Source organism: Miscanthus floridulus, chromosome 4, assembly GCF_019320115.1.
Source record: "Miscanthus floridulus cultivar M001 chromosome 4, ASM1932011v1, whole genome shotgun sequence".
Lineage (NCBI taxonomy): Eukaryota > Viridiplantae > Streptophyta > Magnoliopsida > Poales > Poaceae > Miscanthus > Miscanthus floridulus.
The window spans coordinates 21,045,735-21,117,823 of record NC_089583.1 but is presented as its reverse complement, the minus strand read 5'-3'; the positions used below and the strand labels follow the sequence as shown (position 1 = coordinate 21,117,823).

Genomic DNA, 72,089 nt, shown 5'->3' with positions numbered 1-72,089 from the left:
TTAACAAACTGGTATACTAGCCGTGCTCACGGATACGAGCGGCCTTGGAACACTTACATAAGGGATGATGACTTTTACTTGTTAAGATGATCATTTATGTTAATTGTTTAAGATATTGATTATTCATGTTCATTGATCATGTGGTTATGGAATACACTACCTTGTTGTTATATTTGCTGAGTTCAACATGGACTCACCCTTGCAATTTCCCCCACACCTCAGGCTGGATATCAGTTTGCTAGAGTCTGAAGGATGTAGGCTTATGATCAACCAGTCAGTTGGATCCAGGGGAGTGAAGTCTGCACCCGGAGATCAGAGTTGTCTATCCGTTGATTGCTTTCTAAGGTTATCTCTTTTGCTAAGTTCACTATATATTAAGCATTGTGAATTGATACTGCCCCTTCATTTGTAGCTATATGTGAGGTTTGATTACCAGGGCTCACATATGGTGTGCATTCGGCTTTGTCCTTAAAACCGGGTGTTACAAGTGGTATCAGAGCAATGCTGACTGTAGGACGCAAGCCTAGTTAGCACTGGTCGATTTGTAAAGCTTACTTTGCTATAAAACTATTTTTCCATCTCCTTGGATCATTGATTTGCTATTTCTCATCCTTGTCTTATTTTCTCCCCCTTGATAGCTTCCTTTGAGCTAATGCTTCTTATCCCCTTTTGGTTTATTGTTTTTTTTTGTTTACTAAAAATTTCTGATAGACATCATGTTCAAATTGACGATGACCTTTCATCATCTATAATCCACTCCTTAGGATGACCGCCATTTCTATAGAAGCACGTGTAGTGTCGATGTGGTGCTGCTGTTGTCTTGCTTGTTGTGTTGCTTGCATGCCCTCTCAATGTTGTGATCCAACAAAGACCCTGAAGATGAAGTTCCAAAGTCAAGTAAAGACCTTGTTAAGTGGGGTAGCGTGTCCTGTCAACAACAACAAGTCCTGAGTATCTCAAGCAACAAGGCATGAAGATCCGTCATATCTTTCTCTCTAGTCTCTTCGAATCTCGGGACGAGATTCCTGTTAAGTGGGGTAGAATTGTCACACCCCAAAATTTCTAATTTTGGGTTGTGCATAGAAAACACTAATTAAAATAAATGTTTTGATATTTGGATAAAATTTACCAATCTTAGCTTGAACTAGCGTAAATTTAGTTATAGGAAAAATATGAATTTTCAAGCTTTTCCAAATCAATTTGACGAGCTATTGCTTGATGTGATGCTTGGTTGTTGATTTATTTCATGTTGTGAGAAAAGATATTTAAAATGCGCTTAGTAAGTCGATCTTCTTTCTCCAGCAATTCTTAGTCTTTCTCACGGATCAAATTCCTTGTTTTCCAACTTAATATTTGCTTGAGAAGTATCCTAAAATCTTTTCCATGAAATCCAAATCACTCCTTCCTGCTCACTATTCATCAACCTATCTCCATGGATACCTCGGGAATTTCTTTGGCTTTTTCCGGAACTTGTTCCCACTTGTTTGTGAGCATAATCTAATTTTTAAATGCTCCAAAATATCTTTTCATGAGCTCAAAATACTTTATTTGGGTTCGTCTTGTTCTAAAATATCTCTGAGAATTTTTCCTGAATTTTCAGAGCCTTCGGAGTATTTTTCGTGGCTTAAAATTCAATTCTGGACTTTTCTAGAATTATTTTATCCATGAAATTAATTAATTCCGAAAATAATAAAATATCTCAGATTTCCTTGTGCCTAAGCCCAGGTCGAGCAGCCCACTCGCACTCCCTCAGGTCCTCATCGCAGCAGGCCCAGCTTCCCCTTTCGCTGAGTCACAGACATGTTGGTACCTAGCTCGGACTCGGCCTACGAATCTTCCGTGTAGAAACCACGACTCGATCCACCCCTATAAGAAGGTCGAGATGTTCACGTGCTGCACCTCGTTTTCCATCTGCGTGAGCCCTAGCTCCTTCCTGCCATCGCTTTGAATCACGCCATCGAGAAGCAGTCCGTCCACCAAAGTCGCCGAGGCATCCTGGTAGCAGCCGCCGTGCGCCCCGACGAGTTGTACCTGCACATCATCGATTTTCCTCATCGCTGGAGCTCCTTGTCCGTGAAGGCACGCCGCCACCGTCCTGAAGCCCAGGCCTGCGCCCGACCGAGAGTCCGAGAGACCGAGACCCAGCGTCGTGCTGCTTGAATCAGCGTGATGCGATACCTTGCAATCCAAGCCGGCTCTGCACCAAATCGATCTACCTCCCGGCCTAGCAGAGCTGCAGGCCTGCCTTGTTTCTCCGGTCGTCGAGTTGACGACATGCTAGCCGTGCTTCCTGCCTACATCTACTACACGTGAAGAAGCACCAGCCACTCCTAAGGATGCAAGGCCACGACGCATATATGTCTTCTCTGCACATGTCCTTGGTTGCTACGCACCAGCAGCATTTGGAAGCCAAACCGGTTGTCAGCTAGTTCGGGCTGTAGGTACTCGCCGCGTCTCTGCGTTTTGCTTTGTTCAAGTATGTAAGTTTCGTGCCGACGTAATTTACGTGTTAGTATCGATGGTCATCCTATCACCTGGCTATGAATTTTATAATTTACATATTAATCTGATTAACCTACAACCAATTAGTTTTCTAACTTAGAAGCAATATATATATATATATATATATATATATATATATATATATATATATATATATGTTACACTTCAGTATTTAATAAATGATATTCATATGATTAATTATTAATATAAATGTATTCCTAAATTATAGTTTGATTAGTTTAAACACACCTTGCATATATTAAACTTGTTAGATGCTCTCACGTGCATTTTACTTTTGCAAAGTTAAAGTTTGACTTGATTAATCTATACGGCAATATTTATAAATAAAACATGATTTGTTTTAGCTCAGATTTAGGAGTATACATTATGAACTTAAATATTAACTTGATTAAGATTAATGTGCAACTAGCTTTCTAAATTAATTAAAAGCAATATAGGTTTTCCACGTCGGCCTTAATAAATGAATATTAAACTGGTTATATCAATGTTTTGATTATAATTTGTTTAGCTGAACCCACGTCATATTCAGTTACAGTGTAGATGCTCTTACATGTTCTTTTATTCTGAAAAGTTAAAGTTTATTTTGATTAAATAACACATGCATGTCTATAAATATAAAATATGGTTAAACTCGACTTTTCAAATTAAAAATGTTTTGACCAATTTCAATTATTGTTCTTCACTTGGTTTTAATTAGTTAAAATAAATCAATAGTCGTTAGTCTTATAATATATATAAAAGCTCCTGATAGTCGTTTCCTACGCTCTCGCGGTCGTAGTAACGTTTAGTACGATGTTTTCTCTTATGTGGTGTGTTGTCTTAGTCTACTTTGTTTCTTGTATGTTTGCCTTTGCGTGGTGTTTGCTTCGAGTAGAACAAGAACCATTTGCGAACGCTGGAGATCAGAAGTTGAGTGCCCGAAGCTGCAGAAGTTGTAGAATGGAAGATAAAGTTGGAGCTTCTCTGAGCAAGTTGCTTTCGGTGTAAAGCAAGTTAAAGGCAAGTATAGCTTGGGTTTTCTTTCTGTGGCCATGATCTTGAAACTTGATTAATGAATATGCTATAAACATAAACAAGATGACTTTTTAGCAATAGAAGGACTTGTCTTGTAACTGATTATCCGGGATTTAACGTACAGCTGTGAGGGCTATATGGCTCTGGCTCTAGTCGCTTGAGAAACCCTTTTCTAGCTGGTTAGAGGTCTGCGAGTTGGGTATAGGACAGCCTCTGTCCTGTTGAGCCTAGCTTTGGAAGCGGCCTTTTACTTTATTTTTGGAAGGGGGGTTCCTATATCTGATGACCCTGCGGCCCTGGCCGATTAGACGAGCTCTTGGGTGGCTTTATATGGTTCTCTGTGTTTTGGGCCTAGCTAACCCGGGCATATGAGAATCATGACTCACAGTGAAAGTGTACACCTCTGCGCAGAGTTAACAAACTGGTATACTAGCCGTGCTCACGGATACGAGCGGCCTTGGAACACTTACATAAGGGATGATGACTTTTACTTGTTAAGATGATCATTTATGTTAATTGTTTAAGATATTGATTATTCATGTTCATTGATCATGTGGTTATGGAATACACTACCTTGTTGTTATATTTGCTGAGTTCGACATGGACTCACCCTTGCAATTTCCCCCACACCTCAGGCTGGATATCAGTTTGCTAGAGTCTGAAGGATGTAGGCTTGTGATCAACCAGTCAGTTGGATCCAGGGGAGTGAAGTCTGCACCCGGAGATCAGAGTTGTCTATCCGTTGATTGCTTTCTAAGGTTATCTCTTTTGCTAAGTTCACTATATATTAAGCATTGTGAATTGATACTGCCCCTTCATTTGTAGCTATATGTGAGGTTTGATTACCAGGGCTCACATATGGTGTGCATTCGGCTTTGTCCTTAAAACCGGGTGTTACATACGTCCATATCATATTCAGTGGCTAAATGATTCTGGTAAAGCAAAGGTAACACAAACTTGTAGAGTTTCATTTTCCATTGGTTCTTTGCTGATTCTGTTGATTGTGATGTGGTACCTATGCAAGCTTGTTCACTTTTATTGGGTCGTCCTTGGGAACATGATAATGTTGCTACACACCATGGTAGAAGTAATAAATACACTTTTGTGCATAAAGGAAAGAAAATTACTTTGGTACCTTTGACCCCTGCTCAAATTGTACAAGCTGATAGAGAACGCGCTGCTAGTTTGAAGGATGTTCAATCTGAAAATCAGCAAGTTGCTAATTCTATTTTCCCACCTAAAAAGGATAAGTCTACATCTATTTCTAAGGCTGAGGGGATTAAATTGAAGGGTGGTGTTATGCTTGCAACAAAATGTGACTTTGCTGAAATTTCTGATGATGATATTTGCTATGCTTTGGTATGCAAACGAGCTATGTTTTCGCTTGATGATATTGTTAGCTCGGTACCTCCTGCTGTCACTAACCTTTTGCAGGAGTATGAGGACATTTTTCTAGCTGAGATACCCCCGGGGCTGCCGCCTATGAGAGGGATAGAGCATCAAATCGATTTGATTCCGGGAGCAACCTTACCCAACCGTGCTGCTTATCGAACCAATCCTGAGGAGACTAAGGAAATTCAGCGGCAAGTCCAAGACCTTTTGGACCGTGGGTATGTACGTGAAAGCCTTAGTCCTTGTGCCGTTCCTGTACTTTTGGTTCCTAAGAAAGATGGAAGTTGGCGTATGTGTGTTGATTGTAGAGCCATCAATAATATTACTATTCGGTATCGTCATCCTATTCCTAGGCTAGACGACATGCTTGATGAGTTGTGTGGTTCTATAATTTTCACTAAGATTGACTTGCGAAGTGGCTACCACTAAATTAGAATGAAACTTGGAGATGAATGGAAAACAGCGTTTAAAACCAAATTCGGGTTGTATGAGTGGTTAGTAATGCCTTTTGGTTTGACAAATGCACCTAGCACTTTCATGCGCTTAATGAATGAGGTTTTAAGAGCTTTTATTGGACATTTTGTGGTAGTTTACTTTGATGATATATTGATTTACAGCAAGTCTTTTGATGAACATATGGATCACTTACGTGCTGTTTTTAATGCTTTACGTGATGCACGTTTATTTGGTAACCTTGAGAAGTGCATCTTTTGCACGGATCGAGTTTCTTTTCTTGGCTATGTTGTAACTCCACAGGGAATTGAGGTGGACGAGATGAAAATTGAAGCCATAAAGAGCTGGCCGGTTCCCCAAACCATCACACAGGTGAGGAGTTTTCTTGGTCTTGCAGGATTCTACCGCCGCTTTGTCAAAGATTTCAGCACCATTGCTGCCCCATTGCATGAGTTGACGAAGAAAGGAGTGGTGTTTCATTGGGGAGAGGCACAAGAGGAGTCCTTTGACACTTTGAAGGACAAGCTTACACACGCACCATTGCTACAACTTCCAAATTTTGGTAAGACTTTTGAGCTAGAATGTGATGCTAGTGGAGTTGGCATTGGTGGTGTTTTGATGCAAGATGGTAAACCTGTTGCTTACTTTAGTGAAAAATTGCATAGTCCTGTTCTTAATTATTCCACGTATGATAAAGAATTGTATGCACTTGTTCGTTCTTTGGAGACGTGGTGTCATTATTTGTGGCCTAAAGAATTTGTTATTCATTCTAATCATGAATCGCTAAAGTATCTTCGCTCTCAAAATAATCTGAATCGTAGGCATGCTAAATGGGTTGAATTTATTGAATCTTTTCCTTATATTATCAAACACAAGAAAGGGAAGGATAATGTGATTGCTGATGCTTTGTCTAGAAGATATACATTGTTGTCCCAACTTGATTGCTGGATTTTTGGTCTTCAATCCATTAAAGAACAATATGCGCTTGATCCTAATTTTAAGGATGTGTTGCTTAATTGTAGAGAGGGACGTGCATGGAATAAGTTTATGATCAATGATGGGTTTTTGTTTAGAGCTAACCGCCTATGCATTCCAGTTGGTTCCGTTCGTCTTTTGTTGTTGCAGGAGGCACATGGAGGCGGATTGATGGGACATTTTGGTGCCAAGAAGATGGAGGAGGTGCTATCCACACACTTCTTTTGGCCTAGGATGAGGCATGATGTGGAGCGGTACGTGGCTCGGTGCACCACATGTCAAAAAGCTAAGTCGCGGTTGAACCCACATGGTTTGTATATGCCTCTTCCTGTTCCTTCTACTCCTTGGGCTGATATATCTATGGACTTTGTATTGGGTTTGCCAAGGACTAAGAGGGGGAGGGATAGTATTTTTGTGGTGGTTGATCATTTTTCTAAGATGGCACATTTTATTCCTTGTCATAAGAGCGATGATGCTGTTCATATTGCTGACCTTTTCTTTCAAGAAATCGTTCGCTTGCATGGTATGCCTTCTACTATTGTTTCAGATCGCGATGCAAAATTCTTGAGTCATTTTTGGCGCACGTTGTGGAATAAATTGGGGACCAAGCTGCTGTTTTCTACAACATGTCATCCCCAAATTGATGGGCAAACTGAGGTTGTGAATCGAACATTGTCCACCATATTGAGAGCCATTTTGAAGCGCAATTTAAAGATGTGGGAAGAGTGTTTGCCGCATGTGGAGTTTGCATATAACAGGGCGGAACATTCCACCACCAAGGTAAGTCCTTTTCAGGTAGTGTATGGTTTTAACCCCCATGCTCCTATTGATCTTTTGCCTTTACCTACCACTAAGAGAATACATAGTGATGCTAGAGAGCGTGCTGATTTTATTCGTAAGTTGCATGAAACAACTAAAGCAAATATTGAAAGCATGAATGAAAAGTATAGAATTGCTGGTAGTAAAGGTAGAAAAGAGCTTAAACTTGAACCGGGTGATTTGGTTTGGTTACATTTAAGAAAAGATAGATTTCCTGAGCTACGTAAGTCTAAATTAATGCCAAGAGCAACTGGTCCTTATAAGATTATTGAGAAAATAAATGATAATGCATACAAACTTGAGTTGCCACCCGAGTTCGGGGTTAGTTCCACATTTAACATTGCAGATTTGAAACCTTATTTGGGAGAAGAAGATGAGATTGAGTCGAGGACGACTCCAATTCAAGAGGGGGAGGATGATGAGGACATCACTCCTTCGATGTACCAGCTGATCCTCCAACCGTCATGCAAGGTCCAATGACCCGGGCTCGAATGCGTCAACTCAATTTACAGGTGAGCTCGTTCTTAAGCGATCCTTTTCATACTTTTGAGAATAGACTACTACCTAATGATGTTATCTTGCTTAGGAACATTGGAGAGGGTCAAGAGGGACTAAGAGGACGTGGAGGAGGTGATGATGACCAGCAAGGACGTCCAACACAAGCCAGAGGCCCAGTCCAACAAGAATTCGAGTCTGCCTCGGCCTCCAGGACCAGTCTGCCTTAAACTGATCGCCCAGGACGTATCCGGACTCCGTTTTCGATGATCCACATATGGATGGAAAGATAATTTGATAAGGAATCCAATCCAAGTAGTTTCACGTCAAAAGCTGTTCGGCATCAACGGGAATCGTCGAAACAAGTCAGCGTCCAGAATCTGTCAGGGTGCTGCGACACCGTCTTTTGGTCCGTTGGACTATGTATCGAGTTTGGGCCCATTAGGGGCGTGTCCAGGGGTCTTGCACGACCCTAGAGTCTTCATAAACAGCCGCCGCCCCTCCATTAGGGTTTGGGTTTTGCTTAGATTATTCTGTCAAGAACAGTTTCGCCGTTCATCGGTTTGTGAGACCCCAACTCGTGAGATTAATCATTCATCTACAATTTGGTTGCTTTCTTTCTTGTTCTTGCTTGTGTTCTTCGTTGCGCAGGCAGGGATTAGCCTTATTGGCGAGGTCAACCTGGTCCGTGACTTGGTTGATAACCAGAGGAGCTGTGGTGCTAAGATTGCAGGGTTCGATCTTTCAATCTGAAGCCGGATCGGTGTGTCATTCTCCGCCACAACGATAGTTACCATCACCTGACGGAAGATCGGGATCCCCGTCTCCATTAAAAGGGACAACCTGAAGCACCACCATGGCCAGACAGCAGGAGTGGAACAATGGAGCAGAGCTGGAAAGCATCGTGGCGTCTTCAAGAAGGAAACGACACCAAAGGCGCCACCATTGCAAGCCCAACATGGGAAGGTTTGCACCCACAAATCCTAGCTGGGCGGGAGGAGAGGTATGAAAGGACGCCTCCAAGGAGGAAGCGTTGTTCGTGGACATCATCGATTAGGCTTTCACCATGATCTACGCCCACCCACCGCAGTCCACCAATGCCCACCATAAAGGGGCCAGTCACGAACCTGAGTTAGTTCAAACAAAACCCATACCCTAGAAATTTCGAACCCCCCATGGGAATTTCCGGTTAAGGAAAGTTAATTCGACCAGAGAGACCTTGATCAGAATTCCATTGGAATAATTAGAAATCCTGAACCCTGAACTGCAAAGGCTGCTCATACCGGTCCTGTATGCATATTGGTCTAGTCCAATATGACCTGCCACATCAATCCAAATTAGTTCCCTCAAGGCTCTCTAAAAGCTCTAGTTTGGTTTTGGATAATTGATGAAACCTAGTGTCTAACCCTTGTCATCTAGTGTTGTGATTAAGATAGGGTTGTACACACCAAGTGGTGGAGCTAGAAGATGGTCATGGTGATGGTGGCAGCCAAACTTGAAGATCAAGTGCTCCAACTTGGAAAAGAAGAAAGAGAAGCAAAAACCAAGTTGATCAAGGCAAAGGTATCAAATCGGTTTATGTTTTGGCACTCAAGATACCAAAGAGGGTGTGAGTGTGTTTAGGATCGATAGCCATACTATAAAGAGGAGAAATCTTTGGCTAAGTAGTTATCGAGTGCCACTAGGTGACATGATTCTTGCATATGCATTAGAGACCTAGTGTGCTAACAATTGACCCTTGAAAAATGCTTTGAAAAATTCTAACACACGAGCACACAAGTTCTACACTTTGTGGTTAGCAACTTGGAAGCAAGGGTGAAGTGGTTGAGGAGTTAGAAAAAGAAGAGGCGTTGCTGGTCTAGGACCGGTCCCTGGCTTGGCCAGGACTGGACCCTGGCCAGCCTGAGTCCGGTTAGTGCTATGTTGCGGCCGAGACAGTCTAGTGAGGATCGGACCCAGGCGTACGGTAGGACCGGGCCCTGCCCACTAGGTCCGGTTAGGCGATGACATCGGCACCAAAGTGAGTGGGGGCAACGTGGCACGTGAAGGAGAACCAAACCCTACCTCTAGGTCTGGTGGCAAGGACCAGACTTGGTCCGAGGGTCGAAAACCCTCTCTGCATAGATTTTGATGTGACTGGACTCTGGCGCGGCTGGGTCCGGTTGATCTGTGAAGAGAGTCCGGTCTTGAATGAGTTGGCACACGAGTGAGTGGAACTTGTGAGGATTGAACCCACCTCCGAGTCCGGTCATGCGACTTCGGAATAGGTCCGATCATATTTTAGCTCTCGGTGAACTCTCTGGATAGAACCAAACCCAACAGGGCAGCGGGTCCGGTCTCACCTGCTGCGGGTGAGGTCATTTAAGCGCGTGGGTGGCAACGGTTGAATTCAAATCATGGAGTGACATGGCGACCTCTGGTTGGCTAGGTGACTGATCGAACTCACCAGGACCGGACTCTTGTTGGGTCCGGTTGCTGGGTCTGGTCACCCCCCGAGACCCCAATGGCTCTATCTTTTGAGGGGGTGTATAAATAGACTTGGGTGCCTTGGACTCACCCTCTTGCACATTTTCATTAGTTATACATCCTTGTGAGCCTAAGAAAACACCTCTCAGTCATCTCCATCATTGATTCATCATCATAGTAAGATTGGGAGTGATTCCTAGTGCATTTGCTTGAGTGATTGTATCTAGTGGCAATTGGGGATCGTTGTGGCTGTGGATTTCTTATTACTCTTGGTGGTTGCTGCCACCTAGACGGCTTGGAGCAGCGGAGGAGCATTGGCACGAGTTGGTGATTATTTGTGGCCATCTCCTAGTGATTGTGAGGGGTCTAGTACCTTCCCCAGCGGAGAGCCGAAAGGTAACTCTAGTGGATTGCTCATGTCATTGAGTTACCTCACTTGTGGGTAGGTTCTTGCGGTGCCAAGTGTTGGTCAATACAACGGGGACTAGCGTGCCGGCAAGCACGTGAACCTCGGGAGAAAAATTGCGTGTCACTTGTCTCTTGGATTTCTCTGGTGATTGATTGGGCATTCATTGACTGGTTCATCTCTCTTGCCATGGCTGTATAATCTTCTGACACACTCTCTTGTATTTACATTGTTTACATTCTTGCCTAGTCAAGCTCTTTAGTGTAGTTAGTCTTTGAGAGCTTGTTAGTTTCATTAGTGAGGCTCTTTAGTTAGTCTTTGAGAGCTCATTGGCTTAGAGAGCAGTGACTTAGTCTTTTTGTGAACCTAGAGATCATAGCAACTAGAATTGTTGGTATAGGTGGCTTGCAACCCTTGTAGAGCTAGAGCAAAATTGCATTTTGCCATTTAGGTTACTAACCACTTGCTCTAGTGTATTTGTAGAGAATTTTTATAGGCTATTCACCCCTCCTCTAGCCATTTAGGATCTTTTAATTGGTATTGGAGCCAAAGTCACCGTTTAATCAAGGCTTTACAACCTTCGATGTCAAAATATGGCTCAAGTTGTGTTCAACCATGTGGGGGGCAAACCACCGTTATTTGATGGCACATGCTATGACTATTGGAAGAGAAAGATGAAGATGTATCTTGATTCAATCAATGATCAAGTGTGGGATGTGACTGGGAGTGATTATGTGATTCTTGATCCCACCAATCTCACCAATCAAGACAAGGCAAACAAGCAATGCAATACAATGGCTCTCAACACCATCTATAATGCCATTGATTCCAAGGTGTTTGAGCAAATCAAAGATTGTGAAAGAGCTAGTGAAGTGTGGAAGAGGTTGGAAGAAACATATGAGGGCACACTGGTGGTCAAGAGTGCCAAGTTGTACATCCTCAAGGACAAGTTGATAAGCTTCAAGATGAAGGATGATGAGAGCATTTTGGAGATGTTCCGCCATAGATTGCAAGTCATCATTAATGACTTGAAGGCTTTGGGTGAGAAGATAAATGATGATGATGTCTCTCATCGGTTCTTGATGCTTACCTCCAAGATTTGAGACATTGAGATTGATCATCATAAGAGAAGGATTGAAGGACATAACCCCTAACCAAGTACTAGGTGATGTCATGATACAAGAGACATATCGTGTGGAAAGGGAGGGGGTTGACCAAGATGAGAAGAAGGATGAAGACAAGAAGAAGAAAAGTGTAGCATTCAAGGCTAGCACCTCATCCAAGAGCAAGGGCAAAGAAAATAAAGAAGAATCAAGTGGTGATGAAGATTCTAGTGACATTGATGATGAGGCCATGGCTCTCTTTGTGCGCAAGATGGGCAAATTCATGAAGAAGAAGGGCTATGGTGCAAGGAAGAGAAGAGATCAGAACAAGGAGTATGTGAGGAGATGCTACAAATGCAAGAGCAAGGATCACATTGTAGCAGATTGTCTCTACAATAGTGACAATGATGAGGGTGGGAAGAAGAAAGAAAAAAAGGAGAAGAAGAAAAAGAAAGAGAAGAAGATGACATTCAAGAAGAAGAAGAAGGGTGGAGGCTATGTGGTCACTTGGGATAGTGATGGCTCTTCGGATGATGATGACTCTAGTGATGATGACAAGAAATCTATCAAGAAGGCACTAGCAAGCATTGCCATCAATAACAAGCCTTCTATCTTCGACACTCCATCGACTTGCCTCATGACAAAGCCTACCAAGGTAAAATATCATATGAGTGTTAATGATGATTGTGAAAGTGATGATGAGGAGGAGTACTCAAAGGAGGAGCTCATGGACATGTTGGAGTAAGTTCATAATTGCTTTGAGATGAAGGGAAAGGAGTGCAAAGAATTACTCAAGAAAGTTAAATCTCTTGAACAATCCTTTGATGAGCTCAATACCACTCATGAGAGGCTAGTGGAAGCCCGTGGGAAGATTGGCAAAGCTCACTCTAAGCTTGAAAAAGCTCACTCCTCTCTCCTTGAGCAAGCCAAGAAGGGGGTCTTTGTGACATGAGGGCTCTACATGTGATCTAATCAATGAATCTTTCTTTGAGCCTATAGTTGTTGCTCCTACTAACCCTTCTTGTAGCACTTCTACTTCTGCTTCACCTTTCAGTGATGGTTTCACTTACGATGCCTCACTAATGGTGGAAAATAAGACCCTCAAGAAGGAGGTGAATGAGCTCACTCGTGCCTTAGGCAATGCCTATGGTGGAGATGCCCACTTGCTAAAGTGCTTGGATAGCCAAAGGTTTTCTCTCAACAAAGAGGGATTAGGCTATACCCCCAAGAAAGGCAAGGTGGCGTTTGTCACTCACAAGACTAGTTTTGTGAAGGGAAGTAGTCAGTTTTGCATAGATGCAAGCAAGTTAGGCACATAGAGCAATATTGCAAGAACAAGAACAAGCATAAACTAATGTATCCTCAATTAAATTTGATTCTTGTTATTTGCTTACCAAGGGTGCCAATGGTGTGTATGCTAAGTTCATTGGTACTCCAATTGTGGGCTCAAAGAAGAAAGCCATTTAGGTGCCAAAGACCTTAGTCACTAACCTTCAAGAACCCAAGCAAGTTTGGGTACCTAAAAAGAATTGATCTTCTTTTGTAGGTTAATTATAAAGTTGAAGGAAGGCATTGCATGCTTGATAGTTGGTGCACACAACACATGACCAGTGATTCAAGAATGTTCAATTCAATCAGCACAAATGATAGCAATGGGATTGATAGCATGACATTTGGTGATAATGGCAAAGGCAAGTTCAAAGGGCTTGGTAAGATTGCAATATCCAATGACTTGAGCATTTTCAATGTGCTACTAGTAGAGAGCTTGAACTTCAACCTATTGTTGGTAGCTCAATCGTATGATCTTGGTTTCAAGTGCATATTTAGAGTTGATGATGTATAGATCATAAGTGTAGATGGCTCTAACTTGATATTCAAAGGATTTAGATATGAGAATCTATACTTAGTTGATTTCAATGCTAGAGAAGCTCAATTGTCAACATGTTTGCTCACTAAGTCCAGCATGGGTTGGTTATGGCATAGAAGGCTTGGTCATGTTGGAATGAAACAATTGAACAAATTGATTAAGCATGATCTAGTAAAGGGCTTGAAAGATATCACATTTGAGAAGGACAAGCTATGTAGTGCATGTCAAGCCAGAAAATAAGTTGGTAACGCATATCCTAAGAAGAGCATGATGAGCACATCTAAGGCATTTGAGTTGTTGCACATGGACTTGTTTGGACCAACCACATATACTAGTATTTATGGAAACAAATATGGATTTATGATAGTGGATGATTTCACTAGATATACTTGGGTGTTCTTTCTTGTTGATAAGAGTGATGCGTTTGCAACCTTCAAAACATTCATCAAGAGAATACACAATGAGTTTGAGACAACCATAAAGAAAGTGAGAAGTGACAAGGTAGTGAGTTCAAGAACACTATAATTGATGAGTTATGTGATGAGTTTGGAATTAGACATCAATTCTCGACCAAGTACACTCCACAATCAAATGGCCTAGTTGAGAGGAAGAATAGAACTTGATTGATATGGCAAGATCAATGTTGAGTGAGTATAATGTGAGTCACTCATTTTCGGCCGAAGCAATCAACATGGCTTGCTACTATAGCAACTGCCTCTATTGTCACCCCATGATGGAGAAGACACCATATGAGGTCTTGAATAGAAGAAAGTCCAATATTGTATACTTTTGGGTTTTTGGTTGCAAATGCTACATTTTGAAGAAAGATACTAGATTGAGCAAGTTTGAGAAGAAATGTGATGAAGGCTTCTTGCTTGGTTACTCCACTACTAGCAAGGCTTATAGAGTTTGGAATTTGGCTAGTGGTACTCTTGAGGAGGTTCATGATGTGGAATTTGATGAAACCAAGAGTTCCCAAGATAAAGATGAGAATCTAGATGATGTGAGAGGCACTCAATTAGTTAATGCAATGAAGAACATGGACATTGGTGATATAAGGCCTAAAGAGGTGATTTATGTTGAAGATGATAAGAATCAAATGATCTCTAACTCAAATGTGCAAGCTAGTGGTTCTCATGATCAAAGTCAAGCTAGTGCAAGAGATGACAAAGAGCAAGATCAACAAGTGGCTAGTACATCATCTCAACCAAATGATCAATCAAGTACGAGTAATCAAGTGCGAGTGCTCCAACCAACCAATGTTGAAAGAGATCATCCTTTGGACTTCATAGTCAGTGATATCTCAAGAGGTGTGCAAACAAGATCAAGATTAGTATCATTTTGTGAGCATTTCTCATTTGTGTCATCCATTGAACCAAAGAAGATAGATGAAGCTTTGAAGGATGTTGATTGGGTGAATGCTATGCATGAAGAGCTAAACAACTTCACGAGAAATCAAGTATGAGAGTTAGTTGAGAGGCCTAAGGATCATAATGTGATTGGAACAAGCAAGATCAAGGTGGGATAGTAGTAAGGAACAAAGCAAGATTAGTGGCTCAAGGTTACACTCAAGTTGAAGGTCTTGACTTTGGTGAAATATATGCCCCGATTGCAAGATTGGAAGCAATTAGGATCTTATTTGCCTATGCTTGTGCCCACAACATCAAGTTGTATCAAATGAATGTGAAGAGTGCATTTCTCAATAGGTACATCAATGAGCTAGTTTATGTTGAACAACCACCTAGCTTTGAAGTTGAGAAGAAATCCAACCATGTTTACAAGTTGAGAAAGGCTTTGTATGGTTTGAAGCAAGCACCAAGAGCATGGTATGAGAGATTGAGGGATTTCCTACTCTCTAAGGGATTCAAGATGGACAAGGTTGACACCACTCTCTTCACCAAGAAGATAGGCAATGACTTGTTTGTGTTGCAAATCTATGTTGATGGCATTATCTTTGGATCAACCAATCAAGATTTTTATGAGTTTGGAAAGATGATGACAAATGAGTTTGAGATGTCCATGGTTGGAGAGCTTAGTTACTTCCTTGGCCTTCAAATCAAGCAAATGAAGAATGGTACATTTGTGAGTCAAGGCAAGTATATCAAAGACATGCTCAAGAAGTTTGGAATGGATGATGATAAAGCTATTAGTACACCTATGGGGACAAAATGAAACTTGGATAGTGATGCTAGTGGCAACATGGTGGATCAAAAAATGTATCGGTCTATGATTGGAAGCCTACTCTATGTGACCGCATCAAGGCTGGATGTGATGTTTAGTGTATGCATGTGTGCTAGATTTCAAGCCTCACCAAGAGAAAGTCATTTGAAGGCAACCAAGAGAATATTGAGGTATTTGAAGCATACACAAAATATTGGATTGTGGTATCTCAAAGGAGCAAGATTTGAGTTGATTGGTTATTCGGACTCCGATTATGTGGGATGCAAAGTTGAGAGAAAAAGCACATCGGGCACATGTCAACTATTGGGAAGATCACTTGTATCTTGGTCATCAAAGAAGCAAAATAGTATAGCACTTTTAACCACCGAAGCGGAGTATATTTTGGCCGGTAGTTGTTGTGCTCAATTACTTTAGATGAAGGCTACTTTGAGTGATTTTGGAATCAAGTTCAAACAAGTGCCATTGCTATATGACAATGGGAGTGCCATGAAGCTCACCAACAACCTGGTTCAACATTCAAGAACAAAGCACATAGATGTCCGCCATCCTTTTGTAAGAGATCATTAACAAAAAGGGGACATTTGCATTGAGAGTGTGGGCACCGATGATCAACTTGCCGACATATTCACCAAGCCACTTGATGAGAAGAGGTTTTGCAAGCTAAGGAATAAATTGAATATACTTTACTTCTCAAATATGTGTTGATGCACTCCTATTATATGATATGCCTCTCCTTCGAGCAAAGCAAGGTAAAATTGATTGACATGTCATTCATCCATTGTTAAGTACTTGTTTAGTGCATCTAGTCATTCCTCACATGTCTTAGGCTCATTCATGAAAATCAAATGAAATTGATGATTATATGGTACCACTATTGCTTGTATGCTTGAAATGATCTAGTGGTAACATATGACATGTTTGTGGGCTTTTAAACCTAGTGTTTAATCTAGAAAATAAGCTATAAGTGTTTAACTCAACATTGTCAAGATAACCCTTGAAATGAGGTGTGAAGAAGCTTGCCCTTGGATTGAACTGAGTTAAATATCTTTTGCAAATGATCTAGATTGAAGCAAATATAGGAAAATGATCTTTACTTCACATGGTTTCACCTCTAATCTATCTAAAATTTTGAGCTCACCTTTTGTGCTAATTGTTGACAAAGGGGAGAGAGTCACAGAGATAAGTAAGATAGATAGGGGATTGACAAAGGGGGTCAATTAAAATTTGAAGCACACAAGTAGGGGGAGCAAGTTCATAAACACTTGTATGTTGTATTTGTATGTGCATTATATATGTTTGCTTGCATAGTACAAGTTCTTAATTCAATATCCATACTTGTGTGGTGTATGCTAGTTGTAGGATTGATTGATGAAATGCAAAACTAGCATGCATAGGATGATAGTTAGATGTGCCTTGCTTGCGTTACAAGTGGTACTAGAGCCTTGTTTATAATGTTGATCTCACGAGGTATCTAGTGTTTGTGTTTTGCAAGTGCAATCTAACTAACCATGGTGCTAAGGATGGTGTTTGAAAGCATCTAGGCCCCTAGTTGGGTTTCGGTGATTAATGACAATACGTGATTACTGTGACTAACGTGTGTTTTGCAGAGGCAATTAAGTTATGTCACAGTAATGGAGATCGATTGGGCAATCATGGTGGTCATGCCCCTACGATGGAAATCGTTTCGATTTTCAAAGGATGGACGACAAGGTTAAGGATGGACAAGTTCTAAGTGTCGTTTAGAGTTGAAGAGACACTTAGAGTAGTTTAGGACTTTGTTTTTTCCTTTGGCCGTACTATTAAGGGGGGTATGGATGGGTAGCTTAACCTAGGTGAGTCTAGTGAGTTAGGTGTGGGGCACACTTGCTAAATCTAGCACTAGGTAGCTCCAAAATAGCCCTTAGATCCAATGGAGCAAACTTCATTCACGTACGTTTGAGAGTTTGAAGTGAATGGAGGGTCAAATACTGACCGGACACTGGCTCAGGGTCCGGTCAGTTCATTTGATCGAGATATTTTCGTCTGGTGCGACCGAACGCTGAGAGGTCAAGTGACCGGACGCTGAGGGCCAGTGTTTGGTCGACTCCAATAAGGTTCCAGAGAGGGAAAATCATGATCGGACGCGTCCAGTCAGTGCTAACCGGACGCTGGCCAGCGTCCGGTCACACTATAAACACTAGAGTTCGGGGTGAACTGACCGGCGTGTTCGGTCAACATGACCGGAGCGTTTGGTCACCCCGCAGAGGCACATAACAGTTTGTTTTTCAGCCCATGTTATAAATACTTTCTCCATTCGTGTGTGGGGGTACTTTTGCTCATTCCAACAGCTGAGAAACACCTTTGAGAGTGCCAAGAAGAGCAAGGTCCTAGTGAGATGATTGAGATTTGAGAATCCCAAAGAGAGCCCTGATTAGTGAGATCAAGAGTAGCAAAGTGTGCATCCACCCTTCTCATTAGGCTTGTCGTGGTCAAGTGAGAGTTCGTGCTTGTTACTCTTGGTGATCGCCATCACCTAGACGGCTTGGTGGTGATTGGAGAGCTTGGTGATCATCCGACAGAGCTTGTGGATGACCCAACTCAAGTTGTGAGTGGTTGTGGGTGATTCACCGCAAAGGAGTGTCGAATAATCAACCCATAGAGAGCACTTGATCCTTGCGCGGGTCAAGGGAGAGCTACACCCTTGCGCGGGTGCTCCAACGAGGACTAGTGGGGAGTGGTGACTCTCCGATACCTCGACAAAACATCGCTTCGTTCCTCCTTCTCTCTTTGCTTTGAGCATTTACTTTGAGCAATTCAATTCTTGTCATTTACATTCCTAGAATTGCCATGCTAGAGTAGGATTGGAACTTAGGGTGCTAAACTTTTGTGTGTTAGATCAATAGAAACACTTTCTAGGCATAAGGGGTTAATTGGGCTAACCATAGAGTTTAATTATTGCAAAGAAATTTAGAATTAGCCTAATTCACCCCCCCCCCCTCTTGGGCATCTTGATCCTTTTAATTGGTATCAGAGCCTCGTGCTCATGTATTTAGGCTTTACCGCCTAGAGAAAGATGTCTCACGGGGATGGACCTTCTCCTATCTTTGAGGGGGATGATTTTCCATATTAGACAATTCGCATGGAGGCGTACTTAGAAGCTCTAGATGTTGGAATACTTAGAGCCGTCTCACAAGGCTTCCCAAAACCTCAGGATTCTACTAACATACAAGGCGATGAGTTGAATTGTAAAAAATGGAATGCAAAGGCTAGAAACACCATATTTAGAGGCCTTTGTAAAGATGTGTTCAACCGGGTGAGGAACCACAAAGACGCCCATGCACTATGGTCGGACGTTTGTGCGCTCCATGAGGGAACAAAGAGTGAGCATGAGGAACACTATCATCTTGTCATGAAAAAGCTCAACTCTTTTGAAATGCTTCCTAAAGAATGCGCTAATGAAATATATTCACGTTTGAATGTTCTTGTAGAGGAAGTCACTGGGCTTGGACTTACTCAAATGCAACCATCCGATGTTGTAAGAAAGATATTGAGTGTCCTCCCCATTGACAAATATGGGCATATTGTGACCATGCTCCATCAAGGTGATCTTTCCACTGCTATACCGACACAAATCTTGGGAAAGATCAATGCTCATGAGATGTATATGCACATCACACCACAAGATGGCTCATCCTCTACCAAGAAGAAAGATAAGGACTTAGCATTCAAAGCTAGCCAAGAGAAGGGTAAAGCAAGACTTGAGTATGAGAGCTCAAGTGATGATGAATTTGATGATGCAAGTCTTGCTCTCATGGTGAAGAAAACCACCAAGATGCTAAAGAAGCTCAACAAGAGTGGCATCAAGTTCGATGGCAAGAAGAAGTTCTTCACAAGGTCTAGAAGGAAGCCAATCTCCAAGATGGATTGCTACAATTGTGGAGAACTTGGTCATCTAGCTCACCAATGCACAAAGCCCAAGAAAGACAAGTTCAAGAACAAGAACAAGGGCAAGAAAGATGACTCAAGTGATGAAGATGAGAAGAAGAAAGATAAGCCATACAAGAAGAGAGATGGTAAGAAGAAGGACTTCCACAAGAAGAAGAAGAGTGGAAAGGCATACATCATCGGTGATTGGCACACGGACATTGATTTATCTAGTGGCTCATCCGATGATGATAGTGACAACGAGAAGGTGGCCGCCATTGTTATTGACTCATCATCTTCACCACCACCACCGCCATCATCCTCTACACATCTATGCCTTATGGCCAAGGGTGAACACAAGGTATCAAATGATGATGATAGTAGTGGTGATGAACATGCTAGTAATGATGATAGCGATAGTGATGATGATGAATATGAATCACCTTCCTTTGATGATCTTGCTAGATTGCTAAAACAATACACTAAGATCATTATAAAAACTAGAGCTAAGAATGAAAAGCTAGAGGCTAAAAATGATGCACTTTTAGCAAAATGTGATATAGCCAAAAAGGCTAGTGTTGAGCTTAGAGAAGCAAATGATGCTATATCATCCAAACTCAAGGAGCTCAAATCTTCTAAGAAAGAGCTTAAAGATAAACATGATAAACTTGAGTGGGTGCACAAAGAGCTCATCACTAGTCACAACAAGCTAAAAGAAAAATACACCACTCTTAAGATTAATCATGATAATCTTGTAATTGCTCAAGAATTTTTATCCAATGAGCCACATGATGCTACTAACAATGTTGTTAATATTGATATAGCTACATCATGTGATGATTTTATCATTGAGAGCATTGAGCAAAGTTCTAGTAGCAAGGGCAAGCAAGTGGTTGAGGCCGATGGTTATGATGAGTTTGTCAAGCTCAAGAATGACAATGCAAAGCTCAAGAAAGATCTTGAAGAGATCAAAAGCCACAACACCATTGTGCTAGAAACTCTTGATCATGATGGTGATTTGATTCTTGAAAATGAGAAGCTAAAAGAAGAAAACAAGAAGCTCAAGGAAGAGAAGAACAATGATGCTCTCAAGGAAGAAAACAAGAAGCTTAAGTTGGAGAAAGAGCATCTCAAGGTTGGATTGAGCAAGTTCGCTAGAGGCAAGCATCTTCAAAGTGAGCTACTTATGAACACTATCATGAAGATGGATAGAAGTGGCATTGGGTATATGGCAAACAAAGAGAAGAAGGCTCAAGCTCAACAACAACAAAAGCCAAAGCCAAAGAAGTATTTTGAGTGTGGACAAGAAGGCCACTTTGCTCATGAGTGCCAAACTCTACCACCACAACCCTTGCCCAAGCATGCTAGACCTTTTGCCTTCAATGCTCACTACATGCTTAGAAAGGACTCTAGTGGAAAGATGAAAGTCATGTTCTTAGGACCCCCAACAAGAATAGGCCTAAGAAAATTTGGGTTGCTAAGTCACTTGTTGAGAAGGTGAAGGGCCCTCAACAAGTTTGGGTTCCTAAAGCTTGATCTCTTGTGTGTAGGTGAACTACAAGACCGGTGGAAGTCATTGGGTTATTGATAGTGGTTGCACACAACATATGACCGGTGATCCTTGTATGTTCACCTCACTAGATAAAGAAGTAGATGGACATGAAAGAATCACATTTGGAGATAACTCAAAGGGCAAGGTTAAAGGATTGGGCAAAGTGGCAATATCAAATGATCATTCTATCTCAAATGTGCTATATGTTGCTTCATTGAGCTTCAACTTGATATCCGTTGGACAATTGTGTGATCTTGGCTTTCAATGCTTGTTCACTGTGAAGGAAGTTGTTGTATCTAAGAAGAATGATGATCAAGTGATATTCAAAGGATTTAGATACAACAACCTATATCTAGTGGACTTCACCTCCAAAGATGCAAATTTAAAGACTTGCCTTTTCACCAAAACAACACTTGGGTGGCTATGGCATAGAAGACTTGCTCATGTTGGGATGAGCTCACTCAAGAAGCTAATGAAGAATGATTTGGTGAGAGGGTTGAAGGATGTGAAGTTTGAGAAGGACAAGCTTTGTAGTGCATGTCAAGCCGGCAAGCAAGTTGCAAATACTCATCCAACCAAAGCTTTCATGTGAACCACAAGAGTGCTAGAACTCCTTCACATGGACTTATTTGGGCCAACAACATACAAGAGTTTGGGAGGAAATCTTTATTGTCTTGTGATTGTTGATGACTATTCAAGATATACATGGGTATTCTTCCTTCATGACAAATCCAAAGTTGCATCATGCTTCAAGAAGTTTGCCAAGAGAGCACAAAATAAATTTGAAGTGAAGCTCAAGAAGATAAGAAGTGACAATGGGAAGGAATTTGACAACACAAACATAGAGGCCTATTGTGATGAAGTTGGAATCAAACATGAGGTCTCCACAACATATACTCCTCAACAAAATGGTGTACTTGAGAGGAAGAATCGGACATTGATCACTCTTGCAAGAACAATGCTTGATGAGTACAACACCCCCGAAGCTCTATGGGCGAAAGCTATCAACACCGCATGCTATGCATCCAACCGCCTATTCCTTCAAAAGTTCCTTGGCAAGACACCTTATGAGTTGCTCAATGGGAAGAAGCCGGACGTCTCCTTCTTTAGGGTGTTTGGTTGCAAATGCTACATCTATAAGAAGCGGCAACACCTAAGGAAGTTTCAAAGACATTGTGATATTGGTTTTGTTGTTGGTTACTCATCAAAGTCCAAAGCATATAGAGTATTTAATCATGCCACCGGCTTGGTTGAAGAAACATATGATGTGGAATTTGATGAATCTAATGGCTCCCAAGGAGCACATGAGAATCTTGATGATGTAGGTGATGAACCATTGAGGGAGGCTATGAAGAACATTCCGGTTGGAGACATCAAGCCTAAAGATGATGAAGATGATGTACAAGTCATTGATCCACCCTCTTCATCAAGTGTGCCACAAGATGATGATAAAGATGGGAGAGTAGAAAATGAAGACACTCATGTCTCCCATGATCAAATGGTGGTACAAGCACAAGATGTTGATGCTCCACAACCTCCTCCTCAAGTGGTCAATAGAAGAAATACACCTCTACTACAAAATCATCCACAAGATCTCATCATAGGGAGTCCATCAAAGGGTGTAATGACTCGCTCACAAAAACTTGCTTCATTTATTGCTCATCACTCTTTTGTCTCTTGCTATGAGCCTACCAAGGTAGAAGAAGCTCTTCAGGATCTGGATTGGATAAATGCCATGCATGAAGAATTGAACAATTTCACATGCAATGAAGTTTGGACTCTTGAAGAGCGACCAAAAGGAGCAAGAGTCATTGGAACAAAGTGGGTGTTCCGCAACAAGCAAGATGATCAAGGCGTAGTTGTGAGGAACAAGGCAAGACTAGTTGCAAAGGGGTTCTCTCAAGTTGAAGGATTGGATTTTGGAGACCATTGCACCGGTTGCAAGACTAGAAGCCATTTGTATCCTCCTTGCATATGCATCACATCATGAAATGAAACTATATCAAATGGATGTGAAAAGTGCTTTTTTAAATGGCTTTATTAAGTCTATGTTGATCAACCTCCTGGGTTTGAAGACCCTAGATATCCTAATCATGTTTATAGCTTGTCCAAGGCATTATATGGGCTTAAGCAAGCCCCAAGAGCTTGGTATGAGCGCCTTCAGGACTTCCACATTGAGAAGGGCTTCACCATCGAGAAGGTCGACACCGCACTATTCACCAAGAAGCTTGATGGCCATATCTTCATTTGTCAAGTGTATGTTGATGATATCATCTTTGGATCATCAAATGAAGATTCTTGCAAAGAGTTTGGTGAATTGATGTCGAAGGAGATCGAGATGTCAATGATTGGAGAGATTACATTCTTTCTTGGTTTTCAAATCAAACAAATGAGAGAAGGGATTTTCATCTCTCAAGAGAAATATACAAATGATCTTCTCAAGAGATTCAAGATGGATGAATGTAAGCCAATCAAGACACCACTGCCAACTAATGGACATCTCGACCTAGATGAGGGAGGTAACACGGTTGATCAAAGTCTCTACCACTCTATGATTGGTAGCTTGCTATATTTAACCGCATCTAGGCCCGACATCATGTTTAGTGTGTGTATGTGTGCAAGATTTCAAGCTAATCCTAAGGAAACTCATTTAATTGCCGTAAAAAGAATCCTTAGATATCGTAAGCACACACCAAGCATTGGCCTTTGGTATCCCAAAGGAGCTATATTTGAGTTAGTTGGCTATTCTGATTCGGATTATGCCGGTTGCAAAGTTGATAGAAAAAGCACATTCGGAGGGTGCCATTTGCTTGGTAGATCACTTGTGTCTTGGTCCTCCAAGAAGCAAAATAGTATGGCTTTGTCCACCGCCGAAGCAGAATATATTGCCGCGGGTGCTTGTTGTGCACAAATACTTTACATGAAACAAACTTTGCTAGACTATGGTGTAGTTCTAGATAAAGTACCTCTTTTGTGCGACAATGAAAGTGCGGTAAAACTTGCAAATAATCCGTTTCAACACTCTCGCACCAAGCACATAGATATCCATCATCACTTTCTTAGAGATCATGTTGCTAAAAATGATATACCATTAGAAGGTGTAAGGACCGAGGATCAATTGGCAGATGTCTTCACTAAACCGCTAGCTGAGGCAACATTTTGTAGATTGCGGAATGAGCTCAATGTTCTTGATTTTAGCAACTTTACTAAAAAATGAGCTTGTGTTGTCCCTTGCATTGCATTGTAATATACAACATGTTTAATTTTTTGATAATGCATATAGGGCTTGTCTAACATGGTTAAGATAACCGCCGTAAAGCGCATGAAGAAGCTTAACCTTGGATCAAACTTGACAAGCAACTAGATTTACTTTCAAGTATTGCATTGCATATGCATGAATGTTGTTTTGTCGTTTATCTTAAATTGCCCTCTTATTGCCTATTTCCTTAAAAAGAATTATAGCCTAAGGCAAAATATTTTTGAAAAACATGAGGGATTGAGAGAGGTCACTCACATTAGTCCCAATTGGTGTTTATTTGGATCTTATTTGAGTTGGGACTTGATTGGGAACAGGAGCACGAAGGACTTTGAAGTTTCGCTGGAAAAGGAGTGACCGGACGCTGCACCGGACTCTGATGTCCAGCGTTCAGTCAGTTCACAGGAGGTGAACTTGCTGTGAAGGAGTGACCGGATGTTAGAACAATGTTCTCCCAGCGTCTGGTCAGATGGTGGCTCTGTGTCCGGCCGATCGAAGATGATGAAGATTGCTTGCACCAGACTCTGGCTGCGTCCGGTCGGTGTCCACCGGACGCGTCCAGTCGCGATTCTAGAGGTTTTGGACCTTACTAGAATCGACCGAACGGTGGGTGGCTGCGTCCGGTCGCTGGCACCAAAGCGTTCAGTCAATAGGAAACGTGCGGGACCCGGATTCTTTCTTCTTTCCTAATCCAATCTGTCGGGGGACCCATATAACTCAACGCCGCGTGCACTTTTTGACCTAACCCGCCGACATCGCCGCCATCCTTGCCCACACCGCTCAACGCGTTGCACTGCCTGTGCGCGCTATCGCCACCGCCTCCGTGCGCCGCGCGCCGCTGCCCGCGCAGCCCTAGCATTGCCGCATGCCTGCGCCTCAGCGCCTACACTCCGCTCGCCGCCGCGCCATGCTTTAGCACTACTCCCGCGCACCACCGCACCACCACTCGCCCACGCTGCCCTCGTGCACCACCGCGTCAGTGCCCTGCCCGAGTTCTAGCACCATCCATGCTCGCGCCTGCAACAATCCAGCGTCATCGTGATCAAGCCCTAGCACCCGCACTGCCATCTATTTTCCTTTCACGGCCGATCCCAAGCTACATTGCTTCGCCGCAACCCTAACCCTAGGATTCCTGGTGGTTTCCCCCGCGTATCGTTCCTCTGCTTCTTGGATCGCTGGTTCGTCAGGTGGCAAGCCCTCGGTTTCTATTTCGTACCTAATTGCTTGCTTTCTTAGGGTTTCGTATCTCTAGATGATTAATTAAGATTATCTGTATATCCTCTATTCTATCGTGTAGCGAGTCGGTGCCGTTGAGGTCATATTTGTAGTTGTCAGTCAACTCGGGGCCAAGCTCGCAAGTACGGATTGAGGCCAAGCCTCGGAAGTGATAGTTGATAGTTGTTTCTTGTCAGCGGCAGTTGTTCTTTTTAGATCCAACTGATGGTTCACGTCAAGAATGTTGGAGGCAGTCCGGGTGATGAGGATCTGAGGCATCCGCCTCGCTTGCCTGCAGATCCAAAAGGTAAGGTGACAAAGAAGCTGGCAACAAAGAAGCGCAAGTATCTAGATGCAGATACAACTAGAGCAGTCACAGTTGCAGAGGCTACAGAACGTGTCAAGAGAGGAGGTGCTCGCAGTGGAGTCCGGATCGTAGATCAGCTTTCACCAGAAGCAAGGGCTACACTTGAGCAGGTTGAGCGCCTTCATGGTGGTCCACCTGGGACTCTCATGATTGGAGGATAGCGTGTTGCCATTGATGAGTGTTAGCCTCAGGGGGAGTCATAGTAGGAGCCACAGGCAGCAGAGTAGACTCTAGAGGGACAACAGGCATAAGAGATAGAGTAGGCACCTCAGCCACAGCTTCGCCGCTCTGGTCGTACTCGTGCTCCAGTCACAACGAGGGCAGATACACAGTGGAGGGATTCTCGTCCACCACCCAGACCACAGGGTCTGCCTCTAGTGACTCATCTAGATCTGAGGGCCACCATGGCCAAGCAGGTGCAGCAGCTTCGATTTATGGAGTTTGAGCAGTGGTTTCTGCCGAGGCGAGATGAGCGTGCATCAGAGGGCTTCTACACACCACTACAGGAGGATTTCTACAATGCATATCTTAACAGTGGAGCTATTTTTAGATCTCAGAGGGTGTGCAATATAGAGTCTATTATTGCAGCAGCTGGAGAGCACATCCGCCCCTACCTTTCTTACCTACCAGGGTTGACAGACTTACTTGGATAGATAGGATTGTATGTTTCATCTTGGGTCCGTCAGTTCTATGCTTCTCTCTGGATTGACCCACAGCACAGATTCATACACTTTGCATTCAGTGGTAGAGATTACAGGCTGACGAGCACTAGGGTCAGAGAGATACTCAGGCTTCAGGAGCAGCCCGTTAGGCTACATGAGGTTTGCTATGGACAGACAGCGCCCCCTAGACGTCCTCATGGTGGGATGGTGCCCCCTACTAATCTAGTCCATCATTGCTTCATAGAGCCATTCGGCGAGGGGTCGAGCGGGACACCCAGTGATCTTACTCCCACTGCTAGAGTGCTTGATGCCATTATGAGGAGGACACTGCTTCCGAGGATGGGGTATCATGAGGGCTTGACTCGCATATAGTTGTGGCTACTGAACTGTCTGATGTAGCAGACAGTGTTTGATATTTGGGATCTTCTTCTATCAGAGATGGAGGACACTATTGCAGAGGGGTTCAAAGGTCACCGACAATTACCCTATGCCTATTGGATCACATTTCTTATTCACAGGGCAGTTACAGTAAGGCCGCCTGAGATGATAGCTGAGTACAGTGGTGCTACGATAGAGTTCCCTGCATATAACCTGACTCAGATGATCCACCATAGTACACCGACTGCACCTAGCCAACCGCGCCATCGTCTAGAGGTGCCAGAGACTGCAGCCCAGCAGGATGATACTATCAGGGGCATAACAGCTATAGAGGAGGAGCAGTTGGATGTTCAGCAGGAGGGGATGGTCGAGAGCAACCCCAGTGACAGCTCAGATAAGGACTACCGTGAGATACCTCAGATGCCTCCTCGATGACATGATCATGAGGCTGGTAGCTCCAGTTTAGCTCCATCTGCACCGCAGATTGACCCCGCTCTACTTGCCATACTTGAGCGGATGAGGTAGGATCAGGCTTGCCAGGCTCAGGAGACCACCACCACGTTTGCACAGTTCTAGGCTCGACAAGATGAGTTTCAGCGGCAGCAGCAAGCCATACAGCAATAGCAGCAGGCCATACATCAGCAGTAGCTCCTCATGTAGTAGCAGCTCCTTGGATTTATGCAGCATGTAGTGATAGCTATTGGGGTTCCACCGCCATAGCCTTCACCCCAGCTTGGTCAGCATGCCTCCACTTCTATGACTCCAATGTTACAGCCTAGTGGCCTTCAGAGTCAGGGACAGCCACCAGCACAGTTTGCTTCATCTATAGAGCAGGTGTCCTAGTGGTTTGCTTTGCCCGTGATAGCCCCGTAGTTCACACCTCTCCAGACGGGCTTTACACCAGCTCAGACTTCCTCGCTGCTAGTGCTAGAGACTACAGTGTCCAGGAGCCTTGGTGCATCCTTCAGTGAGTTGACAAGGTAGCCTACTCCCCCATATTTGCATGTCCTAGGTCCTTCTATTGTTGCACCTATTATTGGGACTACAGAGACGCTCCCTTCGTCAGTGGCATCATTAGTGTGGCAGAACCTCCTAAGAAATCGGGCCCACGTGCACCTATTGTTGTCTTAATAGACCTCGGATAGCGTACACGAGTTCCCAACAACTTAACAGGTCTGTCGGGTGTCCTCGGGAAACCCAAATCATCCATGAATCTTTTTCGAATAGGATCCCAATCACAGTCATTGCATATTACAACAGTTTATTCAAATATATACATCAGAGTAAAATATAGCGGAAGTCTTAAGATAACATAGTTTACAAACCAATTGTTTTCAAACTTACAATACCATAAGTGTCATACAACCATAGTAGCGGGATAATATTACATTAACATTATTTATCATACAAACTAGTGCCTTGTCCAGAGGCCATTCATCATTCCTCATCGTCATTGACTTTGAACACAGACATGCAGCAGGGACCAAAACAAGCCTGCGCATGCGACTCACCTGCAACAAGGGTTAACAAACCCTGAGTACAAAAGTACTCAACAAGACTGACCCGATGTATAAGGGGTGGAACGACTTTAAAGATGCAAGTGTTGGGGCAAGGTAAGGACGTAGCAAGATTCAAAAGTTCTTTGCCAAAATGCTTACTATTCTTCATCCTATTTTCAAGTTTTACCCCTAAGTCTTCTTAGTTCATTATCTCAAACTAAATGTTCATATCCCATGTTTCATTCCTTCTCTTTCCATTCCTTTTCTCAAGTTTTAGTAATTCACCAGTCCTGCATTGCTTCTATAATGAATCGAGTCTCCATATCCGCGGAGCACCGGCAATTCGAATTGATTCAAGTCCCAGCTGGGGATTCCTTATCACACAACATATGTAGAACTTAATCTTGCATATATCAACCTCACTACCGGATCCTCCTATACTAAGCCATCTCCACGCCACCCGAGAGCACAGCACACCTCAAATCCGGCCACATTCCAGCCATGAGGGTACATGCTACTCCCGCCATCTCTCCACTCCCAGTGCGTGGGCATTCGTCTTAGTATCGGATTAGCCGCAGTAGGCTTACTGGAGTATGTGACCAGTACTACAAAGTGTCTCGTTCAGAAGATCCACAATGAGTGGCCTTTAAGCGACATAGTCGGCAACATTACCCAATATTCAAGATAAGTCACCCAACTAGTCTCTAGTTCATTCTACCTTCTTTCTTTCTTTGGCCAGTATGCCATCTTTGATTGTATCGAAACTTTTACTTTGAAAGCCTACCATAAAGCATACTAAGCATTCTACGCCTTTGTAAATGAAATCATCTTCAAGGATGGTAAACAATTAACAAGGTAGGCAATGCATCAAGTAGGTAACATTTGAATAAATCAACTTAATGCAATAGGTAACATAGGTGATAAACTTTTCAAAGTAAACAAGGTAATGGTTGAATGCATAAACCGGGGCTTGCCTTCGTTGACGATCTCAGGTTCCGGATCAGTACCACAAATATCGAATCCCATGACAACCAGGGATTCTTCCACAACTTTCTCAACTAGAATCGTTTCACTCTCAGATTCTACACGAAATAATAACATATGCTTCAACATGATGATAAGGTAAACATGATGCTTTCATGGTGCATGAAATATAACAACACCTTGAATACAACTGTCCTTCATGGTACAGTTGCAAGCCAACAAAACCAACTTGCAATTCTACCATCAAGGACCACACAAGTGACTTGACCAAACTGATCTTGAAACCCTATTGGTCACAAAACATGACCAAAACAAGATCAAACCCTAAACTAACACTTAGGGTTTGCTTTCATCCATTTTTGAATTAATTTGGAAATAAGCCCAAAAATGAACTTGTTCCAAATGACCTAAAAATTTTATGTAAGCTTCCTCATGACAAATTAGTGTACCAAAATAAATTTCATAATTTTTGGAGTTATACAGTGGCCTACAAAAATCATGGAAATTACATTTATTAATTAATTGACTGAATTTTTGAACATTAAAACTTTATTCAAATTTCAAGTTTCATATTTTTAAACCATAATAGAACATGTACAGAAGCTACACATAAATTTTCAAAATTTCTAGAGCTGTAATTATTTTCCTATAAAATTCCAAAGTTGCTGCACTATTCACAATTCAGAAAAAAAACAAAATTTCACTATTCTCTCTCTCTCACTGACAGCCGGTCCCGCTCGTCAGTGACACAACACAGAGCATACGGCGGCGCTGTCAGTTCCGGCCAGCAAAACGCGCCGGCGGTGAGGTTCCGACGAGACGGACTGCACCAGCACGACCTATGCCACCCCGCGAATCCATCCCAGCCCTTAGAACGGCAGAAGGCGCACCGGAGGGAGCTTCACGCTGGCCATGGCGGCGCGGGCACGACGGCGCACGGCGTAACCACGGCTATGATGCAGTAGAGGCTAAAGCGAAGCGAGCTTCACGCTCAGGAGCTTACCATGATCACGCCGATGTGCTCGGTGAAGACGGAGACGGGCTAGAACAACGTGGCCACGGTGAGGTCGATGGTGGCGGAGCTCCGACCGGTCACGGGGAAGAACGCGTTGCGCCAGGCGATTTCGGCCAACCCAAGCGATGCGAGCAAGCCGAAGAGGAGCGCAAGGTCAAGGCGATCACGCTGGTGTAGCTAGGCACGATGGACGCGGTTCAACGGTGGCTACGGCGAGCGGCGGAGCTAATCGGTGGCGGAGCAGAGCAGAGGGGAAAAAGGAGAATGACAGCGGCGATGCTCCAATTTATAGCCGAGAATGATGCGTCCGGTGTTGACAGCTCACGCACGAGCTCGCCACGGAGCCTGCTGCGTGTCACCACGCGAGAAAGCGGCGAAAATCGATTGGCGGCGGCAGCTGCGTGGCGCTGGCGGCAAGCAGGGGGTGGCGCTCGGCTTCGTTTTGATTTTTGGATTATTTACAGAATTGCCACTGCGTTTATTTTGCAAATTACTCACAAATTTTCTAAAGAAGTTGAAAATCTCCAAAAATGAAAGTTGCTCAACTTTTCAAACTCTACAACTTTGCTTCAAGGAATATTTTCAAATTCTGCCTCCATTTTGAAATTTGAATTTGGGGTGCAATTGAGCATTTGAATCATTTAAAAATTACTCCAAATTTTATATGTAAACTTTAAAAACTTTGAATACCAAAGTTAATCCTTATTAAATAAGCTTCAACTTTGCTTTTTGTCACAACCCCAAATTCCAAATGGATTTTGAATTAGACAAAAGGGGCAAAAAGGACTTTTATGGTTTGAATTTGAATTCAAATTTGATTTGTATACCTTTTTACTTAACTTTGATTTTTGACCAGTAACATGGCCCATTAGGGTTATTTGAGTCAATTGACACATGGTCTCACATGATCACATGAAATTTGACCCTTGTGGTCATGATCTTTATTTAGGGTTTTGAATCACATCACATAAAATAACAACATTATGAAATAAAGCTTATTTAGTGAATGCATTCAAAATTTTCTACTTTATGAATGCTTTGCAATGCATATGATGACATGTCAAGTTTTAGTGCTAGGTCAAAACACCAGAGGTGTTACAATTAAAACCAGCTGCTTTAGTCATACCTGCACAGTCTACATCAGCTCTAGTTGTTGATCCGACCCAGACCGCTTCAGCGTTGCTTCCAGCTACAGAGGGTCAGACAGCTCAGAGCTCGGGTTCAGATGATGATGGCACTCAGTTTCAGCTTGCTCCTCGTACCTCAGCGCCCGACTCATCCGCTGCAGCCCCGCCGACCGACCCTTAGGTTTTGGTGTTTGACACCAAAGGGGAAGAGGGATCGAGTATGCTAGACTTAGGGGGAGCGACTTAGGGGGAGCTTAGTTTACTTAGACTATCTATTATATTTGGTTTTTATGTGTGATACACTAGTATGCATTCATCGTGTGTTTACTTTTATGCATTAAACTTTTTATGTGATAGTGATATCTACGTGATTGTGATATATGACATGTGTGCTCTCTACTTTGTATTATTTACATGTCATATCAGTTGTGCTAAGCTCATTTGCTCTTGCTTTCGTGTTTTACTCTGATGCAAATGAGCTTTGTTACTTGTACTCATGCTTATTTCATATCTTTTGAGTACATCATGTTGGCTTGGGTCATATAAGCTTGCCTAACTTTTTTTGTTCTTATTGCCAAAAGCTTATATGAACCAAGCTTGTTAAAAACTTCATCTTTTCACATACTCGAGGTAGTATTGTCATCAATCACCAAAAAGGGGGAGATCGAAAGCATCTAGGCCCCTAGTTGGGTTTCGGTGATTAATGACAATACGTGATTACTGTGACTAATGTGTGTTTTGCAGAGGCAATTAAGTTAGGTCACGGTAATGGAGATCGATTGGGCAATCATGGTGGTCATGCCCCTACAATGGAAATCATTTCGGTTTTCAAAGGATGGATGACAAGGTTAAGGATGGACTAGTTCTAAGTGTCGTTTGGAGTTGAAGAGACACTTAGAGTAGTTTAGGACTTTGTTTTTTCCTTTGGCCATACTATTAAGGGGGGTATGGACGGGTAGCTTGACCTAGGTGAGTCTAGTGAGTTAGGTGTGGTGCACACTTGCTAAATCTAGCACTAGGTAGCTCCAAAATAGCCCTTAGATCCAATGGAGCAAACTTCATTCACATACGTTTGAGAGTTGGAAGTGAATGGAGGGTCAAATACTGATCGGGCGTTGGCTCCGGTGTGACCGGACGCTGGCTCAGGGTTCGGTCAGTTCATTTGACCGAGATATTTTCGTCTGGTGCGATCGAACGCTGAGAGGTCAAGTGACCAGACGCTGAGGGCTAGCGTCCAGTCGACTCCAGTAAGGTTCTAGAGAGGGAAAATTGCGACCGGACGCGTCCGATCAGTGCTGACCGGACGCTGGCCAGCGTCCGGTCACACTGTAAACATTGGAGTTTGGGGTGAACTGATCGGCGTGTCCGGTCAACATGACCGGAGCGTCCGGTCACCGCACAGAGGCACATAACGGTTTGTTTTTCAGCCCATGTTATAAATACTTCCTCCATTCATGTGTGGGGGTACTTTTGCTCATTCCAACAGCTAAGAAACACCTTTGAGAGTGCCAAGAAGAGCAAGGTCCTAGTGAGGTGATTGAGATTTGAGAATCCTAAAGAGAGCCCTCATTAGTGAGATCAAGAGTAGCAAAGTGTGCATCCACCCTTCTCATTAGGCTTGTCATGGTCAAGTGAGAGTTCGTGCTTGTTACTCTTGGTGATCGCCATCACCTAGACAGCTTGGTGGTGATTGGAGAGCTTGGTGATCATCCATCGGAGCTTGTGGATGACCCAACTCAAGTTGTGAGCAGTTGTGGGTGATTCACCGTGATGGAGTGTCAAAGAATCAACCCATAGAGAGCACTTGATCCTTGTGCGGATCAAGGGGGAGCTACACCCTTGCACGGGTGCTCCAACGAGGACTAGTGGGGAGTGGTGACTCTCCGATACCTCGGCAAAACATCACCGCGTTCCTCCTTCTCTCTTTACTTTGAGCATTTACTTTGAGCAATTCAATTCTTGTCATTTACATTCCTAGAATTGTCATGCTAGAGTAGGATTGGAACTTAGGGTGCTAAACTTTTGTGCGTTAGATCAATAGAAACACTTTCTAGGCACAAGGGGTTAATTAGGCTAACCGTAGAGTTTAATTATTACAAAGAAATTTAGAATTAGCCCAATTCACCCCCCCTCTTGGGCATCTTGATCCTTTCAGTGTTCAAATGGCAACTTCGATTGGTATCACTCTTCAAATGTCAATTCTTTACACCTTAGCATCATTTGGTAGCTATTACTCTCCCACACTTCCTAATCCATGCATATGTGCAAGCTTTTAAATCCAAACTCTTAGCACATTTGTAAGGAGAGCAAATGCTACCAATTCAGGTTTATAAAACTTGTCAATATCCTTTACATATGGTAAAATGCTTGGGCGAGCAACATGAATCCAAAAGGATTTCATTGAATATCTTTTGTGAAAAACTTGTCCATATCCTCTGGTGTTATGAACCTACTTAGCACCTAGGTTAAGGCCTCGGGAAATCTAGCCGAATGAGTTTTCAAATTTTAACGAGTTAAAATAGACATGAAACGGAAAGCAATTTCGGTAAACAAAAAAAATATATAACGTATGTATAGTGCTTATGTAAAAGGATGAGTAAATAGTGTAGTTAAGAGTGCAACTTTAGATTTGGGAAGTGAATAGTGTTAACCAGAGTTTTAGGAGCTCAAACATCGAATCCAAGCTCTGGACCTTCTAAGACTAAAAGGAAGAAGACAATGTCATCTTGGTGTTTACGTTTTAACTAAATACTTAAGCACTAGCTCCACGGTTTTGTTTTGTTGATTGCCTCTAGGTGAGTGCTTTAGCAGGGTGTAGCCTACGGATGAGTTGGGGTTGGCGTGGCGTCGCAAAAATTGCCCTAACTTCGTTAGAACGCGCTATCGGTTTTGTTTTGGGCTTCTATCATGAATGGGCGTTCAGCGCGATGAGCTCATGTTGGTATCCTTTCATTTCCCTCTCTGGTCGCTCTCTAGGAGCGTGGTTTGCTTTGCCAGCTACGTGTTAGTATCGACCCTAGGTTGGTAACTTTGGTTGAACCTCCACCAAGCTGGGTTTGAAGTTTGGCGCGCTCCAAAAATCATGCAAGCACGTGGTGTTGCACCGTCGTGGGCTACCTACACTGTTGTCGGCCGCTGCTACCACACGCTACGCCACGCATTGGCTAGCTTACCCTGTGGCCATGACCGCTGTCCTACTGGCCAACCATGTGGCCGTCGGCTGCCCGTCAGGCCATGCGTGGCCGCAGCCGCTCTCCACCATGCGCGGGATGCTACCGACCATGGCGCTGTCCGAGCGCACATGTAGGGCTGCACCTTGTCGTCTTGTTGTTTTGGTTACTGCAGCGCTCACTCTTTGCCATTCAACCCACCTACCTAGCTCTGCTCTCGGCTCCATGTCATGACTTGCCGCATCGCGAGGCCGCGCTATCGCATGCACATGGCTGCACAGGCACCCTCTAAAGGCTTCACCCGAGCATTAAATAACATGACCCTTTTGATCGCTCGTGTGGTTGTGTCCTCGTGCTGCCATGCCTTGTTGGGTCTTGGCTGGGTCACCTTAGTCGGGGCGACTCCCTGTGATGTGGCGATGGCAGTGCGCCGCTCTCCTTTCCCCTTCATAATCACCAACTCAAAGCTTCCCAACCCAATTCCTCGCATCAGTGAGAAGCAGAGGAAGTTAGCTAGAAGCCCCACTCTCGTCGGGTCCAGCGGTGGTCTGGCCGTGGCCAATTTCAGGTTTTGCTCGCTGCCGGCCATGGGCGCCGCCGCAGTATGTGGATTGGGGGTAAGGCATGTTGGAGTGGTAATAGTTCAATTGCTCGTAACCCTGAGTTCACCTTGACTTCCTCCATCTGGTGCTTGCACTATTTTGGCTAGAGAACTCGTCGGTGACGTGGTGACGCATCGGTGACCAGCTCGGAGCGCCGCCACGCAGTGCGGGCGCACGTGGCTAGGGTTCTCTCAACCTTCCCCTTCTCAACCGGTTGCGCAGCTGGCCTCGTGGTAAGCCCTTTATGCTCCCTCACAATCTCTATCGTCTCGTTAGCTCTTAGACTCATCAGAACAGTCACACCGCTACCGTGGATAGTCGCTCGCCATTGCAGCTCGCACCAGTGCACCTTCGAGTCCCTAACCGCCACCCATCCTTACGCGTTTAGCTGTAGATGGTGGTTGGTCCCTTACGTCGTAGCACGTCTAGGTTGCCTGACATAATCGCCCTATGCCGTCGGCCACCGCGCCGATGAGCACGGGGATCCCCAGGGACCTCCCCGTGGTAAAGGTGGAAACATCTGAGGGTTTGTTTGCAAAACCGCTGTCGGTAGGAATAGTGTGCATAGTAGTCATGTTATTATCTAAAAGCTCAGGGGCTTTTCTGCAAAGCCGCCATCGCACGTGGGCTCCCTTAGCCTTGGGCCACGTTGGGCCATCGCGACACGTGTGCAATCGCTCCCCGTGTTAGGCCAAGCCGGGCTGCTGGGCCGAATGGTCGCCACCAGCCCTTTTTCTTTTCTAAGCATTTTCTAATTTGGTTTCTAAGGTAAACTTGTAAATTCAATATAAAATTATGTATTTAACCAAAAATTATGAAACTAATTTTGTTAGGTTCCTAAAATCATGCTCTATCTGCCAGTATATCTTGTTCACATAGTGTCATAGTATTTTCATGAGCTATTTAATTAATTTGAGATGCTTAATATGGTTAAGACATAAACTTGTAGGAATTATTGTGATAAATTGGTGATAGTGTTGGCTCTGAAACTTTCACAGTAAATTCCTAACATTATTAGGTTCTCACTGTAATTTTTGTAGCTCCATAATAATTAATTTGCTAAGGTAGCTAAATGAGCCCTAGTTCGAATATTTATATTTAATCAATAAAATGCCAAAACACCTTAGGGTTGTAGAACTAAAACATTTTCTAGAAGTGAGGTCTTATTTGACGACATGGATACATAGCCTACTACGTTAGTCATTAGAGCTATCCCGTTAGCTTGTGAGGCGTAGTCGTGTTTTTAGAGTCGCGGTTGTCGTTGGTTAATTACGTTTTCTACGTTGCATCTGCGAACATCATAATAGGAAACGATGGATCGTGGAGTCAACCGAAGTAGTGGAAAAGATGGTGCTTGATGATTGTGTCGCCATGATAGAATGCTAACTTTTGGTTATATCTTACCCAGGCAAGCCCTGGTGCATAACCCCTATTATTCTGCACTTTATTTTATGCTTATGCATTAAGTTTTAAGCAGTTGAATGAAAACCACTTGCATATTTATATAGCCTTATCCTATGAGTCCTACTAGTATGTCAGGATCGTGTAGATTGCTATGCTATAGGATCCGGTAGAAGTCGAGTGATTACCTGTCACTCGCGAGAGATAGGAAAGATACTATTGTTGTTATTATATTACTATCACATAGAATATATATGGAGGATAATTGGAGACCGGGCGGAATGGTACTTTGGATCTGGACTGGGTTAGGCATTCGAGCGAGGCTCGGGTTGCATTTGTTCCGCCTATGTCGATTGAGGACCATCCATTGTTGTGGATGGTAGTCAGGTCACATGCTTATTATCCTGAGCACATACTTGCTTATGGGAGCGGGAAGGCTCGTTGCGCTCTTGTCGTGGGTTCCGGCTCTTTCTAGACCGATTGATTGGAGACGGGGAAAGGTGGAGGTCTAAGCACCATGTTGAGATTGGGTCTCAAGTGTGGGGGGCTTGGATTCTAAGTTTAGATGGGGACCTGGACCCCATGACAGGAGCGGAATGGGTTGGTTTTATTTGTGCCTAGGGTACAAACAGGGCGTGTGCTTCAGGGTGCCTAGCTAGGATACATTGATTCGCGAATCACCATTTCTGTGAGACGGTACCGACTTGGCTATGGTGTAGCACCGTAGTAAGAACTGGAATATGAAATATGGTAAAATAGTTCTGATTGCTTACCACCTGCTTGAAAGTAGCATAGGTGCTTACATAGAATGGTTAGTTAATGAACTAATGATGACTGCTAATAAAATTGAATATAAGGACGCATGTTTAGTAATGCTTCCGCAAATGCAATAACCCACAAGCCAAATAAGCCTTGCATATCCTTGGAGTCTTTTATTTTCCTTCTGTCGGGTAAGTCTTGTTGAGTACAATCGAGTACTCAGGGTTTTATTCCCCCTGTTGCAGGTGACCGAGGGATGCTAGGCGGCTTTTGTGTGTGGAAACCTCTTGGTGGGCTCAGCGAGGATTTCCTTACACTGCTGACGTAGAGTTTATTCAAAATTTTCACAAAATGTTTTGCAAAGGAAAAGACTTACAGCTTGTTATCATTCCATGTATATATATGTTCCTAATGTTAGCGCTTAAACTTGTCGTTATATACATTTTCGCTGAAAACTCTGATAACATTGTTATATTCCGCTGTTATAATCAATTGAGGTAATATTCTGCTACTATAATAAAGTGATGTAAGAAATGACTTAAGAATGTTGTAAGTTTTATTCTCTCATTTATGATCCTGATGGAAAAAATGTGGATTTTCAAGTTCTCCCTTAGAGTGTGCTCGACGGAACAACACGATTTAGTGCACTCTCTGGGTACTTAGTGTCTAATGGAAGACAAGTACTCTTGGGAGGGCATTAGATTAGGCGGTTTTGCCACATAGTGGCACTTGGGGGTCATTGTGCCTGCGGATTTCTTGTTACTCTTGGTGGTTGCCGCCACCTAGATGGCTTGAAGCAGCGGAGGAGCATTGGCATGAGTTGGTAATTGTTCATGGCCATCTCCCGGTGATTGTAAGGGGTCTTGTACCTTCCCCGGTGGAGAGCTGAAAGATAACTCTAGTGAATTGCTCGTGTCATTGAGTTACCTCACTTGTGGGTAGGTTCTTGCGACACCAAGTGTTGGCTAGGTGTGTGATACCTATTAGCCGGCAAACCACAAGTGTTGGTCGACACAACGGGGACTAGCGTGCCGGCAAGCACGTGAACCTCAGGAGAAAATTGTGTGTCACTTGTCTCTTGGATTTCTCCCAGTGATTGATTGGGCATTCATTGATTGGTCCATCTCTCTTGCCATGGTAGTATAATCTTCTGACACTCTCTCTTGTATTTACATTGTTTACATTCTTGCCTAGTCAAGCTATTTAGTGTAGTTAGTCTTTGAGAGCTTGTTAGTTTGGTTAGTGAGGCTCTTTAGTTAGTCTTTGAGAGCTCACTAGCTTAGCAAGTAGTGACTTAGCCTTTGTGTGAACCTAGAGATCATAGCAACTAGAATTGTTGGTATAGGTGGCTTGCAATCCTTGTAGAGCTAGAGCAAAATTGCATTTCGCCATTTAGGTTACTAACCACTTGCTCTAGTGTATTTGTAGAGAATTTTTATAAGCTATTCACCCCCCCTCTAGCCATTTAGGACCTTTCACTCTCTCACTCAATTCTCACATGGGTTGTCTTGAGCAGTTTAGACAATCAACTATCATCATGTTGCATCTCTCTTAATAGAAATGAATTCAAACCTCTTGAGCTTTACTTCTTCGATCAATGCCATATCTTGCAATCTTCATCCTTAGAGGGTGCCAAGATGTTCATCTTCATTTTTTCTTGAGCATAGCCTACCTTGAGCATGTGACTTGATCCAACTCCATTCATATGAGTTTAATCAATTGCATCAAGTCACCTCTTCAAATGATCCTACAATGATTTGATTCTCCTCACTATATAACTTTCATAGCTTGATTAGTGACAAGACTCAATGCAAGTATGCTCTTATTTACCATAGCCTTGGTCCTTCGGTGCCCAAGTCGTCGCTTGCCGTTCACCCTTGTTTGGTCTTTCAAAGCCGCTATCTTCCACCCTTTCAAGCCATCCCAAGTAAGACAATGATTTGAATCTACATTAAGCATACATTGAAATCCATATAATGAAATCCATCTTCGTCATTATTGATTTCCTTGAGTAACCTCTTTAATTGAGACCATTCCATATGCAAGATCTTATGTCTCAGATAACCCACAAAGTATAAGCTCTTTCAATAATTCCATTTGCATTGTTGTCTTCTGATTGAACTAGTATTGACTTCACAACAATACATCATTCTGGCTTTCAAGTTTGCTTTTTATTATTGAACCTTTGATACACTTTAAATGATACAAACATTTCATATCTCAAGTTTGCTTTCAAAAGTTAGCAAACTTGTTAGACCTTTAATCGTGTTATTGTTTAATCAACCAAAACCCACTAAAAGGCTAAATGCACTTAGAGTCAGACATATAGCCAACATCCACATACCCCCACCATGGTTTGATCTTGGTTCTTCTGTAATCACAACCCAAGGGCTTGAGTACCTAGTAAGTACTTAAGGATAGTCTTGATGCCAACCTAATGTTTTATAGGTATTATGCAATTACTTTCTTGCATTCCTTGGTTGTTTGCTTTTACCTTCCTAGTCTAGTTTGCTAGGTTAGTTGACAGGTTTTGAACCTAGGGTACAATACATCTAGATAGAACATGTGACCTAATTTAACCCCCCCCCCCCCCTCCCCCCTCTTAGGTGTCACGGTCCCTTTAGAGTGCTTAGCATTGGTTTCATTCTTGCTTCTATTCTAAGGATAATACTCTTAGTGTGAATTTTGCTAAGGTCTTATTTAGATTGATAGCCCTAAGGATTACCTAGTGTCCTTTTGTAGCAAAACTTAGGTGACACCATGTTATGGAGGTTTATATTTTGCATAGGTTAAGGTTGTTGCTTTGAATTTTATGGAGCCTAATTCAACCTCCGTCTTGGCCCATTTGGCCATTACACAAATCCGGTTGCAGACTGTTGTTCGTGTTTCTAAGCGTTACAACATTTATGTGTCGCGAGCTCAAGGCCGCTTCAAGGGGTGTAGGCAAGGCTTTGTCTCCACCTTCATCGCAATGTTTTCGGGCTATGTTGCCGATGATATCGAGTTGTCCCTCTTGGTGCTTTGAGTACCTCATCTGTCTCCGACGTTTGAATAGAAAAGCATCATACTTTCTTTGTATTGCTTGGCGTTGCCGAGACATCGACGACGTTGGTTTTATGTACTTCCGGGCCAGTGTGAGAGGAAGGCAATTTAGGGTCGATTATGGTACCATGGTGCTTCAAGCATCCACAAGTGTTGTTTTTATGGTAATTCATGTAAGCAGCATTCTCATCCTGAGTAATACAAGAACCCATGCTATGTTAAGAAAGAAATCGTTCTATCGACCGGTAATGCACTCATAGAGCACAACATGAGCACAAAGAAAACGAGGAGAAACATGAAAATTTTTATTCTTTCTCTTGTACACTCGTTCTTCAATTCTCATCTTTCATATCCACGGTCTTCATATACATGCCCGTTGATTCACACATAAAATATTTCACAACACTTGACTACGATGTTGTTGGCACAAATTTTAAAGACCATGTGCATATTCGGACGCCATGTGCATTCACATTTTCAAAATGTGGCATCATCATAGTAATTCTGAGTCCAACAAACAGCTTGTTTGGATAGTACCCTGAACTAGTTGCCTGGGCTATTCACCTGCTTGGGAGCTGCCTGTCTTCACTTGCAAGAATGCCTGGCTAGGCAAAGCTAAAACATGCTATGTTGTTTGGTTGATGGCCTGAAAGTATGCCTGAGCTGGTAGAGAAGCCAGGCATCATTTGGTTATATATAGCTTGCCTGGATTACACTCACTATTGTCTACGAGTGCCAAGTTATTACTTCATATGAACCATTTCATTGCTAAAGTAATTTTTGATAAATGGGTCATTTCACATCATGAGAATAAATAAACCAAATACCTTATATAAAATAAGTCATTATATTTTCAGATGAGAACAGCACATTATGAAACAAATAAACCATGAACTCGTGTTCCAATCATAAGTAATGAACTCATATGAGCTCAATTTATAATCTCTCACACAATGAGTTTTTAAGCTATAGGCTAACAAATATTACAAGTTAAGATTAGATAATAATTTGCCGATACACAAAAGGATATCACATAAGCTGTGTCCCAAGAGTCTGAAACTTCTCCATAAATGTCAGCTACCTCTCTGACTATCAACAGGGCTTGTTCGGATGGTATTAAAACCAGATGATAAGCCGGTCTTGGCTGATTTGTTGTGAGAGAAAAATATTGTAGACTCTAGCTGATAAGCCGGCTGATAAGTTCAAGCGAACAGGCCCAGGCAGCACCTAATTAGCATGTAGTCATATTGTACATACTGATTTCAAAAGGGTGCAATAAAAACAGACCCTCAGCCATAATCAAAAGATCATGCAGCTACAATCAACCATAATCAGTCATCACCAGGATCACTACCAGATAAATATTTGAACACCCAACGCTCAAGGTATTCTTGACCCATATTGATAAGGAAGCTGCGATGAACTTGAAATTATGGCTTGCAAAGGTGCATCCTTACTGCAAGCCTATCGTCCGGTGGTAATGTGATCTTCTTGAGCATATCCAATAGAGGACTACTAGGATCAGGAGGAGGTGCAACCTGCACTGGTTTTGCAAGGTTCTGTTGGATACCCGCAAAGCATTAGTTATCTCCACATCCATATCATCATCGACACAGGCAGGAGATGGTTTTGTGTTGGACTTACTGGCCCTGCCAACCCGTGCAGCAGCAGGTAGTGTATTAGACTTGCCAACCCTTCTAAAAATGTACTTGTTAGACTTCATGGACTTGACACTAGATGAAGAAACTTGACTGCTAGCTGCAGCAAGGGCAGCCACCTCCTGACATTCATCGCTATCAGGCTCTAGTTCATCTAGCATTGTTTGTCTCACCAAGTCTCCGCTGAGCAATGGCCCATATTTTATTGGTAATTTTCTACAACGATGACGCTGGCGCCGTTGCCATTGTATAATGGCCATGACAACCGATAAGACACTTAGCATCCGAGCTCTGTGCTGGATAACATAATCAGGAATCGGTTCTATGTCCATCTGAGCATCATGTGATAAAAAAAAATGAAAGAAATAAATTCACATGTAGTGATTTTTGCATGTCTATCATTTTGTACAAGAACTGTTAGATAGCTTACTACTTTAATAAATTTATTAGATGGCAAGCGTGTACTTACTAATTCTTCCAAAAGGGTAAAATGTAAAATATAATAACGGAAGCTACTTCCACTAATAGGATAGCAGTACGCACATGCTAAAAGTAAGCCTAATTTCACATGCTGCAAGGGAAAAGATCGATCTGTTTGTTTAGCAAGAAAATAGTGTATAGGAAGTTACATCTATCTATCAACTATCACAAGGAAACTAATCTATAGAGAAAAAAATAGATCTGTATGGACCACGTTGTGTAAACTCAACCAAGACTAATTCAGCGTATAGAAGAATGAAATAGAAGAAAGGAGTTGGAAAAATAGAAAGAGATCACATCAACTGTACGACTGGCATTTCCTAAGCTTGTCTTCCTGTAACGAGCAAAAATGTGATTGTCCTTGGGATTATCAATCTCCGTCTCCATGTGCCACAAAGGTAAAGATCAAGTATCATGAAGTTCAAGAGTTGTCTTGTGACGGCAGTGAACTCTGAACATATTCAATTGCCTTCTGCTGCACAAGCTGAATTCTTTCGTTGTCTTGACCCAGTGACTTCTCGAAATTAAGGTACTTCTTGAACAAGAACTGTGACAGTGAAGCACACAGCATTTAGCATAAAGATCAAGTCCCAAAGAACAAGTGACATCTTATTATATTTTTTTACCAGAAAAACATAGCGAAGCACAAAACCATAGTGGAACAAGTAACAATCAATCAAATACTAATTCAAGCAATCTGTGTCAGTGTTACAGTAAAAGGAACAAAGATGCTAGATTTCAAGACAGAAACACAACTAAGAAATAAGCCAACGCCCATTTCAAGGTTGAGTTTTAACAAAGAAATGTAACATAAAGCAAAATAGGTGATATTTCACTCATATGAAATCAAGTACACACAGGAAGTGAAAGCAGCATGATGACAGAATCACTGAGTGAAGTTTATGCATGTATTTCACAATACATATAAGGCAGCAAAATACTAACAATTAGAAAGGAGCCAATACCTGCATCTTTTTTGGAGGTAGGGTAAGACAAGTCACCCTCTCAAACAATGCCCGTATAACTTCTCTGTCACCAAGGCGGATTTCCTACAAAAGGTCAATGTATGTCAACAAACTTGCATAATTTGAAAGAATAAAAAGTACAGATGCCATTTTGATGAATTTAATGCTCCTTACTTGGTCAAGATAAACACTCCAAAGGTCTGTTCTTTTTGGGTACTCCCGCAATATTAGTTCAAATCTGGATCTTCCTTCTTCAGGCACCCCACATTTGAATTCTAGAATAGCTGTCTGCGAGAGGAACTTTATGCGCTTCCTATGTGGCAAACTTAGAAGCACACGGTTTACAATGGATTTGATGTACTCAACATCCTTGCCTTGCTTGAGGGCGAACTGAATGCGGCATAACCATATCTGCAGTTACATTATACAGGTCACAAATAGGATCCCTTTAGATACGAATAGGGCATACTGAATGTGGCATAACCTTATATGTACTAACCTTGCAGGAAGTTTTGAACCTTTTGGTCATTCTGTCTAGAAGTTCATCTGCAAGTTCATACTGTTCGGTCCTCTCGTACATCGCAAGAAGAGCCAAGTGCAACTTTTTGGGATCACAATATTGCAAGGCTCTTTGGAATACCTTTTTCACAGCATCCTGTGGTGTACACAATCAAGTGTCTCAGTATATCCAAGTACAGCACAGCAACCCAAAATACATCATTATTCAGCTTTACCTCCCGTGGACTACCGTATTCATTTTCCAGATTGAAATATGCTACCCAAACATTAAGTTTCTCCTCTTCTTCTCTGGGGATTATTGTTTTTAAAGCCCTAAAAACATGAGAGTTGTAAAAGATGATGACAAGTGATGCATTCAAAAAGTTTAAATAAACTAACAGAAAACGGACAAACACATATCTGAATTGACAGAAACAAAAGGAAATTTTTGAAAGGATGTTTCAACAAGTAAATTCTACATCCTTCGAAAACAAAACCAACACAAGACCAAATCAAATCTATCAACACTATTAAGATGATAGAAAGCAACTTCCTATCACCAAAGATCTTTTCCATATTAAAAACAAATGTTTTGGGCAGCAGACAGACCTCTCAGCTACTGCACGTGCTTTCTCAACATCTGCAAGATCTAACAAAGTGGCCATATATTTTATCCAGACAAAACTACTATTTGGGGAGCTCCTGACCAACTTCTCAAAATCATCTGGAGTTTGTGGTACATCTCCCTGCAAAGCCCTTTCCTCCATAGCACTGATTTCTAGTTCCCTGTTGAAAACCATAGAAGGATGTAAAGTTTGATGCATATGTCAACAAAATAAGGTCACAGAGTACAATCAAATGTCTGAATACCTTTGTTTTCTTGCTTCCTTCTTTAATTGTTTATCATTCTTTTTAGCATTTGCTTCAGTTCCATTTGCAATTTCAAGACCTTTATTATTATTATTATTATTATCCTCTAGGTCAGAACCTTCAGATTCATCCAAGCAAACCTGAAGAGGCAGCACAGAAGCCATTGGTTCTGCTTTGCGATGAACTAAACTTCTGTTATGATATTCAACCATCTGAGGGGCAACACTGATGTCCATAAGAGCACTTTCATCATCTTCATCATCATTTGTGTCAGCAGTCAGACCAGAATCAAAGTACGACTTCTTCGTTCCAAGTGATACTCGATGCCGCTTCTCATCGATCTTTATTTTTAAAACAAAATAACGAATTTTAAAACGTGCAATGGCAAAATGAAAATCCTGAAAAAGATAAACCTTACCTTCAGAATTTTGGCTTTAACCATATCACCAGCTTTATAGCAAGAGTTAATATCAACGACAGGTTCATCAGAAAGTTCTGATACATGGCACAGACCAACCTGCAAAAGAGTGTTTACAAAACAGAATACACAATGATTTCAAAAGGCTGAGTCTAGTGATAACAATGTACCAGTTCACTTCTCCGAATTGTAACGAATAATCCAAAGGATTCAACCCGCTTAACTTGGCCATCAATGATATCCCCAACATGCAAATCACTATAACTAATATCATCCAGCTTTTCCAATTTGGAACCAGTGGTCTTCCTAAGTGATGCCTCAACTCTCCCTGATGATGGGTCCGTAGACAGGACCCTGCGGATTTTTGTTAGTTTCACAGGAGAACATATCTGTAATTTATATGAGCATTTGAAAATGGTAAGATCTCACCTTCCATGTACAAGCATTCCAACAGGGAAATCCTTCTGCGGATTTTCAACATACTCATCTGACAAATTTGATAGAGTAATCCTAGCCTCAACCATTCGAGAAAGCATAATAAAACATCCTTTGGAATTAACATTCTTCACATAGCCCTAGAATTTTAGCAGAACAAATCATGTCACTTCACATTACAGAAGATACACAGTAGTAAATGGTAAAAAATACACGCCTTTATTTATCAAATATATTCACCGAAAAACTAAATTCAATATATTTACGGCTAAACTCGATTCACTAGCTTGTGCGCTCTTTTTCTGTCTTGGCTGTCTGTTACATGCCGCTATTTTCCACCTTTCACCTATATATACAGGTTTTAGTTCGAGAAAAAAACATATACAGGTTTTGTTTTCCTTTTCTGTAACTCCTTTTCTCTTCATTCTTTTTTTAATAAAATGCACAGTAGGGGACTCCCCTACTGTATTTCCCCTAAAAAAAACTAACTTCAATTCATGGCATACTACAACTTCAGCAATGACAATTGACAGGTATAAACAAAAAGTTTAATATCAGTTGCAGGCAACCTTTGGACAAGAGGAAAAAAACACAGATGTTCTGGTACAGCATATAGGGAATCCACCCAGAATTATACTATGCGAGTTGACACCAACACTATTTACAGCTTTTTTTTTTGTTGGCAAGTAGCAGATTGTCTTTCATGAATGATAAATCCAATATATGTTTAGATAATGCCTGAATCATAGACTTGTCTTATTCACATGTTAAATTATGTTTATTGCACAGAACTTCAGATAAAAGTAAAATAGTAAAAAAAATTGTGAAAAATACCTTAATCTCAGTTCCGGGAAGCAGATCCTTGATCTTTTCGATCCGGGAGGTACAGGTTGCCCTAAGAAACAACAATGGTACATGATGTAAATAACAATGGGAATGCTACATATACTTTCTGGACAATGTAACAACAATCATAGGGCCTGCTTGGCTGTGTGGTAGTGGCTCAGGATTTTACCCCCAAAAGGGAGAGATCTGGAGCTAATGCTTCATACACAAAGCCAGTTTGGAGTACCATTTATGTTTTTTAATGGAAGAGAACACCATAAAAGAGCATTGTTCCTTAATTGATGAAAAAAAAAACATGAGCTCTAGCACTTACAGATCATCAACTAGTCCTGAGTTGTTAGAGTCTCTGATCAGATTTGATGAACGGAGTGAAAGATCAACTCGAAGTGATCCTTCTGATGAGCGGCTCACAGACAGGACCTTGCACTTCACAAACTGGCCCTCATGGAATCCAGACAAGGGTTCGGCCACCCATGAGTCAACAATTTCAGTATAATGAACCCTCCCATGGAGATGAGGTCCAATCTGAACGACAAGCCCACCAACACCAGGTAGAATTTTTTGAACACGTCCACCGATGATATCTCCTTGTTTTGTTTGTTCAAACACAGAGAACTTTGATTGTTGTATTTCATCTATATTCGGCTGTGTGCATTGGTTATCAAGTGCCTTCAACCGAAGTAACCTTTTCTCCCGGTTCACATTGATAACACGGCCCTTCACTGCTTGGCCTACACTAAAGCGCTGCTGGAATTCTTTCAGTTCGCTGGGCTCAGAAGAACTATCAAGTACAAATAAATGAGCCATAACATTTCTTGATACAGTTAACCAGACCCATTCCTTATCCACCTTGACGACATAAGCACGTACAATCTCATTTGTGGTGTGCTTTTGTTCTTTTTGAGCAGTTAATTCTTCAAACTCTCCTGCTTAATTTCAAGTAAAAAAAATCCAACAATAAGCAAAGTTAGCCATCTCAAAGATTAAGAAACACAAAAAGGTATACAAAATGCAAAGCAGTCGGCATATAGGATTTTAGCTATGGATGAACTGAATCAAAGCTGTAAGATCTATATGAGATGATTGTTTATCATGGAATAGACAAATTAAAAATAGACATTAAAGCATACCCTTGACTATACATGGCCTAATAGACAATTCCCATTTGAAGTTTTTGCCACTCTTTCCAGAAGGTTCAGCCTCTGCAACAATTCTGGCATTAAGCTTTTGCCCTATTCTGAGTTTACTAAAGGGATGCTCATCAGAATCCTCTTCAAGAACCTATAAGAAATGTATCACTAATTAGTAATTAGCCAATACATATTGTTATAAGAAAGGCATCTCAAGCAATGTCTGGTGTTCACCTCAGTAATATGGATTCTTCCATGAAGATTGCCACCAAATTGCAGTAGAAGTTCAAGCGGCTTGATATCAATAATCTGATGTCCAGAAAGGATTTGTGTAAGCAAAGTTTGCAGACATTGAAGATGATAACAGTTACCAATTTTAGGATCATAATTGAAAATAATTGCACCTCTGCTTCAACAAGTGACCCAATTTTGTAGCCAGATTTCTTCTTAGCCCTTTTAGATTCAGAGAGGGCAGAATACTGAGCCGAAGCTTTTGGTAGTAGGATAAGTCTTCCAGAAGAATCAGAACTTGGGATATTTCCAACAACCACAGTAATGCTTCAAAAAGAAAAAAGAAAAAACACAAAGAAAAATAAGAAAACAAGTGGGTAACGTAGTCCAGATAAGAAATCACTTTTCTTTATTGTTCTGCACCCAAGAAAAGTACAATCTTTTCTAACACAAAATATCATTCTTCTTTATTGTTTCGCTCACATGTTCCTGCTTAGGCTATGATAGTTGCAAGCTCGAGCAAATATTAGCTGGGATCACATGAGCAAAGCTCATTTATACATTAGATGCCCATATCAATAGACTAATTACAACATTCTTCTGTAGTGATAAAGCTGCAATTCAAAATCAGTTTATGTCAAGACTGATAAAGTGATAAGCCTGTAACCCTAAATGAATTTATATCAAGAGATTAATTATGACATTGTTCTGCACTATCTAGTACAAATAGAAAGGTTCAAGTTTCCTCAGCATTTATGTCAAGCCTTCCAGTAAGGGGTACTCAAATAGTAGCAGATGCTTCGTCCAGTTGGAAATATAAGTCCATAAAGGTTCGATACAGTTTAAACTTTTCTTCAACTTTGAGTAGTAATATTTATACAAAATATATTATCTTTAATGAAAAAGCTTATATATTAGCATATTATGAAAGAACTATTACAATGATTACAATGTATCTAGTAATGCTGAATTGCTGATCTTCCCTTGTCAATCTATATAAAATTTTACATATTCATGATCAATGTTAAAAGAGTTTGACCTATGACTATGACAAACTTTGATGTTCTTATATTTCCCATCGGGAGAAGTATGTAACAAGGCAAGAATTGGAATCAAAATGGGCAAACTTCCAAATATTACCGTTGTCCATTATCATAGTGGTGGTGGGGAAGCAGTTGTGAGTTGTAATCCATCAGTGGTGCAAAACCAATTGCGTAATTGTACTCAGGGATGGAAAGGACCTGGATTAAACAAAACAACAACAAAAAAGTAAATAATTGCAATCAGCCTACAATTCAACAAACAAATTGGTCAATCAAGAGAGTAATTTACACACCACATAGCTCTCTTTGATTATTTCCACAACTGCATTCACTTCCTCATGAAGCTCCAAGTCTGCAACTGCAGCCCTTTGGCGTTTCTAAAGTGAAACAGGAGATATAATGTAAAGTTATGGTAATACATGAAGGGAAAATTGGTTCTATAGCACCGAAAGAACTCCGCTTCCATAAAATGCCATCGAAAGATATCCGTCACTTAAAATACCACTGAAAAGATATCCCGTTAACTAGATGTAGCATTCCGTCACATTTGGAGATCACACCGTGATTGCTCCATCCTCCTTTCATCCCATACTGAGCTCTGTTATACAACTCCCTCTCATTCTTGCTGCAAGTGGCGCTAGCGTCAGGGTCCTGAAGCTTGCCACGAGTGGCGACGCCGCGAAGCTCTAAGATGAAATCGACGGCGCGAGGCTCTAAGAGCTAGGTGTGAATCGTGGACGGGGGTGGGGCGGTGGTGCTTTGAGGTGCCTGTGGGCTGCTGCTACCGCGGCCATGGACATGGACGAGCTTCTATGTGCGTGGGCCTTTAGCCCTCAGACCACGGGGCACGAGCTCTGCAGCACACGTGCTCCGCCGAGTGTAAGCGCCAGCCGTCTGCAGCGCGCAGGCTTTTCTGGGAGCGAGCACCGGCCATGTGCGGGCGATGCAGCCGCCCGGCGCGAGCTCCACAGCACGGCTGCGTGGGGGCGCACGAGTGCACAACGAAGCCACCGGGCGCAAAGCCCTGCCAGTCTGCCAACGGACAGTAAATGATGTAATCCTAGCTGTGGTGTTAGTTTGGTCAGTGCAAGTCTTTAGTTTCAGGTGTTTTAGTTTAGTCAGTTAGCATGTTAGCAAGCGTCGTGTAATCATGTATTGTGATCGAGTCCAAATCTTCAGGATATTAGAGTCAGGTGCTCATGTTAGTGGAGCCATAATGAACTTTCACTCTTGTACAGGATCGAGCTACAAATAAGAGCATCATAAACATTGCGCTTCTTGAGCAACACCAAAAATCTCTACTGTTCACGCTGTGATCTTCTCAGTTATTGCGAGCTCGTTCGTTCTCGAGTTAGTTGAAGCAGATAGGACAGCGGAGTTCCGAGATGGACTCACGGACTATAGAGAACTGCCATGGAACAAAAGAGAGCGTCAAAAGAGAGCATCGGGGAGGTGGAGTGTCAGGGCCTGGACCATGCCAACAGCGCACTGGTGCTCATCGCCATGGGCGCAAGCTCTTCCTCCCTGCATGCGCTCCGAGCTCTAGGACAACGCCACCGCGTGGGCAGCCTCGAACGCGAGGCCAACCACGTTCGCCACGCTCCTCAAGGCCACCTCACGTGCGCCAGGCAAGTGGCGACGACTTCAGCTTGTCCTCCACCGACGGCAGCGAGGCTACCTCCCTTCGCACACCTTGCCTCGCCGCTCAGGCTGACGCCACCGTGCGGGCTGCTTCGAGCGTGAGGACGCCGACCCAGACGACGAGACAAGTCGCTTGCCACGCTCCTCGTGGTCGCGGCCATCTCCCGTGACCTAGCGACGAAACTTTGGAAATCCACCTAGCTTCCGCCGCCGGCAGCGAGGAGGAGCATAAGCAGGTGCTGGCACTCCACATCGAACTCGGGAGGCTGGGAGGAGCAGGACCGAGCATTTTTTTTTTTCTTTCAGGCGTCTAGACTGTGGAGGTGGATTTCACGACGTCAGTGTGCCACTGTGACGGAATGCCAAATTGAGGTAACAGTGATGTCTTTCAGTGGTATTTTACGTGACGAATATCTTTCAATGGTATTTTATAGAAGCAGAGTTCTTTTAGTGCTATAGAACCAATTTTCCCATACATGAAATAGAGATTGAACATATAGTTTCAAAAACTGCATATCGTGCTTACTAAAGGTGACAATAAAAAAATGGGGATTGAGATCCGGATAAAGTTGTTACGATATGAAACAATGTTATACCTATACCAAGGGCATGCCTGACCAGGTATACTAACAACTTCACACCAAGGGTACAAACATTACCTTCTTTTTTCCAACATTTCTAACACTGCCAATTAGCTCTGGTTTAAGGGACAAGTTAACAACTCCATCAGATAAATCGAAAACAAGACCCTTCACAGAAGATCCCACTTCCACACTACTGCCACCAACTGCAAAAATAGAAAAAGATAAAAATTGGCAGGATTGTGGGTTGGATAGTTAATATCATGAAAGGACAAAATTACTTACGTTGATGGTGCTCGATTAAGCCAACAACATCCGGATGGTCTTTGAAGTTAAGGATAATGCCATATTCTTCTATTGCTCCCACCTCCCCCTCAACTAAGCTACCAATGCCAAAAGTGTGAGCCCAATCATTGCTTGAGTACTTCAATGCTGCAATCTATATCAGAGGTAGCCACAAATGATAAGTGCATGCAAAAACATCATTATCAATAAGCTTAACATATCAACATATGAAAATTTATCTTCAGAGTTACTGGCAGTGGTATTTTGATCTAAGCTAAAAGTTATTGAATAAAATACCCTACATGAAGACCCACAGCAAACTCACACGTCCTAGATTATCTTGTAGGAGACCAATAGGCCACATCTATCACATATGCCAGCAAATGAGCGAGATGCCCTGAGAGTACACATAAAAAAAGGAGGTAGCATCCGGACAACTAAATATAGTAACATAATACAAGAAAATAGCCATGAGTTACACATGTCCCCACATTCCCACCAGAAAACTGTAACTACTTAGCAGGTTCCACAAAATCTCACATGCCCACACATCGAAGCACTATTATTACAAGCTACTCCCTCCACTCCAAATTATAAGACGTTTTGTTTTTTCTAGATGCATTGCTTTTGCTATGTATTTAGACTTACACTATATCTAAGTGTATAGCAAAAGCTATGAATCTAGAGAAGCCAAAACATCTTAATTTGGAATGGAGTACCATAAAGTTTTGGAAACTTCTATTCAACATAGAGTAAGAGGTAATTGTTTTATTACAACCTTCTGATCCAGAAGAAAGTATCCTTGAATAAATGAAGAATCTGTTGAGGAGCACATTGACTGTTGAAGTGCGAGTTTTACTCTAGCAGTTTCTGCATTTATCTGTAAGGGGAGGAACAAAAAAAATTAGAAGAACACAAGTAATAGAGGATGACAACAAATATATACCAACAATTATGGCATACGCTGAGTATATGACTCCGAACTGACTGGCCAACATAGAATGCATCAGAAAGCCTTTCTATCCGCCTATCAACTGCCTTTGTGAAACAAGAAAAAATAGACATTCTTTTCAAATCAAATCAACAAAAAGAATGACAGAGCTGAAAAATTCTTACTTTGTCCTTGGGAGAGAAACCAGTCAAATGTCCGAGAAAACGGACAAAACAACCAGCTTCGATAATGTTGCAGATGTAACCCTAAGATAAAATAAATGTCAGCTGAGTTGCTCATCTTAGGCTATGCAAAAAAAAAACTAGAGAAAGATTACATGAACTACAACTCCAGGATGCATCTGCGATATCTCTGAAGGAATGTCATTTGCGCAATTGATAAGTGAGTGCTTTGCCGAAAGAACTAAATTTTGACCTTCAATATCTGCAGACAGGTATTAGAAAATCAGATGGAAAAGTTAGCAATGTGGTCAAATATCCATCTGACAACAAAAGGTGCATCATCATTAGCAGTGCAAACAACTGATTGTATCGTGAGGTCATGTACAGACCATGATAAGCTACAAGTGTGCATGCAAAACAGTGAACTTCCTACTTGCCATTGTGAAATTCTGCACATTGTTTCATAAACTATACATGGTAGTATGGTACTCCCTCTAGATTTACAACAGTTTAGAAAGTGTATTCTCAATCCTCCATCGGTTAAAAAAAAAATTGTACTGGCCATGACATAATGACTTTAGATTCTTTTTTTGCTATCATTTTTATAACATAACTGTGTAATGAATGTCCAAAGCGTCAAATGTTTATTAACAGAAAAAAGGGATGTTGACTTCACCGAGAACTAGAAGTTGGTTGAACTCGTGCCCAGGCTTCAGCAAATTCTTCAACTGAGAAGCTTGACCTAATGGGAAAAAACAGACCATGGTCAGTAGAGCAGTAATGTTATATGAAATATAAACAGCAACAAAGAATATGAGTATGAACCCACAAGGGAACTATTAATGCAATAGGTTACATGCCAATCATATAGCAGACGAGGATATACCATGATGGTCTGCCAAATGTTCATTTAGTATTGTCCCCTTGGAGATGCCATTTACACTGACAACAATAGCTGCAGGAGTAAGCCGTTCCACAACACCAGAGACAATACTACCCAACTTTGGAGTGTCTATTGGAATAACCCTACATGGGGCAAAAACAAATGCAAAGAGGATCAAAGTTAAATTATAAATCTACACATCAGGAAAATGACAATTCTGGATATTCAGTACAAGTTCAAAAACATAGCAGAGAACTAGCACCATCCTTGTTTTTTCTTGTTAAAATATGACAAGTAAAATGACAGAAAATGCTCTATGAAACAATAAACTTCAAAGAAATTCTAAAAAATACATGTAAAAATTAAGGCAACAACTCGTCATGTCAAATAAGGGCAGTTTATTAATAGAACATAAAAATAGTAGAACAAAAGAGCATGTAGAGAACTCACCTATTATGGGATATGACAAAACTAACATTTAGTTTTCTTGAAGCAGGGATCACATTGATAATTCTACATTTGACCACTTGACCAACATGATAAACATTTTCTGCTTCAGTTCCAGCCTCTAATCCAAGGTCAGATCTAGTATCAATTTACCAGGAATCAAGAAAGCAGATGATTCAGAATCATATCATACAAATAAAACTGTGATGAAATATCTATTTACTAAAATAATGGTGCCAAGAACAGCACAAGACCAGCAACCCTCACAGACAGATACACAATTCAAAAGTAAATAAGTGCATCTTTCACTATTGATTATCTACAAGTTTGTAGAGAAATCTAATTTGATTTACAACACCAAGCTGATCTGCTTCAGAAATAGGAAATGGTGATACCAACCTGCTAACAAAACCCTGAACTCCATTGTAGAATTTTACAAAGCAACCGTGCTTTTCAATTTTAGTAATCCATCCATGAGTCACTAAACCAATTTTTGCATCAGCATATGATGCCAGCACATCAAGTTTTGATTTCACCTGAAATAGATCCATAGTTATACTACTGGACAATCTCAGAGAAAACAAAGAATGCATATAAATAGGGATATGAGCTCTATCTTCATTATTCTAAGCTAGAGAAAAATTAGGAAGGATTTAAACAATATCATGTACTGTTGTATATAATATACTAGAATTCATAGAAATTCTTAAGGTAAGAGCAAAGTACCAGAGACTTCTTGTATGTCACTGTAACTCTCTTGGATTTGCAGCCCAATACACGGAAAAGAAGCTCAGCTCCAACCTACACAAAGAACAAAGTTAAAGTTCATTCATCATCATATTCAACATCTCTTAACATAGTTTCCCAAAAAAACATCAAACAATTGGAAGTGGAAATGAGCAACCTTAAATTTCTTTGATGGTTTCACAATATGTTCCAACTCTGACATGTGAGGAAGCGGGCAAAGTGCTTTCACACCACTTGAAAACTGTACAATAGCACCGAATGGCTCAACAGTAGCAACCTTAGCTCTCACTAACATTCCAGGTTTAACATCATCATGAGTGAAAACAGACCCTTCAAAAGCACTGTCCTGCAAACACAGAGAAGCATAGAGATCCTAAGGCAATAAAATTGACTCAACAAATATCAATAACCTATATTATCATGTAAACATGGACATATACTAAATATGCATGTTCACAACAGTGCAAGTCTTCTAAACCATATGAAAACCAATTAACAGCTTGCACTATTGCAACTCTTATATTACCATGTAAACATGGATATAATATACATGCATGTTCACAACAAATTCAAAAGGCATGAGTCACCAAACCGATGCCAAAAGTTAAATGAGGTGACATGAGCTATGAAAGATAAAATAAAAGAAAGTTGCTCAGTATCTTTGTTGAAAATTAAAAATTCAAATGAAATAAATCAGGACACAATAGTAAAGTGTGCCACTAGCATTCCTTTTGACGAATACCATTGCTTAAAAAAATAGGTGACATGGTGTAATTACTTTTACGGTGCCTATTGCAACTCCTTCAAGATTCCGCACTCCAAGTATACGGACACGTAAGCTACTGCCTTCCTTAAACTTCTCCAAGTTTTTTGCATCCTTGTCTGACACATCATGTATCTGAGGATCAGGTTACAATATCAGCATATTAAGAAGCATCTTTGTGAGAGCTTTCACATCATTCAACAATGAAGTATAATAAAATATTCACTACAGTTTCACATACACTAATAAATCCAGGTGATGGAGTTGGAGAAGGTATTTCAAGAAAAAGGCCAGCCTTTTTATCTACCCTCAGCACCTTTGATTTATCGTAGATATCTCCAGCTTTTAGATTCTGCATGAGGAAGAATTACCCATCAAAAAAGAAAACTGAATAAAATAACAGCACTTCTATTTTCTACAGAGGCCAACTTTACAGGCATAAAGGGGAACATATAAGAATACATCAAACTGATTATCATGCCAAAACAGACAACTTACAATAGGGGGTACTTCAAGATGAAGTAAATGTTTGTTCAATGTAAGCCCAACTGCTCTTGTTGATGGATCAACGAACAGGATGCGAGCATTTACCTGTAAATTATAGTGGAAGTACTCAGAAAATCACTCCAGATATCCAATATCGTAAAAAAAAACATCAGACTATCAGAGATGTTGCAAAAATGTAGGCGCCACAGACGCAACAATTATATCAACAAAAAATAAGAAATAGTGAATACCTTCTTATTCTTACTGTAATCATCTTTCCAATTACCAGAGGGAAAGGAATTCAACAAATTAAAAATATCAACCTGAACATAGAAGGAACACACTGTGAAATGAAATACAAACACTCCTGTAAAGCCAAAAATGAGTCTAGTCTGTGAAAAAATAGCTTACTGTTCCACTGAAATAAGTAAGAAATGATAACATGACTCCATTTTCAAGAACTGAATGGACGCGTGCATTAACCATCATCCCAGGAATCAAATGATCAATAGAAAGGCCTTTCAGATCCTTAATCTATACAAAAACAACAATAAACCACAAATTAGAGGTGTCAGGTCCCAATCAGAATAAAGAAGATATTAAATAGCATTTATAGTGATTTGCCATACAATAGATTTAGAAAGCAAGTCTTTATCAGAACTCAAGTGAACAATAGCCCGAGTTTTGTCAATCGCCTTCACAACACATTGCATCAGTTGTCGGCGCTCAATCTTCACATTTTCTGTACAAGAGAACAACAGTTAAACAACTCCCTGAGCACCTCCCTAGAAAGAATATCACGATCAGCATTGGCAATGGGAGAGATCAAACAGATTTCAAGTATATGGCCCATATTAAGTAAGACAAATAACACTAATGTTTATCCTTCTAGCAAGCATATAAATCTATAGAGAGCAGCTTAAAGTTTACATAAGAAACACCACAACGTTTTATATACTCCACACTATGCCTTATAAAAGTGCATGAACTACAAACATGAAGACAACAAAAGAAACTCTAAGAATTTATGCATAAATACACCAAAAAGAAAGCATATAAGAGAAGGGTGAGATCATTTGTATTTTCGCACAAAATGTATGTTTAGAATATTGAAACTGTACGAAACAATATAACCACAAGCTCATAAGCTACCAAGCCTGCTAGAACAGGAAGTCCAGTCCAAACTAAAACAGATAGAAAGAACTTCAAGATTGCTAGGCAAAACTTATATGTTATCAGGAAGCGCAGTCTAATATGAGCATGTGCTATTAGAACATCAGCTAGTGAAATCAGTTATATAAATATGTCATGAAGAAACACCAGTATTTCATGATCTGATGAATTTATTGCTTAGTGTACCTTTGTCATCCTTTTGCATAAATCCGCTAAAGGAGGATACTCCAAAATGAAGAATGTAACCATGGTCCTCAGTGCTTTTGACTTGGGCAGTAAGTACCTAATGAAACGCATACATGTGCATCCATTACATAAAAAATTTGACTCAGAATCTAACTGTTTCCAATGGGAACTACTCCCTCCATTCTTTTTGTTTGAATGCTTTTGACATTTCATGGTCCCTATGATGTGACTTTGGCCTCTACCTTCTATAAATTTACATCAATATATAATAATAAAATAACACTTTTGTGGATGCATTTCTAGTAATATAATTTTCACACAGCAAATCCCGATAGCTTTAAATGCATCAATTGTCAAATTTTAGGAAGTTCGACAGCCAGGATTTTAGGAAGTCAAAAAAATAGCAGGGAGCATAAAACAGGCCTACAAAGAAAAGGTTAAGTAAATCTAGCATACTGCAGATCAAGTAGTAGTAATCATGTAGCAAAAAAATCAATATAGTCAAGCATGCCCTGTCAAGCTCCTTGTTTTCGATACAGTTGCAAGACTGTTAACACCTCCACATATGTAGACTCAGTAGTCAGTATAGCTATCAAAGGAACAACCGATTTATTATAAACAAACATTTAGTTAGATAAGCTCAATAATTTATTGAAAAATCTGGTAAACTCCACAAATAGGGCAGGAGTGGGGAGGGAGGGAAGGGAGGTGCATGTGACCATGTCTCATGGGACGGGGTGAGGAGGAAATGAGATTTATTTAAAAATGGTGAATGTTCCCAATAGCCTGTTAGGATTTTTTTTCACTATAAAACTGGATCTGATCTTTTCTGGGTGTATATGCTCCTACAGATATTAGCAAGCTTGTGTGTGCATGCTCTAACCAGTTATTCTGATTTTGCATGTAAATTTTTGCCCCAACTTTTCTTCAGAAAACATGCTCCATTTACAATTTCAGTAGAATAATCAAATCATTTAATCAAGAACCAAACACTCGAATGGTTGTGAATTATAATATAAAAATATTAAGGACAGAGGTGCACAATGAAACAACCATACATAGTTGATATTTTTCTGCCCCAAAAGCTCAGCTTATGAAGCACATCCAAATTAGGGTGATTAAAAATTACCATTCCTTCCTGCAAGCCATCCAGGGAAAGTCCCCTGTACAGTAGGCTTAATCGCAATGATAGCCAAACCCGTCTGTTTACTTTTCCTTCTTTCTTATCATCGTCAACTCGTAGGACTATACAAGGAACAAGCTGACCAACATGAACAACTTCTGCACATAAACTGTTCTCACTATCCTGCAAAAGAACAGTATCAGTTGGTTCACCAGATGGCAAATCACTGACAAAGAAATATCAATTATGGATTACTTAAAAAGAAAATATCTACCTTACGATTTTCCTGCAAAGCAATGTCGCACACATCCTCTGAGCGAACAAACCCTCTAATTCCACCAGGTAGACTTAACACGATATCTTTCTGGTTAACCTCAATTACAACACCCCAGAGCTTCATATTTGGTGAAATATTCTGACAAAGGGAGGGAAATGTCATGACCAGTTCAGCAATATAGCAGCATTTTGTGAAGAATTTAAAGACAACAACAATAGGAGATCCCAGAACTGACCACTACATGTCCATGTTAACATGCTCTCAATAAATAGATACAGATAGTACACATAGCTGACTTAAAATAAGGACATTTGCTACCAACCTGAGGCCAGTCATCACATGTTCCAAAATCCAAACATTTCAAGGTAACAAATAAGAATAATCACACTAACACCACCCAATACAAAGCTAGCGATATATAACCTAGACATCTCGTTCAAAGGACCAAATGGCAACCCTGTCAGCCTCAACTAATGCAATGACCAATGAGTGATCCGTATGTAGCACTACATCACCTTAATCTTAATGCGCATCGAGGTGCATAACTTGTACAATATTCCAGCAACTGCAACTGAAACTGTCTAAAACAGGCTAATCCATTAGCCTTTTATGGAGAGTGTTTAGTTCAAAAATATGACAAAGGTTGGATGGGAAGTGCATCAGTATATGTGCTGCAGGGTTTGAATGGCCATCTGAACCATCTGAAACGCTTCCAGGAATAACAATGGCAAATATATTTGCTCTCACCAGCTATTCGTTAGACCAAACATGCCAGAGAAGTTCAGTGCAAATTGACAACATAAGAATAAAAGACTAGCTTCTTAAGCCATTGAATAATTGGAATGGGCAGGGAGTATAGCCTGTAACGAGGATGACAGAGCGCCAGGGTCAAGCCCCAGTTGCTCTGCGCTTGGTGGAGAAGAGAGGTAGAGCCCCACGAACCAATAATTCTGTGTTTATTCGGAAGAGGACAGAAATAGACAATTAGTCATAACCATGGTTATTAAGAAATTGTTCAAGTGTTGCTTAAGCGTCAGATCGGTCTAGGATCGCCACAGAGGCCCTTCGCCTGCGTATGCGGTCACCCCATCGATTCCACCGTATCCCCCTCGATTCTGCTGCTGGCCCGTTCAATTTTGCTTCTAGCCCTGCTTGGCTCTGCTGCTGCTATCTTGAATTCACTGTCTCACACCTGTCGATGTCAGCAGCACTCGATTGAGGGGCGCAGAGTGGTTTGGGAAAGGAGGGGAAGCAGCAGAGAGTTGGAGAGAGGAAAGTGAGCGAGAGGGGCAGAGGTGCAACTGTGGCGCTGGAGATCGGGAGAGAGGGGAATGGGGACTTCATGTACAGGTTCACACCAGGAGGGGAGGGGCACATGGGCTGGTCTAGCCCACTTTTTACTCCTCCTCCTTACTTTTTTCCCTATTTTCCTTTTTCTCCATCCTCCGAGGCTCTACCCTGCTATTTTGCATTTTCCTTCGAGTGGTAAGGCGTCGCCTCGGCTCACCTCACACCTTAGCTGCTTACGCGTAAGGCAGTAGTCAGTCGCCATGCCTTGTCTTACCACCTCGATAACCATGGTTCTAACTTCTAACAAAATGGTGTGTGCACCTTAGTCAAGTTACTCTCCAAATTTAAAATGCTTGAATAATTTGGATAGTAGCTAAGACAAAAACATATGAATTTTGCAAATCATATAATGCGGACAAGTGTGCCAAGTGGGACAGCATGTAAATGATCTTAAGAATATGTTATCCAGATTCTTGTTATTTTTTTTTTCAGTCAAGGCTTGCCTCTGACTCTAATGAACCCATTTCATGCTACCAGATAAATATGAATGCATATCACAACTCAATGGTCCTTCCGAGATTTTAAAACTTCATAAAAACTAATCTACTGTTTACATGGTGCATGAAATCACACTCCAGCACTTGTTGAAGGGCTCAAGGCATATGAGGATGGTTGGAGCTTAGAGCGACCAGTATGAATCAAACATCATAGCATTATAATGGACAAGGTTTAATTCTATCATGTAAGGTTATACAACCTGACAACCACTCTCTTTAACAGGCTGACTATTTAGAGAGAAGTGCACAACAGGGGATCACATTTAGGGTCTCTAGCAATTTCTCATTTCTAATCGCTAGATAAACAATACTCTTGACTTATGCTGAGCAGTTAAGAGACCCTAAATGTGCGGATTTCAAGGTTAAGGGCCTATGATGCAATTCAATTGGAAGGTCTGCCCATTGCTACATACTAACTGAATTTAAGAGGGTAACCTTTACTGTGATGCGATTAGCAAAGCGTGGGAGCTTCCCAGTGGTGGCCCCGCCGAAGAGTGTCCCCAAGTCGTCATCCGCGCCAAAACCAGACGAGTCGCCGCCCCTCCTCTTCCTTTTCCCCTTCCCCTTCTTCCCCTCCCTCTCGAAATCCTGCTCCGCCTCCGCACGAGCCTCCGCCATCTCATCCTTGCTCAGGAGGCTGCGTCCCCCTGCGCACCACCCCAAACGCAGAACAACACATCAGTGCAAAGCAAAATTGACAGGGACGAGGGAGGAGTGTGTTGCGGGACTGCGCAGCTCGACGCTTACCTCTCGGGAAGTCAGCTTCGTCAGAAGCTGCGGCGAGGAGCGCAGCAGAACCCGGCGCTGCCGACTGCTGCTGCTCTCCTTCGCCATCCCCCTGCTCAGCAGCTGCATCCTCCTTGCTGTGCCTTTTGAACTGCTTCCGGTCGGGGCGCAGGTCGGTCTTGCCACCGGCGCCCTTTCCCATCTTCCTGTCGCCGCGCGGCGGCGCCATAACGGCGAGCGCTCTAACCTCCTCGGTCGTGTTTCGCTGCCACGCTGGTCCGATGCGGCTATATGGCCCTAACAGCCTCGCCTAGCACTCCCGTGGCACGCCGCGGGCTGCCTGCTCGTCGTCCGCGCCGCTCGCCGTCAGCAACTCAGAGCAGAGTCGCCGCCGTGCAGGTAATGAATGAGGCCGCTATGAATGAGGCCGCTTGTTGTTCTTGGGAGTTAGGGTTTTAGTCATGGGCTGGGCTAGGGTTTTGAAAAGCTGTGGGCTCGGTGTTTAGGCCATTTGTTGCCTCTCGTAAGGCCGGCCCAAGTTGCGTTGGTCCAAATAGCCGAAGCTCTATTTTTTTTTCTTTCTTTCTTTGTTACTCAAAATGAATTCGGACGCTTAGGTTTTTTATTATACAGAGTTTTATATGGTTCTGTTTCCCAGACTCCCGGGTGTTCAAATGAGCGAGTTTCATCCTCGTAAAACCTTTGTCACCTCTCTCTTCATTTATATTATGTCATGTCAGCTTATTTAATGTTCATTAAACTCTCATGATTTTTTATTGAGACTGGTCTTAGGAACATAGCTCCAACATGTTGGGATGTATGAGTTATTGTTGGTTTAAATTAAACATTAAACAGAGTTAGATTTTATATCGTATAGGTTTGACGCACACAACAAGAACATAACTGTGAGAGGCATCAATGAAATATTAGTCATTTCAAATACTTCTACAAGCATGTTAAATGTCGTTATGGGCCTTATCATCTCCAATAGTTCAAAAAAACAATTGGTAAACCAATGAGTTTTCCAAGTGGCCAAAAAAGTTAGGAGCATATTTGTTGGGTCCTCCAACCACTTTCAAAATCTTACTCCTAAATATATAGGAGATAATTTTACATCAGAAATTCCAAACTATTTCCAAATCATCCCAACCATTTTTTATAATTTCTTTCCCTCTATATATTTGCATTGGGAACCCCGTTCTTACTCTTATTTTTCCTCACGTCCTTCCACCTCTAGATAGGCGTTTATATTTCCACGCCATTCGATAGAGTTAATCAACTGCAGAAGGATTGGAGTTGAGATAAGGAGTTGTTGGAGAGCGGTTTTTTCAATACTGCAAACAAAAATGAAAATTGAGAGTGGGTTTGGGAAACTCTCGGAGATAAGTGTGACGGCATTCCAAAATGGAATGCCAAAGTCCATCAACATCTGTGAATACAAAAATTATGATAAATTTGGGTTTCTTGTCAAGTTTCCACTACCATGTTTTACGTCGAACCATCAAAAGATACCTATATCAAACACGCATGCTTAAAATATGGATTTAAAAGACATAGGGGACATAAGGTGTGTGTAATTAGTAAACCCCTATATGTTCAAATATACAAGAAAGATAAAAATCATTTATTCGGACCACGCTTTAACTACACTTCTTTCAAAATACAAATACAAGGGAAAATGACGATGGATCAAATGGAGAAGAGTGTTAGATTGCCCAAACTGGTATACCAATGGGATCACCGTATTGGTAATACTGGTTAATTTGTTGCTTAAGTCGTAATATATTTGACTTGAGGATGCACCATTCATTTACCATTTGAAGACACATGATACGGTAAAATTAAACACCGGCAATTCTCTATGCAATACATATAGTGATGAGTCGTCTCTTGGAGTATTCTTATTTTGCACTCATACATCGTTGTTGTCATTGTCTTCTCCTTCTCCTAGTCGAGCCTAATGGTGGCGAAAATTAGCAAGGAAATGGTTCCATCAGCGACGAGCCCCACACTATACGGAGTCGGACTCCTACCTGGATGCACCTCACCGACTCGCCCTCCGACCGCTCGCCCGCGGTACAAAGCTAGCCTCGCGAGTCGCGGCCGCACGCGCCATCCATCCTATCATCCAACCGGCGCGCGCTCCTTCCGCCGCCAGCCAAGGCATCCGTCCCCCTTGTCCCGCGAGCGGCGCGCGGCGCATGGAGCCTGCTGTCCGCTTAACGACCGCGCCGCCGCTCCCTGTGGCGTGGCTCCAGGGCGACGTTCTCGCCGAGTACCTTCGGTTCCTGGAGCTGGAGGTGGCCGCGCCGGCGCCGCCGAAGCGCGTCCCGGTGGCGTGGCTGCAGGGGGAAGTTCGCGACGAGTTCCTGCGGTTCCTCGAGGAGTCGGCCGGCGGCGCGGCGGCCGTCGTTGCGTGCCCCGAGGCGCAGGAGGGGGAGGAGCGCGGTAGCGCGCCGCACGGCAGCGACAACGACGTCGATGTCGACTGCCACGGAGACGGCGTCGTGGTGGACGTGGACTGCTACGACGACTCCGAGAGTTTCGTGGACGACGAGGAGGAGGAGCAGGAGGGCGGCTTCGTGGACGACGACGACGACGACGACTATGGGGATGACGATGCCTACGTGATGGAGGACGAGAGCGAAGACGGAGGCGTCTCATGGACATTGGAGGAAGACGACCCGGTGCTCGAGTTGCTGCTGCCGCACATCCTGGACCTCCCGGCGTTCAGGGCGCGCGCGGCAGGGGCGGTGCAGCAACAGCCCCCGCTGGCGTTCCCACGGCAAGGCGAGTGGATGAGCTCTGACGACGACGACGAGATGACTGACGGCGAAGCCACAGTGCATGTGTCGGGGTCATGCGACCCCGATAACTTTGTACGAATCAGTGGAACCCGCGTATTCCGGCCAGCTACGACCCCATCAAATTGAGTTCATGAATGTGTGCGACCCCGACAGCAGTAATCCCACGTCAAGACCGGTGGATGAGCATGAGCTCTGAGCTGCTGCTGCAGCACATCCTGGACGTCCTGGCGTTCAGGGCGCGCGCGGCGGGGGTGGTGATGCAACAACAACCCCCACTGGCGTTCCCACGTCAAGACGGGTGGATGAGCTCTGACGACGACGAGATGATGACTGATGAGTTCCCACGTCAAGGCGGGTTGATGAGCTCTGACGATGACGAGATGACTGATGAGCTCCCACGTCAAGATCAAGACGGATGGATGAGCTCTGACAACGAAGGGATGACTACTGATGAGTTCACGGGAAACAGAAATGGACTCCAGATTCGGCACACCCACTGATTTTTACGCTACTCATTGATCATCTGAAAACAGAATACTACTGTATTTCTGTTCCGTCAATGCGTCCATTGTCGTATACCGTCTCCATCCGCAAATGAATATAATTCTTGGATTTCGAGGAGTCAAATACTCTAAACTTTAACTAAATTTATATAAAAAAATACAAACATTTTTTTTATATAAAATAAATACCATTAGATTAGCTATAGAAAATATTTTAGTGATATATTTATTCTAAGACATAAATAATAATACTATTTACTATGAACTTAGTCAACCTTAAGCACGGTTAACCAGCACGAATACCATGATGCATTTTGTGGACGGAGGGAGTACTAATTGTACTTGCACAAGTGATAAAAAGGATTGATGTACTAACATTGTACTTGCGGTAATGCTTAGAAGTAGGCGTCCGGACGACGCTTTCCTGGCCTCTGCGCTACTGTCTATGAGTCTCCTCGTCTCTCTCAAAAATATCTTCCACTCCCGTGCTTGCTCATCACGTGCTGTTGCGCCGTACGCTCACTCCTTGTTGTTGTTGTCTTCCCCGCCGTGCACCCCATCCCGCACCGCGCGGCTCCCCCATCCAGCGCCACGACCCCATCCTACATCGCGCCCCCTCTGTCGTCGCGCCGCGCTCCATCCCCTGCCGTGCCCGCTCTTCCTCGCTACACGCCCGCGTGCCGCTGCTGCGAGCCATGCCCCATCCCTTGCGCGCGCCGCGGTGCTGCCGACGCCGCCATTCCCCACCAGAAGGTCGTGGCCACTGTCGACGTCGTGGCCATCGCGACGCGCGATCTCTGTAAGGAGATGTTGCGATGAAAGCGTATGTTGCAAGCATATGTTTCAAGTGCTTCAGTCGTTTCAGAGATATGCTGCAATTGTTTCATATGAATGTTCATATGTTTTAGATGTGCGTCGCAAGCGTTCTGATCTGGATGTTGCATATGTTTCATAATGCAATAATGTGTTCCAAATGTTTCAACTGTTTCAGTCTTACGTTATAATAAGTGTTTTGATGTTGCAAGTTGTAAGTCTTTTATCTAGATGTTGCATATGTTTCACACCTATGTTGCAAGTGTATTTCCAGATGTTTTATTTTGTTTCATACGTATGTTGCATTCACGTGTTTCGTGTTCCACGTGTTTCATGTTGTTCGGAGAGTCAGGGCGCAGGGAGTGATGGTGGCACGGAGAATGGGGCGCGGCGAGTTAGGGGCCAGCGGATGAGGCGTGCTCGGGGCCGGCGGTCCACGACGAGGGCAGGATGTGTGTGCGGGGCGGGACGAACGGCCTCGAATTGAGGCAGACAGGGCGGGCTGCGCATGCGAGACGAGTCGTCCGGACACGCGGGCCCTGCAACAATGCGGGGTGCGCCTACGTGGCGTTTAAAAAACAGTGGACATGGTAGGCTGCACGGGCGTCCGTCCGAACGTCGAAACGCTAGCACTGCCGCTGTACTTGATTGTTGAGATGACCAATAGTATATGTATTTTTTTTATATAAATAGGGAGAGCACGATTGATGTTAATCGTGTCACCATAAAAATATGGACGAGAACAAGCTTCTCGTGCACCTTCTTATTGAGAATGGAAGGGCAGAAGGAAAATATGTAAGAAAAGTTAAAACGCACTCCAAGATAGGCTTTTGGGCGTAAACTGAGCCTGATTTGATAATTTAGCTTAGGGCATGTTCGTTTGGACTTATCAATCGGCTTATCAGTTAGAATCTACAGTATTTTTTTCTCACAACAAAACAGTTTTAGCCGGCTTATCAGCCGGCTTTAATATCAGCCGAACAGACCTTAGACAGCTGGGTTAAAGTTATTATTAGATAGACAGACGAAGAAGCTGAGGGACCAAAAACAGAGTTATCCATTTGTAAAAAGAATTATTCCAGAAGGAAAATCGATAAACGGCATGGGACACAAAAAGGCACCATCAAATGTACAACGGAATAGACAATGTGGTAAAATCAACAAGATGCATCTCTCGAAGAAACAAGGGAAAGCTAAACTATTGAAACTGTGAAGGAGATATGCCTCGTACATGTAACCTTTCAGTTCCGCAAAAAAGAATATTGTTCCGAACTCAAATAATTGTTCGATTGGTACAACAAAATTAAAAAAAAACTATTCGATGGGGCTTAATTCAGCAACAATATAGCCACATTGATCAGTGGAAACTGGAAAATGAATGGTTCGTTCTCTTTCTTTTTTTCCTCTGATGCTGCTCTCGCCCTCTCCTGTCTTCTTCCCCATCGCACCGCCTGGTCTCTCTCTGCTCACTTGCGTCGGCGAGGCCAGCGGCCCACTCGCCCCTAGCTCCGACGACGCGCCACCCTCGCCTCCGGTCGCCCTCGCATGTGAAGGCTGTGTCGCCCGCGCCGCTCTCCCCCGGCTGTCCTTGCGCGCGCAGGCTTGGTGCGCAGCTCACCCCCGGCCGTCCTCGCTCGCTCCCCGACCGTCCTTGCCAACCTCGCACCGCGGGTGTCTGGGCAGGAGCCACGCGCCAACCCCTCCCCACGCGCTTTGCACCCCACCGCTGGCCGTGCACACGAACACGCCCGCACCGACCACCACGCCCATGCGCACCGCTGGCCACCCGCCGGCGCCGGCATCCTTGCCCTAGTCAAGTTTGTAGGAAGAAGACGAGTCTGACATGAGGGCCCAGAGCGTAGTGAGATAAAGTGGAGAAGGAGCTTCCTATGATTGGGCTGCTGTTGGGCCGCATCTGGCTGGTTGTTGGGCCAGTCCATGAGATCCACCGTGGAGCTCCCCCAAACATTTTTTTCATCACTATTTAGATCCTAGATCTAATTATAGCTGCTCGAATCCTAGTTTTGAGACTTTGAGCTCTCCCAAAAAGGTCTTTAGAAGGAGGTGAACCAAAAAACAGATATAGAGAAATTTTGACACTATAATATTAGATATAGGTATATGTAGAGATATATGTATTCATAATAAAAAATGAGATACTTTGGGAAAAGAAAAAACGAAAAAAGAGCCAATAACAGCGGATGGGCGAAGACAGAAAAAACGATGCACGATGTGGAAACAAAAAAAAAGGACAGAAAAAAGGATGCACGGTGTGGAAATAAGGAGTTTGGAGCGAAAGAAAAACAGACAAATGGAGAAAAAAACAGCATGTAGTCGACCAAATAAAAAAGGACGAAGCACACATGAAAACGAACAGAAAAACGACAAAACCAGGAAATATAAATTTATACTCTTCTCTTTTTCTATATTTCCATTTTGATTAGAATTCTAATTCAGGTTCATCATGATTGAAGGATCTACTTATTATATTAGGATTCCTAACTATTTAGGTTACCATAGAAGTCTTTGCATAGGTTGTATATAAAACAGGACTATATATAAATGATCAATGACAATTTTCACATTCATGTAGTTAGGGGGAAATGGATGTAAAATAATAGGATGAAATTTCAGCTCTTTAACATTAGGTATAGATAACTTACCAATGAAGTAGCTAATGTACATAAGAATAACATTTCAATATTATATAAAACTACTATTTCAAAATATACATACAACATGAGTCTTGTTTTGTAGTTCTGATTGTACCAAACATATAACGGTGCAAAACAGAATATAAAAAACACTCCACGAGAAAATATCACATTCTTAAATGGAGCGCTTGCAACTTCTTGTGGCTCCACCTTTCGCATCAACATTTATGACAATTTTCCTTCATCGTCTAGTTTGAGGGGCTATCAACTCGTTCGGCGCCGAGGTATACTTCACCTTCCTCAACCACTTCGGCTAGTGGGCTCATTGACAACTTCGTTCCGGACATCTACTTCTGGTACTATGGCTACTATGACTATGTCAACTACAACAAGGACAACTGAATATTTAGTCACAAGCGCCAACTAAGAGGAGATAGGAGAGCATATTGGAGGACCTGACACTCCAGAGAAGATTTGGAGGCTTCATGGCAACCTTCTGCTATGACTACTTTGAGTACATCGACTATGACGACTACACCCATTCATGAAGTCAAGGCGTGTCTCCAAGTGAAGCCTTTGACGAGAAGGTCCTGGAGACAATGATATGCATGCCGAGAAGGTCCCAGAGACGAAGATCTATGCAACAACAATGTCCCAAAGGAAAGATCTGCATGCTGAGAAGGTCCCAGAGGCAAAGACCTACATGTTGAGTGAAGCTAATAATCCATGTCATAGAAGCGGCCAAGGAAGTTGAAGCCCAAATATGAATATACCACGGAGGTAGACATCTAGGCACTTGGAGTTAGTGGCTTCCTAAGTTAGCACTTGTATATATATACTAGAGTCGTGTGTATGCTCTTTTCTCCATGCCCCATGTAGGGGTTTTGAGATGGAGTTTTTAGTGAGGCACACAAGCGTAGGTTGCGAACGGTGATCCTCACAACCAGGGTTCGAGTTCTATTTGTGCCTCGTCTAGTTCGAGCATCTATTAGGTCATGTTGTATCATAGTTGAGGGGCAATTGTTGTGGGAGCCCATGAGGTATATGGGCCAAATCTCCCCCTAGAAGAGGCCCAACTATTAGCTAGCGTAGTGTCATGTGAAATCCAACCCCACCAAGGGGGCACTTGTAAGCAGCCATTGCCCATATAAGTGACGAAGGACATGATGGCAAGGTACCTTACCTCACACTCATTTCAAACCCTAATGCGTCCCTGTACACTATCTAACTCTCTTCTCCCTCTACCTCTCTCTCCTGTTCAGAACCACTAGTTCCAACACATTATTTAACATCTATTATATTGATCAACATACTGTTGTGATCAACACTCAATAACCAATTGTTCAATAATTATTTAATGGTGTATTACATCATTTATATTAAGTAAAAAACCTAAAGAGAGGGACATAGATTACAGTTCTATAGACTAAAGAATAAGTATCTACCTCGGTCAGGATTAGGACGGTAAAATATACCGTGATTAAACTAAATAGCAATGTTTAGGGGGGTAAAATGTCATTAACAGGTCGATTATTCAACCAACAACCACTACTGTTCTCACCCATCTCCTATCTCTCCTCTCTCACACATACCATATCTCACAATCGCTCGATTTGTATGAGCATGACAACAACACAAAACTGGTTCGTACTTGGGGAGCGGAAGTGCTTTGGCTTCGGGAGGAGTTCTACACTTGTAGGAAGCCATGCACACAAGTTTCTTTGCAACCTTCTGTCACGAGGACGACTGCGTGTCTGAGCACATACGCGCTCGACAGAGGGGAGACCCCTTCCCCCAACATGTAGCACGCACACGGGTGCCCAGCCCCTAGGGCAGCTTGAGGATGTCTTTGTGATCAGCATCGGCTTCGTCCTCGTCTTCGGCGTGCTGGAGTGGCGGCACGGTGCGGCAGTTAGCCCAGCTAGCTGGCGTCCTAGGCGAGTTGGCACCGCCGTGGCTCGTTGGGGTCCTCGGTGAGGCCCCGCCGCACCCAAGTCCCAACGCGGACCTCCTCCGCTGGCCCGCCTTCTTCGGGGTGCACACGCCGCCGTCGACCGCCATCAACACCCTGGCCTGGTCACGCGGCTAAGGTTCGCAAAGGGGTGGCATGAAGATTGATGATTCGAGAAGAGAGAGCGTGCTTACCTGAGTCGACTACAAGGAAAGAAGCGGCGATGAGTGATGATGAATGGGAGCGGAAGGGTGGAGTCCCGGGACAGGTGTTTATAAGTCGGTTGCGCTGCGCGGCTGCGCCCAACCCGAGCCAGCAGGGGCAATATGTGGTCGGACCACACATACTCTATGTGTTTCGCAAATACTACAACTAGTTTTCTAATTAATGCTAACCTGTTCGGCTTTTAATGGAACTAGATTTCCTTACACTCTCTGTCCGAAAATTAATTTTTTGTCATGAATTAATACACAGTATATTGATTACTTAGCTTCATCCATACCTTTTAAACACCATCTTACCCAAAATAACTCATGTAATTGGTAGCCGAATCAACAACATCCATGTTTGGTTTTTAAAACTATGCCTTACTAAAAAATTAATATAAACAAGTTAACAACCGAACTAACTAATTAGTGAAGGGCAAGTTATAGTCTTTTGCCAGACTCCTTATTTGATCATAGAGTTTTTTGTACCTATTTCAGCACAGCTCCCTCTATTCTAAATTAAACGAACTTCTTTTTTAATTAAAAATTAAATGAACTATCAAACTATTTTAAATTTAAGCTTATAGAAAGTGCAGCTATATTTATGACACCAAATTAGTATCACTAGTTACATTGTAAAATATATAAAATATATTAATATATATACTTATCTAGTGTCATAGATGTTGTTATCTTTTTTATAACATTGGTCAAATTAAAGATAATTTGATTTAGAGTGATTGTAGGAATTGATTATTTATTCTACTACCGAGCTAGTATTTCGTAACTCGTGAGATTTTTTATAATCTCACTATTACTACAAGATAAAGCGGATAGTACCCCTAAATTTCAAATACTTGTTCACTTTGATTTGTTCTAAATCAAACTTTAACCAATTTTTTTTTAAATATGTCAGCATCTACAAGTTCAAATAAATGCACTTTCGAAACACGCTTCATAGAGACTTACTATACTAGTGCATTTTTCTGTAAATTTGATTAGAGTGAGATAACTAGACTTATGAGACCTAAACTGGACAATGTAGAGAGTAACATTCAAAAATTGCCAAAAAAAAAGGTTACCAGAATATCAGGAAACCACGTCGTAACTCAAAGGGATGGGTTATACACTTATACCCTTACTTCTGCTGAGTTCCTTTAGACCGGATTTAACGAGCTGCACATGAGTCTTCCCTATCCGTGTCTAACTAGGATCCCTTTGCATTCTTCTTCGGGACGGAGGGCAAGACAATGCTAGACCAGTTGGTCTAGCTGTGTGCTTTGCACCCTGTCGGTCAGAGTTCGAACTCCTTCAGGGACGAATTTGTTGGCCGGAGGAGTCGCAGTTTATCTGAGCGTTGAAAAAAATCTCCTTGTCTGCCCCACGCCAAAGCATAGGTCTAAGGCCATGCCAGTCTCACGGGAGCTACGGTGCCGCTATGTATGGGTGGGGCAGAGGTCCGGAGGTTTTCTCGACCTGCGTGAGAAGATCTTCTTCTTAAACACAATGCCCGGGGTTGTCTTACTCCTGCGGGTCGATTTTTTTTCTTCGGGATGGAGGGAGCTAGTGTATACCTATGTACGTCCCTTCATCTACATGGTACCAATATTGTAGTTTCAAAATATAATAACAATATAAATAATAACAATATTGTTGTCAAACTGATGATCTCTAGAT

At 42.4% G+C, this 72,089-nt stretch overlaps 1 protein-coding gene across 3 annotated transcripts; it reads right to left on the bottom strand.

The window, feature by feature from the left end:
- Positions 1 to 42,860: 42,860 nt before the first annotated feature.
- On the bottom strand, positions 42,861 to 61,879 carry LOC136549517 (rRNA biogenesis protein RRP5-like). Of its 3 annotated transcripts, XM_066540820.1 has the most exons (40): positions 61,500 to 61,879; positions 61,188 to 61,399; positions 58,903 to 59,043; positions 58,635 to 58,811; positions 57,506 to 57,602; positions 56,776 to 56,888; positions 56,558 to 56,680; positions 56,398 to 56,469; positions 56,159 to 56,251; positions 55,902 to 56,012; positions 55,676 to 55,795; positions 55,055 to 55,243; positions 54,877 to 54,951; positions 54,550 to 54,686; positions 54,154 to 54,288; positions 53,707 to 53,846; positions 53,497 to 53,562; positions 52,976 to 53,082; positions 52,824 to 52,904; positions 52,671 to 52,745; positions 52,486 to 52,587; positions 51,708 to 51,861; positions 51,501 to 51,628; positions 49,494 to 49,577; positions 49,298 to 49,398; positions 48,331 to 48,484; positions 48,161 to 48,235; positions 47,927 to 48,077; positions 47,110 to 47,722; positions 46,785 to 46,845; positions 45,945 to 46,090; positions 45,686 to 45,869; positions 45,516 to 45,614; positions 45,098 to 45,438; positions 44,837 to 45,013; positions 44,464 to 44,560; positions 44,229 to 44,384; positions 43,904 to 44,140; positions 43,730 to 43,813; positions 42,861 to 43,311 (listed from the first exon to the last, which is right to left on the bottom strand). In XM_066540820.1, exons 1-40 carry the CDS (start codon positions 61,705 to 61,707, stop codon positions 43,186 to 43,188), a joined length of 5,742 nt encoding a protein of 1,913 aa, XP_066396917.1. In that variant the 5' UTR covers positions 61,708 to 61,879; the 3' UTR covers positions 42,861 to 43,185. The 3 variants fall into 3 exon arrangements, with proteins under 3 accessions (XP_066396917.1, XP_066396918.1, XP_066396920.1); XM_066540821.1 differs by lacking the exon at positions 54,154 to 54,288; XM_066540823.1 differs by lacking the exon at positions 61,500 to 61,879 and having other exon boundaries at positions 58,635 to 58,806; positions 61,188 to 61,310.
- Positions 61,880 to 72,089: the final 10,210 nt, after the last annotated feature.

Excerpts from the sequence above, each read along its gene's own strand:
- LOC136549517 (XM_066540820.1), bottom strand. The coding sequence starts at position 61,707 with ATGGCGCCGCCGCGCGGCGACAGGAAGATGGGAAAGGGCGCCGGTGGC. Across the intron at positions 53,083-53,496 it reads CAACCAACTTCTAGTTCTCG|ATATTGAAGGTCAAAATTTA; the intron begins GTGAAGTCAACA and ends ACCTGTCTGCAG. Across the intron at positions 46,846-47,109 it reads TCAGGACTAGTTGATGATCT|GGCAACCTGTACCTCCCGGA; the intron begins GTAAGTGCTAGA and ends GTTGTTTCTTAG.